Consider the following 72089-nt stretch of genomic DNA (forward strand, 5'->3'; position numbering starts at 1 on the left):
GGGAGCAGGTTAAATATGGCAGGGAAGAGCAAGGCTCCGCTGATGAGGACAATGGAACCCCCTGCAAGTAATAACACCGTTCTTCTTGAGGTTCTGTTCCTAGCTTGATCAGTCGCCAGCATGCCATTTTCAATGTCCGCGACGGGATCTCGAACATCGACCGGGCACTCCCTAGATCCCTGCACTCTATTTTCACGGTCAGGGGGAACTGGAACGACGACCGGATGGTCCCCAGATGCCTGCACGCCTCTTTCACCGTTGAGGTTCCCATTCGCATCGACAGGATCTGAAATTTCGTTCCGGTGCACCGTAGATGCCTGCACGCCACCTTCATTGGAGATCAGCTCGTTGTCGCGAGTCTGGGACTCCATTGGATTCTGAGTTCTATTAAAAATGAAAATTCTCAAAAAAATAAAAAATTTCTTGACTGACCTTGGTTATGAATACAGCCTTGAAAATTGAAGAGCTGTTAGAAGAACTTACACCCGGCTGTAAGGGGCGCGGGCGCAGCACAGTGGAGCTGAACGACGATGCAGGAATCGACGTCGACGACGGGTGACCCGCGCTGGTATACGGTGTGGCGCGGAGACGAAAGGCGGGGCCGGAGTCACGGCCGGTGGCAGAGATGTACGGCACTGGGATCAGAGGCGGTGGGTGGAGAAGATGAGGGTTGCTGCAGAGGGCTACCGGTGGTGATGTTGCAGGGGAGATGATACGGATCTTGAAGAAGACAGCGGAAAATAGTGTGGCGATGGGGTTAGGGTTTCAAACAGAGATAGACGGTACCGGGATCAGAGGCAGTGGCTGGGCTGGAGGAGATTGAGGGTTGCAGGCGGCGGCGTAGGGTTTTGATAACAGGATGATTAGGGCTTCAATGCGAAGAACTATTTATTTAGTACTTAGGTTTTTCTTTTTATTACAATCACCCTTGAAAGTTTAACCATTCTTAACTTTAGACCCTAACTTTCGGACTCTTATTTTTATTTTTCTTTTTTTTATATAGGTTAGCTTTTGAATTTTTTTGAAACCAAAATGCCTTTCTATCAATTAACTACGGTCAATTGTTTAGGAGCTGAAGGGTCTGTTTGGACAATGATATTAAGTTGTATTAAATGTGATTGCATTAGTAATACCACTTTGAAATTCTAGATGGCATGTTTGGAGGGAGTATGAGATGCGATTAAAATTAACTTTGTAGGCTTTGGAAAATGAGCCTTGTGTTGGAAAATGTAAGATGTGATTACTAATTCCACTTATGATGGATTTTTGTTGCATCCATGTTCAATCCAAATACAATTTGAAAGTAAGTTCTATGATTTATTTTTTAATATATAAATTCTAAATGTAGTATTAGAAAACATGGGATAAACCCAATCCAGGGATAATAACCACCTAACACAGCCAGCCAAACAAGCCCTAAAAGGTCATTTAGAGAGAGAGAGAGAGAGAGACTGTGTCCCGCTAGATTAGGATTGGGCCCACTTCATTAGAGATCCAATTGGTTCATTTTACTCGGAGTATCCTAAGACCTCATGGGATGTTGATTTCATTTTAATTTAAGCCCTTTATATAGAGATAATAGGAGTTATTCTTTTCAAACTTTTTTTTAAATTATTTTTTATGTAGTCTACCTTTGATGTCATTTTTCCTCATTCATAAGGTTATGCTATGAAATTTAATCTCCAATCAAACTGTCAAAGTGAATTTCAAAAGGAATTTAGAGTGGGCTCCACAAAACCTATCTGAAAAACGTATATGTGGGGTTAAAATCGAACCTCGAACCCCATTTGGCTTTTTTTAGAATTTTTTTTTAGAAAGAGACCGCCACCACAAAAGTTGTTCTAACTGTTGTTGCCACCTCCATGGCACCCACTCAAGCGAGTTTCCATCGTGCATCCAACAACATTCTCTTCATTGTGGGATTCGTAACTCTTCTGTATACTTTCTAGAGCTTTTTTACTAAAAAGAGGACTACCAACCATTATGAAAGTTCCGACAGTTGAAAAGTAGATATGCAAGGTCACTATACTCTTCGGTTACTCTCTGACGAGCCTTTAGTGAACTATTCACTGCGTTGTGAGACCCACATCAAGTTATCGATTGCAAAATGACTTCTTTCACCCCTCTAGATGTTGTTTGAACTCGCCAACAACCATAGTCCTTAATATGGTGGCTAGTGGTAAGATTGTGTAAGGAATATGATTTATTTATTTTTTCCTTTTAAAAAAAAAAAAGAAAAAAAAGAAGAGGTAAGATTGTGTAAGGAATATGATTTTTTATTTTTTTATTTTTTATTTATTTTTTACAAAGTATAAAGGGAAAATTACACAATGAAGGAGTTTTTTAAGTTTTTTTTTTTTTTGGGTAGCCATCGTGGATTACACCTAACCAGTGTGAATCACACTTAGGCAGTATGGATCGTAGTTGGCCACTGTGGATCGCACCTGGCTAGTGTCAATCACACCTAAATACTATGGACCACACATGGCCTCTGTGGATCACAACTGGCATTTATTGATTGCATCTGGCTTTTGAGAATTCACACTTTATGTTATGCTACTAGTTTATTCATCATGCATGACAAGTCCGATGTATGAGAGAAAAGAAGGTCCTTGCTTCGATTATGTTCTTGCAAATGTGTCATCGAAGTGTTTGGGAGAATTTTTAACTCTGTTAAATGATTATTTTGAGAAATATGATATACTGGAAGAGCTTCAAATCAACACACTTTAATTATTTATTGGATTTCAATGAAGACAATGTATTGCTCATGGATCAATTATCAAATGCTTGATGCATTTGAGATTATCCACCTCGTTTTCTTCAGGCAAATTCGACCGTGAGTTACGACCAAGAACTTTCTCATCTCGTTCTACAAGGGGCACCACTCCCTCCTTCATTGATTATCTAAGAAAAAACCCACGAGCCAACCCGCCATCCAGTCTACAATGCACATCAATCGTAGGACCAACCACTAGTTTTATAAGGGCGCACCCCGTGCAACCAATCCAGTCACCAATCATAGCCAATCTTAGACCCCATCACCCAGTGGTTCTCATAGGGAGAGCCCTAGAGCCACCACCCATTGCTAGCCCTCTGCCAAACACCTTGCAATGAGGATATCTCTCCCCATGTGACATGCTACATGAATCGGCCAAATCGTCTAGGCGATTTCTCTCCAAGAAAATCCACCCGCACCACCTCTCGTGCTCCTACAGGCAAACTCGTCATCCCGATCGAATCATCTAGGCCCAATCTCCCACAAGTCATCGCCTCCACCATCGTAGCCTATTTTGGTTCTTCAAGGACGGGTGACATCTTCGACAACAAAACAATCGCGCGATACCATCCAAAGTGCTTGAAGTGGGCAACATGAATCCAAATGGGCAATGGTTTTAGAGAGGCGTGATCCGATGAGATCCTAAAGACCATTGGCAGAGATAACCATCAAGGCCAAAAAGGCCTATGACATGGCCACTCAACTCAAAACTATTCCAGCCTAGATATTCGTTTGGGAACTCCTTCGTACATTCGAAACCTATCAAAAAATGTTCATCAAAACATTGAATGACATGCACATCTCCCAAGAAGCACTATCAAAAATGGTCGACCGTATGATAAGACAACTCATCGCCCCACGAGCCATCACTTTCTCATATGATGAGTTGCCACCAGAAGGTTGCGACCATAGTAACTGTTGAATAAAACCATTTGTCATAAAGATTGCAATATCTCACTCATGCATATTAACAGTGGTTTAAGTTTGAATGTATGCTCTATTCGGACTATCACGTATTTAGGACTGAAACCATACATGTTTAGACCGAGCATCATGAATGCTAAAGCATTTAACAATTCCCGAAGACATGCCCAAAGGGAGATTGCATTAAACTACAAGTTGGTCCAAACACGTCTACAATCACATTTCAGGTGCTGGATATCCCTTTATCATTCATCTCCTCCTCAAGCTGCCCTGTCTACATAAGGTCAGGGCCATTCCTTCGACGTGCCACTAAAGAATCGAGTATGTCCTTGAGCAACTCTTTCCTATCGAAACAAGCCATCTAGGGGACCCTAACATCTCAGTCATTGACACATGACACCTGGAGAGAGGCAGCCCATACCAAAGCTTTTAATTTGAGACAGCCAGCGACATGTCATTTTGAGATCAAACTACATCTTCACTTTAGTTGAGTGTCAAATCTTAAACTATCAGCTAGAATACCAAGATATCGCCAAGGTAATTGAGGTTCGAGGAAAGATACACAAGACAAGATTATGACACGATTTGAATAACAATTTGATTAGATTTGATTAAGCACACTAAACTGATCTAGATTTTTAGCCTACATAGAAATTTGTCAGAAAATTAGAAACACCTTCTCCAAACCTCCTTACTACCTGAAATTTGAGGAAGATGTTGTTCTAGACCTAAAAAAAGTCATAGTGAGTTTGAGATTTAATTCCCTATTTTTTAACCAAGCAATGGAAGCTTAAATTTGGGTTTCTAATTTTTAAGAACCTACCAATTATTCTCCAACCATAACCCACATGTCATTTAATTAGGAACTTTATTTGATACAAATTGCCTTGACCCAGTTTTCGGGTACCTGGCATATACTTCATAACTTAATGAAGGTGAAATACGTTGGGATTACTCACATCAATGTTGCAGAGATGATTTCATAAACCAATGATTTGACTTGAATTAGAATTTTCTAAAATCACATAAATGAAAATTATTTTCTAATCTCACTAATTCACATGATGGAGCCTACCTTTGATCAATCTAAATCCATTTAAATAATAAGATATCTCATTTAATGGATTCATAAATTAAGAAATAATATTACAAAATTAAGGTATTGTTATAAATAGTCTTGAAAGTTGATTTTTCTGAAGGTTTGAGCGGCATTATGTAACATTCTGAAATTTTATACCAGAACTCCATTACTTCACAAAAAATTATATTTTAGCCCTAAAATTCTGAATTTTTATATGCTTTGTGATAATTTACACAAAATTTTAGAGATTTATTTATTTTGATAATTTAAAGTTCAAATCACATTTTGATGGATGGATCAATGCCAACCATTGATCATCACTTGATCAATTTCAAGGGACAACAAATGATCATCTTGATCCAATCATCTATACATTAATTTATTACAATTCACAATGATCACATTAATTAGTCAATGCATCTTATTAAATGGTCAGATCGATCATCAAATATACATGTTATCATCATCTGATATCTAGATTTTGATAATCGGTCCAGATCTTAACCATCTAGTGGTTCCACACAATAAATTAACACATAATTCATTACCTACTATTGGATTGATGCAGCTCATCCAATGGTTCTATCGGTCTGAAATTTAGAATCTTAATTAATTTTGTTCTTAAAAATATGATGAAGGGTGAGGATTTAATCACATATTTCAGATTAGGTCATGTAATTCTCTATGCCAAATTGTAGCTTGCGCAAAGAATTATTATTCAAGTATTAATTCAATTTCCTTAATTTAAGTAAGAACCGTTGTAAATCTATAATCAATACGGTCCATTGAGGTGTCGAATAGGTCTGATTTTTGAAATCATTACATGACTGACTCTTAGAAAACCCGTGAAATATATAGATCATGTCTATCACTGCTATCATGAAAAAATCTCACCTTTTGCACATCAACCCTAAAGCCAGGTGCATCTGTGTACCTTTCTACATGAATGAGTTAGACGTACCAATGGATACTTGATTAATTTAATCCGTTTAATGTGTAGATCAATAATGAATTAAATAACTGCAGAAAGAAAACAAAGAAAGGATCATTGTACTAAAATGAATAAGCGAATTCTAAAAGCTTCTTTCTCACTTTCTCTCTCATTTTTTTTCTTACGATTTTCTTTCTTTGGTTCTTTGAGTCATAGTAGAATTCTCCCTCTCACACACTCCCTCTTTAAGATAGATGGTTTGTTGATAGACTATGAAATACGAGGAAGAGTTTGGATAATGAGAGATAAGAGGAAATATAAAATGAGATGTAGAATTCTCGTTCTCACACACTCCCTCTTTAAGATAGATGGTTTGTTGATAGACTATGAAATACGAGGGAGAGTTTAGATAATGAGAGATAAGAGGAAATATTTTAGGGTTTTCCAGGGATATTATTCGGAGAACCTCACTTAAAATATATATATATATATATATATATATATATATATATATATATATATATATATATATATATATATCGGGCATTACACCCATGCATTCCCGGCCCATTAGATAAACAATCTAAGGCTTGTGCTAACTATATCCCTAAAACCATCTCAACTGCTTAATAAACATTAGATATGTGGCAAGTGAACTTTAAAATAAAAAAATAAAAAAAATAAAAAAATAAAAAAGGAGGAAAGAAAGGGAGGAAAAAACTATGAAAGTACAGTTAGCTAATTTGAGTTTCAGATCTCAAAACAAGCTTGAGACATTAGCATCATTAAAATAAATAAATAAATAACCTACCTTAAAAGTCAGTGAATGCAATGTTGGCCAAAATATTCCATAATGGCAACGGTAGCCATAATAGCAGCTGCAATAGTTGTTATGATCTCTCTTATATATATATATATATATATATATATATACAACAACAACAAAAAACCTTGTATCGGCTTTATCATGGACCATTACAAGGCTGGCTTATATGAGAGGCATAATGGGCCATCGAGGGGTTTTAATGGCCTTTTTTGGTCTTTTTTTATTTTTTTAATTTTTTTATATCCTTTCTGTAATGGCTATTACGATGGTTACGGCCCATCAACATATACCAACTTTACCTTCACATAATGCCTTTACAACCCTATGATGGCCTCCTCCTTCTATTTTATATAATAATAATTATTATAATAAATGGGGTGCTCCACCTCACAGGTATAAATTTTAAAAATCTCTCAGTAATATCGTGGTAAATATACTAAACTATACTATTATGATGTTATTATAAGATTATCAAAACTAGCCAAAATTTGAATATTATGTTTTCATTGCAATAATTACACACACACACACACACACATATATATATATAACATTAATAGATATGTTTCAAACAATTCGTTCAATGAGATTTTCCAAATAACATCAGGAGAAAAACCTAATAATTAAAAAATCTTTGGAGAAAGTTCTGACCTGCCTGTTAGAGGTGACCTCCTGAGAATTCCCATCATAGAAACTTATCAATAGAATGTGTGGTCCACCTCAAACATTAATGTGTGTGGTTCACCACAGTAATTGGGTGCGTCCCACTAAGATTGAGGGATATATTGAAACCCAATTTATTCCAAAATTTAGATGAGCCACTACGGGTGAATATATGGATCTTAGGCATGACATGACTATCCCCTATTGAAAAAATGACGTTCTCTGCAATTTCTCATGAGATTTTGATATTTTCAAAATTATGAGGTTTTTCTTGAGAAATTATTAGCAAAATCTCACCAAATATAAAATATTTAAAACTATTTATTGCACATTAATAAAATTTTATTTTAAAATAGATATTTATGGAACAAATTCCTTGAAGGTTTTAATATTTCTTTAGTTAATATAGTAATAAAAAATACAATATTTTAAAATCTGCTGATATATTTCAGGATTTTTTTAAAAAAAATACTACCCCATTTAGATGATATTTACATATACATACCTATTTATTTAACTTTTCACTAAGGTACCTCATTAATCAAGTTAACCGTTCATGTTCTCATTACAAACCTAATTATTTTATTATTCAATAATTGGATGTTTCTGATTACCCTAACTTTTGATTTTTAGAGTTGATTAAGAGCCATTGAAAATTGTTGTTTCCATTTGTCTAATTCTTCAACAGATAGTGATTGTCTCAAGCATCTATCAATTGTAGCTTCCTTAGGATGGACCGTATAGCATGCAGCCCACCAAATAGACGGTTCGGATCATTGGAACACTTACAAAATGGACGGTTCCTATCATTGAACTACGCAGCATGTGGGCCCAGTGGGCAGCAACAGACGTTGTACCCTTAGTCACACGTGCCACGTTCGTGTAGGACATCGAAGCCGTGCATGAAGTGGGACCCACCGCATGAGGCTCAGGCCACACGTCTAATTTAGAGCCATCTGATAGTGCCTCTGATCATCTGGACGGTGTAACCTACCTTGTCAGTATTCACAGCTCGAATGTCTCCCACGTGTACAGTTTACCACGTGTGAGGTGCGATGTACCAAACCTATTGGGCTCTCAATGGGCCAAGTAGCCCATTGGGGGTCGAACATGGGCTGGAGTTTCAGGCCCAAAGTTTTGCACGGGCTTAAAATTCAAGCCCACTTATCAATCATGTCGGGCTTATACAGTGTACAACAGACCGTGGCTCGTTAGGTTAGCAAGAGAATTTAAGAAAAACTCAGATGGACTCTATCATAATATTTATATGAAATTCAACCAACTACTAGGTGCATCACTCCATTTTAGGCCCATGGCTCAAGTACCAGCCCCATCCATAGTTCATGTTAACCACATGATTGAAAATAATGTACAATGCAACGTTCACCCTTCAATCTATTTTACTTAGTATAGCACATTTGATCACGTTTGGGCCATGTCTAAATTTGGTTGTGGCATCTAATGGTTGGATTGAATTTTATATTATTATTATCGTAGGCCCCGGAAAAGTTAAGGGTGGATGTGTCTCTCCCATTTGTTCCTTTGTAGCCCATATGAATCAAAGGTCAGCCTATTTTGGGACCTGTGCCCATTGTGAGATTACACATCTAAGTGGATGGAGTAGATTTCAAATACACAATTCAGTGGGTCGTGAAAAATCAAAAGGGTGCTCCTCTCCCAAACACACATTTAGATTTCCACTCATACATTAAAAACCTTAGTTTCATGGAGGCCCTTCATTTTTTAGGGACCCACCGTGATATGTATATCATGTGAAATCCACTCTGGCCATTATATGTGTAATCATACGTTAAGCTTAGAGTAAAAAATAAGGTTAACTTACGATTCACGCAGGCCACATCAAAGGCAATAGTAAGGAGAAGGATGTCCACCTTTAATTTCTACAGGGCCCACCATAATGATTATATGAAATACACTCCAATCATTAGATACCAAATTAAAATTTAGAGGTAGGGCCCAAAATTCAAAGGGGCCACACCAAGGGAAATAATTTTAAGGATAAGTGTTGCCTTGACACTATTTCTAATCCCGTGGTCCACCCGAAACTGCATAAACGTTACCGTGGAGCTCACCCAAGCCATGACTCCTTTTGTTAAAATTGTGAGACCTAAATCAATATTGAGTTATTCACTTTTCTGAGCTCATATGACTCATGTTTTACATGCTAATAAAGCCTAAGTATTAGTGGACCATAAGATGAGTATTTTTGATACTTCCCTAGTGAAAGCATGACTTTTAGGATTAGTTGTGTTCGGGTTAAGAGAGAATTTTTGAGACCCAGAGAGAGAGAGAGAGAGAGAGAGGTTTGGTTATAAGTTCTCTCTATCCCTCTAATGTTCTCTAAATATTAGATCTATTGTACCATGGTTTTTTCCCTTAAGGGTTTTCCATGTAAAAATCATGTCTTTTATACGTATCTTCTTGAGTTTTTGTTTTCTCTTATTTGTTTCAATCGAGATTAAGGTGCTTCCATAAGGTTGGATCTACAACAAGTGGCTTTTCGGGTTAGTTATGTTGGAGTTAAGAGAGAGTTATAAATTTTGATTGTTTTTTGTGTTTTTTAAGACCCTCCAAAAGAGAGAGAGAGAGAGAGAGAGAGAGAGAGAGAGAGAGAGAGTGAGTGTGAGTTAGGGTTTTAGTTACAAGTTCTCTCTGTCCGTTTTTTTTGTTCTTCTTGAAAAGAGGGCAATGCCCCTGTATCTTTGTTAAAAGAACAGACTATGTACAAGGTACACTTTCGAGTGGGCTCCACACAAAACATCAGGCCTCACCTATCATATCTGCTAATCAGAAACAGAAAATGAGAAAAGCAAGCCAAACAACCCTTCAATGGGCATAAATAACTACCCGGATGACGCCATCTCACTAACCATTAGCAAGGAGACAATTCCAACTCCTCCACTCCTCGACCTTCTTTAGTTCCCACAGGCTGTTGCGGCTACCCTCCCTACCAACAATTTTCCACCTATACAAACCATCCAGCTGCCTATTCCACTGAACCAAGTGGGCCATAACTTCCCAGCCATCCCTCCCAAATTTATGACATTAGAACACATTCTGCTGCTATGATCCCAAACAACAAATCCCAAAGCCAACCTTGGCATCAGCACCTCCCAGTGAAGACTCACCACAGCAACACATAGGCAGCAGCCACTAGATGAAGCAGAGAAATATAGACTGAAGTAGAGGCCGAAGGGTTGCAGCAGCTCCTCAACAGCAGCCTGCGACCTAGACCTTGTCTGCCCAGTCGTCCCAGCCAATTGGAACACAAACTGCTACTGCAAAACCCTCCCTGGGATCTCACCCTCCAAGGACCAAAGAAACTCTTCTGCTGAAAGTTCTCTCTATCCCTGTAATCTACTCTTAATATTAGATTGATTGTTGCTTTGTGTCATAGTTTTTTTTTTTACAAGAGTTTTTCGCGTAAAAATCATGTGTTTTGCGTGTATTTGTTTGAATTTTCGTTCTCTTGTTTGATTTAATATAAATTAAGATGCTTCGTATGGCCAGATCTCCAACATTTCTCTCTTCTTCCAAGCTGCAACCTACACTCCCATTCTCTCTCTCTCATCTTAAAAATATCTTCCTGTCTCTCTCACATATTCCAACCTCTACCTCTTCCTAACTTCGTTCGGTTATTGTCTCGGTGGGGCTTTCGCCGGAATAGTAGCAATCGGCACCCACCCACCTCTCTCTCTCTCTCTCTCTCTGAGAAACACGGGAATGATCATCTAATAACTGTGATTTTTGAGACATAAGCCGTCCATGCTAGAGCCATGCGAAGGGACAGACCTGATTTAAAGATAGCCCCCACAATATTCCGGTTCTTCCGATTCCACTGCATCAGCTCTCTAAATATAGACGTCTCTCCAACAAACCATAGACCACCGCGATCCATTGCCCCCGTACCGCGCATGGCATATATTCAAGCCAATCTAGACCGTCCAAACCATGCATGTGCCACTACGGACGACGGCAGATTGAACATTGACCAAACTAACACTGAACAAACCGTCCTAACCATTTAACTGGTGGCCATCAAATGTACAGTTGAAATAAAAAGTTAAACGGTCCAAATTCAACAAAACGAACCAAATGGTTAAGAAGTTTGCCACGTGTACAGTGGACCAGGGGTCCAAACACCCCATCCTTTGCGTCCAAAGTGGCTAGGGCTTGAAGTCCGTTGCCTTCTCTCTTTCCTGCTCAACCCTGATGGATTCTCCATGCACTTCAGGCGTTAAGTGGGGCCCACGACTTGTTTACGCAGATGCTTTTAGATGAGGAATCATATGACACGTATTTGATGTATTTGTACGCGTGTCTCCAATCCAGACCCTCCACCTGTTGTATCCTATAATGAATTTAGAATAACCCAAAAAGTCTCACCCACATGTATTTTGAAAATCTAAAGGTGGGTTATCCTAATTAAGGTCGGCTGCCAATCTTCACCTTCCAAAAAGTAGGCCCCACCACCCACTACTATATTCATTAGTAATTTTTACATGATACTAGCTACCTCAATAATATGGTATTTATGAAAAGTTAATTTAAATAGGCAACGGGATGTAAATACGAGAGGCAGTATTATGTAAAAGTTTCATGAAAATTATGATAATTTTCGTGATATTATCATATATTTGTCCCACCAGAGCTTTTGAAAATCTTTGAGAGGTTTGCTCAGCGCACAGGCATTCGTGCACATGATCTAATCCGTTCATCAAGTGGGTCTGAATTTTTAATCATGTCCCTAAAATCAGGACACACTGCTTATGAGATGCCCCACTGTTCAAAGCAGGTGGACGGCTTAGAAAACCCTTGCCAATTGTGTTGAGTAATTCAGATGGCTTGAATTTAGGACAGGTCATTTATATGGGGAGACCCACATAAATGGGCGGCCGAGATCTTGCACAAGTATTCCATGTTGTGCTACGTGTGCAGTGTTCACTGCCGGCCGTTTACACAGGTTTCAACCTTGGACTTTTCTATCAATCTATGTGGTCCTCTCCACCAATTAAATTAGCTAATGTGCGTGAAGTCAGTAATGCTGAGTGGACCACGCCATTTGGAAGCAGATGAACCATAAAAATACATCTAAAATTACTTTATAACGCCTACTGGAGTTTCCTTCATCTAAATGGGACACAGACAATAGACCTGTTGGACGTCTGAATCACATCTTTATGGCCCCACACGTAAACCAATGGTGGGTGTTTTACAAGCAACTGTTTTCTTTGGTGGGGCCACCTAAATTATGAATTGGGCTCGAAAAAGCATCAATGTCCAATGCACATGCATCATGGTGGGGCTAACAATGTCGACCTTTTATAGAACTCTAGGTGTTTCTTTCCTATTCTTTCTCTCTTCCTATCTCTCCTGGTCTCTATTTCCACATTCAGAATTCTTCCTTTTTTAAGAATGATGAATAAAGGAACACATCTTGGGAATTCCCTTGGTGCTATCAACTAGTGGAGAGAAGGGACTCTCTAAAAGAGGCCCATTGCTTTGTTTACCACTTCAGTATGTCTCTCGGATGAACTGAGTTTCACAGTCTATATGAAGTTCTAGCTTTCCGCTTGTGTACACTCTCCTTCCTCGGTTTAATACCAATTATTCTCTCCTTGCACAACCCTTATCCTAGTAATTAAAATAAAATAACTTATTGCGGGATCTAATCATCTTAGCGTTTGGACCCATACTAACTCCTAAGTTGCGAGAGACTCAAGCTTGATAAATTATTAATGGGTAATCTCAATGTGGTGGACTCGGTAATACTTTTAAGACCCGTTATGTGTCAAAGGCTTTTTGTTCTTCTTCCTATATATTGCTATTTTGGCATAAATCCTTTTAGTTATAAAAAGAAAATGGCTTAAGAATGTTTAATTGTCTAAAAATGATTTTCCAAATCCATGAATTTATCAAGTTGGTAAAAAGAGCTCAATAAATACAGATAATGCAATACATATCAAACGATAGCTTTTCGATGAAGGATGGAAAGACCACCGTGTCCACACTCCAATTGATAGACAGCATCCAAATATGAGCCAGGCCTAAAATTTTCTGATGGAATATAGTGTCTGACATGTTTTGTACATGTACGAGATTCATACCATCAAAACCATTAATCAGGTGAAAACCATGATGAAGGGACTCCCCAAAATTTAAGTTACTAAAAAATTCTGGTGGGATGTCCGGTTAACATGAGGTGGCTCACCAAATACATAGTTTGGATTCAACATACACATGCTATTTCACGCCTATTCATGACACATGAGGTGGCTAAAACAAATCAAAGGGCTGAAAATCCTCATGTCAGTGGTTCAAATCTATCCCTACACATGGTAATAAAGTGAAGTGTGTGTGTCTATATATATATATATATATATATGAGTATTACTAAAACAAAAATAAATGCCCAACGTTGACGTTGCCAGTGACACCAATCGTTGTGCATGTTACATTGATACTAGTTATTGTGGAAAAAGACCCTACGAAATCTTTTCATGAATGCAATATGAAGTCTTCTCACGAAAGCAACATAAAATCACAAAAGGAAAGATTCAAAATAAACCAATCCTATTTGGCCAATAATTCCCAAAGCTCTGTACTTTGCAAGTGAAACATCCATATGTCCCTTCTAACCACATTGATACGAGTCCTTTTAGATCTTTGGCAATTGACCTATTTTATATCCCTTCTAACCACCTTGATATAAGTCCTTTTAGATCTTCCCATCATCCTCCTTTCAAGACCTTCAACCCTAAAGGAAGTTCCCTCCTTAACCATGGCTAAATCATCCTAATTGTCTCTCCATTGTTTTATCTCTATATTAAATGACCACATTCTTGGTTCTATTTTCCCAAATTTCCCACATATCCATCTCAACAATTGCAGCTCCGTAACACTCATCATATTCCTGTCTTGCATCCTTACCACTCATCTAAGCCCTATCCCAACAAATTGGATTTAGCTACATGAATCATGTTTTACCATTCCACTCTATTTCAAACCACATCTCTAGTTAACCTTGCAAGATCCTTTTAACTAGGTGTCAATCCCGATTTGGAATTTTGTTTCTGATAACAGTGGAACACAAGAAGAAATTGGAGAATTCTCCAAAGATTTTCTGGTATATTGCATTAACTACAAGATGATTTTTATAAAGGTTAATCACCCTACACATGAAAAGAATTGCATTATACATGACAAGTCATTACTATTACATATGCAAACATACCATGAATACTAAAGCTATCCTAATGGATATACAAGGGAAAGATGATAAGGATAATCAGAAGATTCTTTGTCATAATTATCAGTTTTGAGTCACACTTTCTATATATTTATACTTATTTTCATTTCAAAAGTGACGCTTCCCCACTCCCGCACCTGAATTTGTTGCCACTTCATGCACATGCATCCATTTCTAATTTTATCCTTCCTTGTCTTGGCACTCATCTATCTGACGTCAATTTGCAAATTCAACTAGTATGGTTTGAAAAAACATCCCCTGCAACTTGGTATCTTTGTATTAGTTTGAAACAAAATGAGTACCCATATCTATTACAGAACTAGCATGGGGCTGAGTCACAGCAAGTTGTACAAGTTCATTTCCCAAGGAAGTTGCACTTCGAAACTGCTACTTCAATCTATGCTCCTAATTGCCCAATGCTCTATGCGTTCAATGTATAAAATAAAATCTATTAGTGGACAGGAACAAATTGATAGAAACTATCTAAAGGAGCGTCATACAAAATAGTAAAAAAAACAAGAAACTAAAGAGCATCCATATGTCCCTTCTAACCACATTGATACAATAATTCCCAAAGCTCTGTACTTTGCAAGTGAAACATCCATATGTCCCTTCTAACCACATTGATACAAGTCCTTTTAGATCTTTGGCAATTGACCTATTTTATATCCCTTCTAACCACCTTGATATAAGTCCTTTCAGATCTTCTCATCATCCTCCTTTCAAGACCTTCAACCCTAAAGGAAGTTCCCTCCTTAACCATGGCTAAATCATCCTAATTGTCTCTCCATTGTTTTATCTCTATATTAAATGACCACATTCTTGGTTCTATTTTCCCAATTTTCCCACATATCCATCTCAACAATTGCAGCTCCGTAACACTCATCATATTCCTGCCTTGCATCCTTACCACTCATCTAAGCCTTATCCCAACAAATTGGATTTAGCTACATGAATCATGTTTTACCATTCCACCCTATTTCAAACCAAATCTCTAGTTAACCTTAGTTGCAAGATCCTTTTAACTAGGTGTCAATCCCGATTCGGAATTTTGTTTCTGATAACTGTGGAACACAAGAAGAAATTGGAGAATTCTCCAAAGATTTTCTGGTATATTGCATTAACTCCAAGATGATTTTTATAAAGGTGAATCACCCTACACATGAAAAGAATTGCATTATACATGACAAGTCATTACTATTACATATGCGAACATACCATGAATACTAAAGCTATCCTAATGGATATACAAGGGAAAGATGATAAGGATAATCAGAAGATTCTTTATCATAATTATCAGTTTTGAGTCACACTTTCTATATATTTATACTTATTTTCATTTCAAAAGTGACGCTTCCCCACTCTCGCACCTGAATTTGTTGCCACTTCATGCACATGCATCCATTTCTAATTTTATCCTTCCTTGTCTTGGCACTCATCTATCTTACGTCAATTTGAAAATTCAACTACTATGGTTTGCAAAATCATCCCCTGCAACTTGGTATCTTTGTCTTAGTTTGAAACAAAATGAGTACCCATACCTATACAGAACTAGCAAGGGGCTGAGTCACAGCAAGTCGTACAAGTTCATTTCCCAAGGAAGTTGCACTTCGAAACTGCTACTTCAATCTATGCTCCTAATTGCCCAATGCTCTATGCATTCAATGTATAAAATAAAATCTATTAGTGGACAGGAACAAATTAATAGAAGCTATCTACATAAAGGAGCGTCATACAAAATGGTAAAAAAAACAAGAAACTAAAGAGCATAGAAAACAAGCTGCAATCTCTGCCTTCTTGAGAATAAATGAATATTGAATATGCATGATCCAAATGCCTTTACACAAGGAGATCGCTCATGCTATACCTAGCGGCTAAGGCACTGAAGCCATGAAAAGACCAATAGAACAAGTGAATGGCAAGATGAGTACTTATAGGTACTTTGTCTGGAAATACCATAGTATTTCCACCGTCCAATTCCACATTTGGGATCAAATTCTTCCCTTAGGAAATACACTGTATTTAGTGATGCCTACGCTCGGTGGACCATGGAATTGTAGTCAACCAACTACATTTCACAATGCTGGTCACCCATATGCATATGCAACTTGAATGCCACGCGTAAAAGGGCATATATAGATAGACAATATGGATAAAACACAAGCATCAACGTGCGGCCTAAAAATGTAGTGAATTTTGAAATTTACCTACAATATCCATTATTGGCTTTGGAATACATGATATTGGGATTAATCTAATCCCGGCCGAAATTTACATGGGATCAAATGCAATTTCAAACCACCTAATTCCATCTAATACCATGCACCAAACAAGATTTCGGAAAAACATCATAGTAGGTCCATTTATGATGGGGATTTTATGTGGGCTGAATATGTAACATGGGCATGCAAGTGAGAGACTGGACGAAAAGATGCATCATTTTGTAAATATAAAACTTAAAAGGCATGTTATGATAAGGTGAATAATTATGAGTAACTTTCCAGTATAATTCTCTTTTTATTTTTTCATAAAAGTAATAAATTGAACCAATAAGGAGCTCTATGTTGTGAATGCGAACCCCAATGTTAAATTAAAAAGAATTTACAAAAGAAAAGAAAAAGAACTTGCCTTTCTTACTCGGGCAAAGCAAAAAAATCAAGAAAATAGGACATCGGGTGCTTAAAGGCAGTGGTGATCAGGTAAAATTCAATTGGTGGAGCCATATGCTGTCACAGGGATGTGGATTAGCTATGGAAAAACACTAGATTTGATTGGTGATGTTGTCCGTTGTTAAAGATAGATCAAGTACAGACAAACTTTGAAAAAGGTATAGGCCATCATGGCTCCACCAATCAAATGGCTCTGTATCACCACATCATTGCTAAGAGTGGTGAGCTCCTCACTGCCTAATATGCATCTCTGCAGGAGATGAGCCGAGGCCAGAAAAAAAAAAAAAAAAAGAAGCTTTAGAAAGAAAAGGCCTGGGCTTATCTCGAATACACCTTAGTGGGTGTTACCCATACTGTGGGGCCCACCTTGATGATTTCTTGTATATCCATGCCATTCATCTGTTTCTCCAGACCATTTTAAGATGTGGTTTCAAAAGTTAAGCAGACCCAAATCTCAGGTAGCCCACGCCACGGGAGACAGTGGTGATTAACTCACCGTTAAAAATTCCAAAAAGCCCATCATCCCTTTTCTCATATCATGTTAAGATATAAGCCTCAAAATGAGGCAGATCCAATGCTCCAGTGGTTCAGCGTCCCTATCTTTACATGATTTAAAAAAAAAGGATGAATGGTGCAGATAAACAGATACATCACAGTCGGTCCCCATAAAGATTTGGTCGGATGCTTAAAGGTCCAGCCAAGGTCAGACGCAATCAGGCAATCAGCTTCCCTCAATTGTCACACCTGAAAGATAAGTCCTTTCCTCATCATAAAAAGTATCTTTTGGCTTTCGATGCAGACTGAACTGCCTCCTGCCCACCAAAGCTTCCACTCAACTGCCTCCTGCCCACCAAAGCTTCCACTCAACTGCCTCCTACCCACAAAAACTGAAAGATATGTGGCCCATCACTGCCCATTCCAATCACCAATTGCGTCACTCAATATTAGCCATGGTGCTAAAAAGCTTCCTGCATTGGTGATTCAAGTGGACCACACGATTAGAAACAACTTATAAGATACAGCCCACCCTCCAAACTCTTTTCCTTATTATGGCCCACCTGAATCATTGATTATCTTGACTTTTGGATGTGAAGCCTAAATATTTGTGTGGCATCTAATAGTTCAAATATACTTTACATAATTATCATGATGGGCTTTGTAAAAAAATAATCAACCAACAATATATTTACCTTAAAGAAAGAAAAGAAAGGCACCAAGATGTGTATGAAAATCCACTCTGACTATCAGATGTGTAATCCACATTAGGCCCAAGGCCAAATAATCAGGCTAACCTGTGATTTAGAAGGCCACACCAAAGGAAACTGGTGAGAGAGATGTTCACCACTGATTATATACAAGTCCATAACGATGATTTTGTGAAATTCAGTTGAATCATTAGATCTACACAAAAATTTAAGCTAGGATAAAAAACTCAGGATAAACCATGATTTTTTAGACTCCACTGAGAGAAACAATTTAAAAGGTAGCCATCATCCTTTACAATATCTTCAATCATGTGGTCCGCTTGAATCACGGATAGAACTAGTTTTTTAAGTCCTACGTCTAAAATTAGGTCATAAAAACAATGATCAAAATGGATGTCAGAAACATCTCATGATAGACCTCCTTCATGGCAGATATTTTTCAGAGGAGCCTCCAATGAGAATGGATGAGCTATAAAAGCATTTTATGATAAAGTAAATAGTTAAGAGAAAATAGCTAATAAAAATAAATTGAATCCATGTGGAATTACATGTGGTGAGTGTTACATTCAGCATATTCAACAGATCAATCCCAATATTAAATTAAAATAAAAGAACAGAGAATTCAATCCCAATGTCAAATTCTCTCAAACACCATATGACCCACCAATCAAATCTCACCACTGAGGGTGGTGAGGTAGGAAAAACGGGTGCTTATCAGAGATTCACCCCCACGAAAATGAGCACCAATCCCACGATGAAACCGGAAAAACACAAAAAGATTTGGTGCCTAAACTGCGGCCCGATTAGGCTACTGATGAGCATGCTTCCACTGATGGCTGCTATGACAAACCCCACTGTATATAAAATCCTACTTATACTCACAGCTCGGCCGCAGACGTTTCCGTTCCTACGAACGGCATCCGTAGGGTTGATCTGGTTCTCTTCAGTCTCAGTTGCCATCAGGATTCTAGTATGAATATTTAAAAACAAAAAAAAAAAAAAAATCTAAAAAAATATTAAATTAAAGAATTAAAAAAAGAAAAGCGAACCGACCTGAGATGTGAAGAAGAAAGCCTGTTAAAATGAAGAAGCCAGAGGGGAAGGGATAGCAGCCGGGTTATGAGAAGAAAACCAAGGACTCTTTTCGAGAAAAAATGTCTTTCCTTTTCTCTGTAGACCGCGGATTAGGTGTAGGTAACAGTTTAGTCAGTGTTACCCTTACCGTAGGGCCACCTTGATCATATTTTATATATCCAATCAGTCCATCCATTTTTAAATCCAAGTTTAGAATATGACCCCAAAAATTAAGAATATCCAACTCTCAGGTGAACCACACCACAAGAAATAATGATGATTGGGAGATCACCATTAAAACATTCCCAAGGCCCACTAAGAAGATACTTAATGATTATTTTACATCCAACCTGTTAGTAAGATAAAATAGAAATGGATGAAGGAAAAATATAATTATTAGCTTGATCCAAAACTTTTGTGGCCTACAAAAAGTTTTTAATGGTTATTCACCATTTTATCCAGTGGTGTGGTAAACTTGAGATTATAATCTGCTTAAATTTTTTTATAATTTAAATAAATGATCTGAAGAAACGGATGGAAGGCATGGATATGAAAAAAATTCATCAAGATGAGCCTCACATAATAAGGGTAATACTCACTTAGTTGCTACCTTCGGAACAGAGCCATTTTCAATGGAAGCAGGGCTTGGCGGGACGCGGATTGCGTCCTACCCCCGCCCGGACAGCAATCCGTCCGGGCAGGGCTCTGTGGGTCCCAGCGTGATGTAGGTATTTTATCCACGCCGTTAATAGTTTTTACCATATCATTTTAAGGTATGATTAAAAAAATTATGCAGGTAAATGGCTTAAGTGGACCACAAAATAGGGATTTAACGTAGACTATTAAAAACTTCTTGGGAGCTGGATAAGTTTCAGATCAAGCTGATATTTGTTTTTTCAATTCATCCAAGTATACATGACCTTATTAATAGGTTGGATGGTAAAAAAAAATCACGGTGTCCCTTAGAAAAGTTTCAACGGTGGGTGTCATTATCACTGCAGCTTCCTTTAGTGTGGTCCACTGGAGGTGTGAACCTACTTCTTTTTTAGAAGAATAACTATAAATGATCTGAGAAAATAGATGAATGGCGTGGATAAAACAATTACATCACGTTGGACCCCACAGAGCCCTGCCCGAACGGATTACCGTCCGGCTTGGCCAGCCCACCAATCTGGTGTGGATACGTGTCGCATAGTAGACGGACGCGGGGGACTAGGATTGCGTCCTACCCCCGCCCGGACAGTAATCCGTCCAGGCAGGGCTCTGTGGGGCCCACCATGATGTAAGTGTTTTATCCACGCCGTTCAACGTTTTTTTCAGATAATTTGAATATGCGAAACAAAAAATGAGTTAGGTCCAAGGCTTAAGTGGACCACACCAAAGGAACTTACACTGATAATGACATTCACCGTTGAAACCTTTCTCAGGACCAATGTGATGTTTTTTTACGATACAACCTATTCATAGGGTCATGTAGACGTGGATGAAGTGAAAACACAAATCTCAGCTTCATCCAAAACTTCTCCGACTCCCAAGAAGTTTTTAATGGTGGATGTTCAATCCCCACTTTGTGGTCCACTTAAGCCTTGGACCTGCCTCACTTTTTGGTTCGCATATTAAAATTATCTGAAAAAAGTGTTGAACGGCGTGGATAAAACACTTACATCACGGTGGGCCCCACAGAGCCCAGCCCAGACGGATTACCATCCGGGCAGGGGTAGGACCTAATCCGCGTCCGACACGGGTTAGCTACTGAATCCGACAGCAGCGAGTTTCATGGGCGCGGATCAGGTACTACTGCCGCCTGTTCCGAGGCTCCCTTGATTAATGACTTATTTCCACACCGTTCATCCATTTTTCCATATCATTTTAGAATAGGAATGTTTCAAACGACATCAAAGTTACACGGCCCCACACAATAATGTGTTTATTATATATCACTGTGCCCATATCCCAACAGATAGACAGTATCCAAATATGGGCCACACCAAAAGAAGCAATGAAGAACGCCGTAGAAGCTGAGGCCTAATTTTTTCCGATGGAAGATGGTGTCTGGCATATTTTATACATGAGATACATATAGTTAGAACTAAGCATAGAATTCAATAGGACCAAGTTAGGGCTCACCCAACTAGATCCGGCTCTGAAATAGACCTTACCCGAACTTGACCTGACTTGGTATAAAGTCCAGCATGCCTGACCCAACCGGAGTTTGGGTCTGGCTTGGAATAATCTGGATTGAGTCTGACTCAGTCACAAGTACTGAGCTGAGTTGAGTCGGCACTGAGTTTGATTGGGTGCATTGGGTATCCACAGGCTGAAATTATAACTCAAAACTTAGGTGCACCTTTCAGAATTGCAACTCTCCACAGTTACACTGGCACAACCAAAAGGGACAAAGGCTACTGATAAAAGCCGTAACTTAATTCCTATTGCTACGGTTATAATCCGTACTACGACCGTAGTAATTAGTCGTGTAGCTAAAGGTCAAAAAATATAGCTATGGATTAGACCCGTAGTAGATATAGCTACGAATATAATCCATAGCTAAACTTCTGTAGCGAAATGTACATACAGCTACGGATATAATCCATAGCTAAATTTCTGTAGCGAAATGTACATGCAGCTACGGATAATATTTGTAGCTAAAATTAGATTGAAATCCATAGCAATATACTGAAGTCACAACAGCTACGGTTTCACAACAAGAGCTACGGCTAATATCCGTAGCTAATTAAAATTATAACAATGGTATCTATACCATTGCAAGAACCTGCTGTGATTGATCAACTCATCTAAGCAATTAATGCTACTAAGAATAGTACATAAAATGCAATTAGGAAAGAAAATGATGCATTCATATTACAAATAACAATTAAATCATACAATACATCCTACATTAACATTTCTAAATAAACAAATTTTAGAATACAACAGATCGCCGGTTGTAAATATAATAGGAATGGAGGACGATGATCAAACAAAGCAAGTTATAGGATCAGACCCAAAACCATCAAGAATTGCTAGCAGGTTCGTCGGAACACAACTCTGAGAATAACCACTACAGCCTTACTCTGACATGGTGACACTAAACACATTCTAACTCCGATTCTCCATTAAAACTTCATCATCTAGCTCCTAGATCTGAAGAGAAAATGCTTTGGCCGGCTTGTGCTATGCCCATGCCAAGCTTGGGTCAGGCCTTTGGTCTTAATTGTGTCAGGCTGGGCTTGTAACCCTTACCAAATAACCGAGTTTTGCCCTGCCTAAAGCTTATTATAGTTCAACGAGGATAAGCGCCAACCAAATTCCAAAAATAGTGCAACATACACAAGCAAATTGTGAATAAACCTATTGATCACATACTGGTCATTGGCACCACAGCTTAAAAGAAAGAGCTCACACACCTGAAGGGCATAACCCACCATCTTTGAGAAAGTTGTAATGGTCACATCTTTTCCTTCTCGTTCTATCTATTAATGGAGGGCATGAGATGAGGAACTTGAAGTAAAATATTAAATTTGCAGATAACGTGTGATGCACTCTAGATAACGTGTGATGCACTCCAAAAAATCATACCTTAGCTTTTCCTATTGGAAGGCAGAAACTGGAATCAAGAACTTCCACTGAAACAGGGAAAGACTCTCCAAATCTGGATCATCCCAAAATCAATGCTAATCAGATAAGTTTTACATGACAAAAATAGTTCCACGTTCGAAAAGCTACTTATAGCAACTCATATTCAAGAAAAACTACAGGATCAAGATCTCTAATAGTAGCTTTTAAAAGGCCCTGAGCGTCGTCTGATGAGTATGGAGTCCAAACTTTCAACCCAGGAACGTGGGCATACCAAGCTACATAACACTGGATATGATTTCAAAATGAGAACCATCCTACATTTCTTCTAACACACTTTAATGCATTATACAACATATTTAAGTTAAAGTTGATTTATTAAGCTCTATTCACTAACAATAAATGAAACTTACATTAAACAACAAAGTTTCAAACATCTTAAACTACTGAAAGATCAATCAGCTTGACTCAAATTTCTAGTTTAAAATAGCGTTTATGACAGCATAGAGAGAATATAGCAGATAGGTTAACTTTAGCTTCGCAACCTCTAAAAAACAAAACCAAAATATACATATCATATTGAAAGCCAATAACATACATACCTGTGTATTTGAAGGCTGCCCATGAATCCAGTTTGGCCTTGAGTTGTGATTAATCATTGTAGAGGCGATCTTGCCCAAATCTTCTGTGTTAGCGTCTAGCATTGGAACAGGAGAGACCCTGTGGTTTTGCAATTTCTCATTCGTTGTCAATTTAGGCAGCTGAGTTGTTGCCTACTAAATTCAACTGGTTCTATAGGTTACAAGGCCTGTTCTTCCAAAGGAATGGGTTTCTCCACTGGAAACTATATTGAAACCAAACGGGTATTAGTTTTGTGAGGTCTCCTACAGGCAAGGATCCAACCCAATGCCCTCTAGAACAGAAACTAACCTCAACCCTTTGCCTCAATAGTAGATATCTTCCATGGGTTCTTTTACCTTCAACATGTACGGTCATGTCACAGTGCAATCAAAGGGAACTCCCATCTATATTGCAGTAAAAGAACGCTACATCCAGTTTCCAAGAATAAAAATAAGTTCAATTCTTTCTTAAGTTTAAGGAAAAGGACTTTCATGGCAAAAAATAAAATAAAAATGAATGCATATTCAACCATTGCTTGTCCACAAAAAACTTAAGGACATCCCTACTAATACCTTATAAGCACACAGATCTGATTTGACGTTGATTGTCTCTTCGATCTGGGAAACATATACATGAGGGCAAACATTTTTTTGAGTAGTACTGTTTCAAATACTCTGTCACCTCTGTCTAACCATGAACTAGAACCTGCAATGGAAGGCCATATAATGCAGTACTTCAAATGTTACACATGTCACAAATGCCAAGCAGAGAACTGGGGAATGATGCAAGACAATTAACCACTTGCTCTAAAAGCTCGAATAGTTAGAGTATGACGAATCAATCCCTTTATCTCATAGCCCAGGCCCCACATCGCATGGGTTAGGACCTCGGTCGAACCCCCTTCGTGGGCCCCAAATCACATGGGCCGCCCACCCCGAGTGTGTCCCTACATCCCACGGACTACCCCACTTGAGCCTAGTGTGAAATGCGCATTAATCACCCCCGGTGAGGAGTCTCGAACACGAGACCTCCTCCGTGGGCCGCCCCCACCTCGAGTGTGCCATCCCACAAGTGATCCCACTCGAGCCCGGTGTAAAAATACCCCTGCATTAGGGGAATCTGCTAGAAACAAAGGCATGATTCAACACTGGAAAGGAGAAATCAAATAACTGGTTATAATTGTCAGCCCACCCATGATTTTTTATTTTTTAAGAGCCCAATGATAAGTCTGATATGATAATGTTGACAGGATCTATCAACAGAGAAAGCATTTAAGCCCAAATCAAACCCAAGGTAGAAGTTAAGAAACTTGGGCATTGGAGTATGGCACAATGCCGGTCTCCTCATTGCCCTTGTAAAGGGCATTGACCAAAATGTCCTTTAAATTAAAGGAAGAATATGGAGACAAGGCATGACTTTAACTAGAGAACTAAGGTCATATTACAATACACAGAGTAAAATACTAAATCAAGGAATTCAGAAAGCATATAAATAGATTTCATAGTAGAAAAGAGTTCAAAATCATCACTGAAAATATAGAGAAACCAAAATTTAAAATTTTATGCAAGAGAACGCTCTACATACCTTTCAAGAAGAAGCATTCAATCTGATATAGAATGAACCGCCAATCTGCTAGGAAGATGGTTTCTGATGGTTGCCTGCTTAGGTCAATCCAAAAAGCCCCATGCTAGATGATGATGGGGTCCTCTTCTTGCTTTCCAAACTCTCCCAATGAAAGAGCAAAAAAAACTCAGCTGATAGCTATTGATAATTGGACAACAAATCATTTAAAGATGATGAAAACCACATCACAATCACTCGATCACATATCTGTTTCAGCAACAATTCATTTTCTAAGGAGAAAAAAATAAAATAAAAATGACAGGATTAGCTTTCTCCGTATTCTCTGTTTTTTTTTTTAGTTTTTATATAAAGAACGCAACTTCGATTGATAAAAGACAATTCACGGGAATCTCACGCGGTTCACAAAATGTGAAATTTTAAACGCCTATTTGGAAATGCATGTTAAGATTCCTGCTATCTGCTATTAGATGGCAAGAGACGTGCAGTCTCCTAGTATACAATGTGCACACGATATCTTCCATGAAAAATACAAAAGTCGTATTTGTGTAAATTAATATAGCAGCGCCAATTTATATTTGGAAGCAACGAACGGTAAGCTTTTGATTCATTCATATAAATAGATGAGAATAGGACTATTACCAAGAGGGAAACAAAATGCCGCTCCTAAGAACAAACCCAACATCACATTCCTAGCCTGCCAAAGTAGGGAACCTAGCACTATAATGAGAAGATAAAAAGGATTGGATAAAGTGTTGGCTGAGTGGATGATTGAATCAATGCCATTTATCTAATATAAAAGAGTGGTTTTCTCAATTCAGCATGAAATCTTCGAACATAGTTCACAAGTCATAACAACCCTTTCATAAACATGAAAAAGAATAGCTACCAAATAGCTGCCAACCATGATAAGTAGCCTGGATCGATCTACTAAGGATCTTGAAACAAATAGCTGCCAACCATGATCTGCCAATCATAATTCTGATTGTAAGTACTGTGAAAGAGTTCAATGAGATCAATGACTCACAACAGAGAGTAATAGAAAGTTAGTAGGAAGAATTTGTAAAGAGGATGAAGACCTATATCAACACATGCTATGTCAGGAACTGCTTGCCATGAGAATATAAATTTCAGACAAATGATATAATGTAGTTAAGCAATAAAGACATGAAAACATTACAATTGTGAGGAAGAAGAAAGTAATGGCAAGATATTCAGACATTTGGGAGAGAGGTCACCATCCAAATTCATCCATAATTCACCTGACACTTAACACAAAGATTAGTTGTGTTTCAAACTATAACTAATATGGGGTATCTTGTATGCTAACAGTATCGATATGGTCAACCTCTAAAAACGACTGAATGTCCCAAGAAGAGTTTTCAAATTGCTGTCCTCCAACTTTACCTTCCAAACCATCATGGGAGTCTTTTATTGGCTATTGGCCTCCCTCAAGGTCAGACAGAAAAGTCAATTCAAATTTTCCTACATGCTTGCACATCCTACAAAATAGCTCAATGTTTGTCAAATTAAATGTTCCTCTTCAAATAGCCTGCAAACGACATAAACAGGTCTCCATCAAAACCAACGAACTGCCTTTAAGAGTCGTTGAAATAACATTTAGAACAGTAATAGGCCTCCAAAAGGTTGTAGCTAATCCCCAACCTCATTTAACAACTCAACAGAACCCCATAAAACCAGAACTCACTTAACCAGATTAGAAGATTCTTTAAGAGTTGATGAAATAACATTTAGAACAACAATAGGACCAAGATGTTATTTGCCACAAAAATTATTGAGTTGTTTCAATTTAGGCGTTGCATTAATAGGCAAGGCATCATTTTGTTATTGTTAATGATGTTTACCAAATTTTGCCAATCCCACTACATTTTCCATTCCGAGTCATGCAATCTGAAATATGGACCATTGCAATCCTGGTCAATATTTTTACCAATCCAAAATTACCATCCCATATTTCGAGAAAAGAACACCTTAAAACTGATGCTCCAATCCATCTTGAAGACAAGCTCCAATCCAACTTGAACGACAGAAATTTGAGAGAGACAAAACTTGAAGAAGCTTGGGCAAATAAGCAAATAGACCACATGAAAGGCTCCAACAAGGATGGAGACAACTTGCATATTTCACCAGGAACGACAAAAACTGGCCCAGCTAGCAAACTAACTAAACAGCAAACGAACCAAAAGCTTAGAAGATTAAGGCCCTACTCGTAGAAAATTTGACCATCCAGAACCCCTGGCTTACTAGAACATTTCACACTCAATAGTTGTTAGCTTTCTCTTGCAGGAAATATCAAAGAAGCTGAAACTTAATATAGTTGCATGCCATCTCTTGCAAGAAATTTCAAATGAGCAGAAATTGGTCCTGCTCCACCATATGCATATACTAAAACATCAATACAAGAATATTTTCATTGGCCAAAAAACAAACTACTACCATGCATATGATCTTTGCTACCATGCATATAATCTTTCAAATGAGCAGAAACATTTCAAATGAGTAGAAACAGGAATATCAATACAAGAACATTTTCATTGGCCAAAAACCAAACACCTACCATACTCTATCAAAATAACATCATTTGTAACAGCTGACCTCTATCAAAATCATCAACTAATAGGCTTTCATGGTCATAATGCCTAGGTTAAGGATCTATAAATCTTGATATCTTAAGAAAAAACACAGGAAGTCAATCGTGCCTGTATAACTGTGACTGATCATTTGAAAAATATGGCCAGTCAAATAAACAGGAGCCGAAGAGTGGACTGGCCCAATTTCAGTGAAGAGAGATAAGCCAAGATTTTGTCCTATTTAGCTCAATACAAAACCTAGACCTCTGGACCAAGATACATGGCTTGCCCATTGCATCTTTCCTTGTACTAGCTTCCTTTACAATGTCCAAACAGAGGAAAGCTGATCTGAGTAAAATCCTAACTAACACAGCTTACAACACATGTGTGCAGAGCAAAGATGTGCAAGACCTAGCATTCGAAGTGGCTTACCTGTACACGTTTGGTGGCACCTACTTGTTCCACCTTGTGTATGAACTGATTAAACAAATAGTAAAGGAGCAAACACAAGTGCCATTAAGCATACAATCCCATCAAATTCCCCAAATCACTAACTTGTAAAACCCAATTCACAAAAGAAAAAATCAACATAGACTTACGAAATTGCAAAGATAAAAGAGAATCCGATACAAATGAATAGATCTACAAAATCCAAAATCTATTACCAGTATCAAGATTAATTATCAAAATCAGTGAACCCTAATCGAACAATATCACAAGATTAGATCTCGATTCCCGTCCACATTTGCGTTCAAAACACGAAGAATGTGCTGGAAATCTTCGTTTACGATTAGAGACATGTTTGGAGGGAGAGATGGAGTGAGAGAAAGACATGTTTGTCCTTTTTAGCTCAATACAGAACCTAGACCTCTGGACCAAGATACATGGCTTGCCCATTGCATCTTTCCCTATACTAGCTTCCTTTACAATGTCCAAACAGAGGAAAGCTGATCTGAGTAAAATCCTAACTAACACAGCTTACAACACATGTGTGCAGAGCAAAGATGTGCCAAACCTAGCATTCGAAGTGGCTTACCTGTACACGCTTGGTGGCACCTACTTGTTCCACCTTGTGTATGAACTGATCAAACGAATAGTAAGGGAGCAAACGCAAGTGCCATTGAGCATACAATCCGATCAGATTCCCCAAATCACTAACTTGTAAAACCCAATTCACAAAAGAAAAAATCAATATAGACTTACGAAATTGTAAAGATAAAAGAGAATCCGATACAAATGAACAGATCTACAAAATCCAAAATCTATTACCAGTATCAAGATTAATTATCAAAATCAGTGAACCCTAACCGAACATCACAAGATCAGATCTCGATTCCCGTCCACATTCGTGTTCAAAACACGAAGAATGTGCTGGAAATCTTCATTTGCGATCAGAGACATGTTTGGAGGGAGAGATGGAGTGAGAGAAAGAGAGGTTGACGCCTCGCAGCTACTTGTAGAAAGGACCACAGAGCTATGGAGAGGAGCTTCATGGCGTGTGTTTCTTCGGGTACGAGCTTTACGGCTGCTGTAATGGAGAGAGATAGAAGAGACGACAAAGATGCATTGGAGAGAGAAGGAGGAGAATGAGAGAGATGGAGCAGAGAGATCGGGGGGGGGGGGGAGGGGGGTGGGGATTAGGGAACGGAGAGAGAGAGAGAGAGAGAGAGAGAGAGAGAAATAACCCCATTTTGGGCGCAGCTTTGTTTTGAGCGTGCGCCCAAATTTGGGCGTCGGTTCGTGAGACGGACCGTGGATGGTCCTGATATTGGCTCCGTGGGGCCCACCATGATGTATTTTGTCTATCCATTCTAACCATTAATTTTATTAAATTATTTTAGTTAACGATCCCAAACTTAAGGTAGATTGAAGGCCCAAGTGGACCACACCATAGGAAGCAAATGTGATTTAATCTCCATGTTTCCTACTATGTGGTCCACTTGAGCCTTCGATCTAGCTGATTTTTTATTTCATGCTCTAAAGTAATATTTCCAAATAGATGGAAGGATTAGATAGAACACACACACACACACACACACACACACACACACACACACACATATATATATTAGGCCCCATAGAGCCCCTTACAACACCATTAATTGTTAATGGTGTGTCAACTTTTTAGCTATGGGTTAAAACCGTAGTAACGATAAGTACGGTTTACATCCGTAGCAAAAAAGTAACGTGGTCTGTATCTTTTAGCCCTTTTTTCGGTATCTCATATCTAAAACATCAAATTTGGAGATACACACCCACACACACGAGTCTTTCGGATCAAGTTGAGTCAGTACCAAGGTGGATTTCCAGTCGAGTCAAGTTACTGGGTAACCTGAACTCGACTCGGTTTAAATTCAGATTGGACGAAGTTTACTGAGCTTAGATTAACTCAACCACTCAATTCAGATTAAGTCAAGTGTGAACAAGTCGGATGAGTCGAGTTTGCCAAGTCAAGTCATCCCCTACCTAGCTTTACATGCCATCAAAACCATTAATCACGTGAAAACCACCATGATGAAGTGACACCCCAAATTTTAGGTTATTAAAAAAATCTAGTGGGATGCAAGGTGAACATGAGGTGGCTCACCATATACATAGTTTGGATTCAACATACACATGCTGGTTCAAGCCTATTTGTGACACATGAGGTGGCTAAAACAGATCAGAGGACTGAAAATCCTGATGTCAATGGTTCAAATCTAATCCCCACACATGGTAATAAAGTGAAGTATGCATATAATTTTTTATTTTATTTTTATGAGTATTACTAAAACAAAAATAAATGGGCAACATTGACAGTTGTCGGTGTGCATGTTACATTGATACCTAGTTACATGTTAGATTGATACCTAGTTATTGTGAAAAAACACCCTACTATATCTTTTCATGAAAGCAACACAAAATCACAAAAGGAAATTAAGATTTAAAACAAACCAATCCTATTTGGCCAATAATTCCTAAAGCTCTATTCTTGGCAAGTGAAACATCCATATATGTCCACCCTTCTAACCACCTTGATACAAGTCCATTTAGATCTTTGGCAAGTGAACCATCTTTATATCCCTTCTAACCATCTTGATATAAGTCCTTTTAGATCTTCCCCTCATCCCCCTTTCAAGACTAACCGTAAAGGAAGTTCCCTCCTTAACCATGGCCAAATCATCCTAATTGTCTCTCCATTGTTATATATATTAAATGACCACATTCTTGGTTCTATTTTCTCAGTTTTTCCACATCCATCTCAACAGCTGCAGCACTGTAACACTCATATCCCTGTCTTGCATCCTTACCACCATCATCATCTAAGCCCCTATCCCAACAAAATGGATTGAGCTACACGAATCATGTTTTTCCATTCCACCCTATTTTGAACCACATCTTTAGTTAACCTTAGTTGCAAGATCCTTTTAACTGGGTGTCAACCCCGCTTCAGAATCTTGTTCCTGATACCAGTAAAACACGAGAAGAAATAGGAGAATTCTCCAAAGATTTTCTCGTATATTGCTTTAACTCCAAGAGGATTTTTATAGAGGTGAATCACCCTACACATGAAAAGAATTACATTATACATGAAAAGTCATTACTATTATATATATGAACATACCATAAATACTAAAGCTATCCTAATGGATATACAAGGGAAAGATGACAAAGATATATAATTAGAAGATTCTTTATCATAATTATCCGTTTTTAGTCACAGTACTTTCTACATATTCATGACAGGATTTTATGTAGACTGAATATGTAACACGGGCCTCCAAGTGAGAGAATGGACGAAAGCATCATTTTGTACATATAAAACTTAAAAGGCATGCTATAATATTGTTAATAATTATGAGTAACTTTCTAGTATAATTCTCTCTCTCTCGTTTTTTTTTTTTTCATAAAAGTAATAAATTGAACCACAGCTTTATGTTGTGAATGTTACTTCGACCACGTTCACCATGTGAACCCCAATGTTAAATTAAAAAGAATATATATATATATTTAAAAAAAGCTTTACTTGGGCAAAGCAAAAACCAAGATAATAGGACATGGATCAGGTGCTTAAAGGTGGTGATGATTAGGCAAAATTCAATTGGTGGAGCCATATACTGTCACAGGGATGTTGATTAGCTAGCGAAAAACACTCGATTTGATTGATGATGTTGTCCGTTGTTAAAGATGGATCGAGTACGGACAAACTTCGAGGCCATTTTGGCTCCCAATCAAATGGCTCCGTATCACCACATCAAAAAGAAAAGTGTTGAGCTCCTCACTGCCTAAACTGCATCTCTGCAGGAGATGAGAAAAAGCTTTAGAAAGAAGAGACCTGAGCTTATCTCGAATACACCTTAGTGGGTGTAACCCGTACTGTGGGGCCCACCTTGATGATGTGTTGTATATCCACGCCGTCCATCTGTTTTTCCATACCATTTTAGCAAGTGGTCTCAAAAATTACGTAGACCCAAATCTTAGGTAGACCACGCCACAGGAGACAGTGGTGATTAACTCATCATTTTAAAAATTCCAAATTGCCCATAGTAAGGTTTTCGTGATGTTTATTCCCATCCAACCTGTTCATAGTTTCAAAAAGACATGGATACATGAAGGAAAAATACAATTATCAACTTCATTCAAAAATTGCGTGGCCCATAAAATGTTTCTAATGGCCATTCATCACTCTTTCTAATGATATGGTTCACCTGAGATTTGAATCTTCTTACAGTTTGAGATCCAATCCTAAGATGAGATGAAAAAACAGATGAACGGCGTAGATATACAAAATATACATCAAGGTGGGCCCCACACGGTTGGAGTAACACCCACTAAGGTGTTGCCCGGGTAACAGCTAATCTGTCCACACAACTGAAATGGAAAAGACGGGGGGCTATAGGAAGACGACCGCCAGGAAGATGAGCATCATTCCAACGAAGGAACTGCAATTGAATATAAAGATCTGGAACCCAGAGAAGAGCCCAAATGGGAGAGTGAAGATCAAAGCCCCGCTGGCGGCGACTGTTAAAAAACCCATTTGGAATAAAACCGTTCTTATTAGGTTTCCGTTCATAGCTTGGCGAAAAGCCTGCACGCGATATTCACTGTAGAGGTTTCCGTTCACATCGACAGGCTCTGGAACGTCGATCCAGTGCTCCAAAGATGCCTGCAAGCTATTTTCACTTTCTAGATTCCCGTTCACATCGACGGGATCTGGAACGTTGACCCGGTGCTCCCAAGACTCCATAAAGACTTCTGAGGATGAACATTAAGAAAATATAGAATTCTCAAAAAGAATTAAATTAAAGAATTAAATAAAAAAAAAAAAAAAAAAGGGTCGAACTCACCTGAGATATGAAGATGCAAGCTATTTTCACTTTCTAGATTCCCGTTCACATCGACGGGATCTGGAACGTTGACCCGGTGCTCCCAAGACTCCATAAAGACTTCTGAGGATGAACATTAAGAAAATATAGAATTCTCAAAAAGAATTAAATTAAAGAATTTAAAAAAAAAAAGAAAAAAAAGGGTCGAACTCACCTGAGATATGAAGATGAGAGCCTGGAAAATGAAGAATCAATAGGGAAGGGAGACGGTCCGGGTGATTGGTGGTGGTATTGGAAAAATTGGGTTGTTGGGCAGAAAACCAACAATAGATCTATACGAAATGGTTGTGGGAGATGATTTGGTAAAGTAGATAATTTATTGAAGTAGAGATTAGGATTTCTATTGTTTATAATAAAAATGATGACGAAATTATTTGATAGTCTACGAGATAATCTAAAGCATTATTCCTCTCTCTCTCTCTCTCTCTCTCTCTCTCTCTTTTCTCTCTCTCTCTCCTTTTTAATTTTTATTTGTACAATAGTAAGGTGCATATGTCAGATGGCTTGGATTTTATATACCAATGTATGGATTCTGGATTAGAATATTATACCATTTTATACTTCCTACCATGTATGCCATGGGCTCTTAGACCCATATCTCATAGGACATTATTTATGGAAAGTTCATCTAGCCCTTTAACTTATTTAAACATGTGCTAGATGATAGCCGAATTACCCATAAGCAATGGGCCTAATCACGAGCCTAACCAAAGTATCCCAACATCATGCATACATCACATATATGCCATCTACACAATGCGTACATCGCATGCCATCTTCACCAAGCATATTCTCAGATTCCAGTTAGTCCTTTCTCATTTCCCTTGTTAGGATAAGATAGGTTAGGCCTGTATCTTTTTCTGTGGAGCCCACCCGTAATCAATTGTACATCATCTTTCTTATATGAAATCTACATTTTGAAAAAAATTAAAAATAAAATAAAATACATCGCATGCCATCTACACCATGCATATATTACATGTTGTTATTGGGCTTATTACATTATTGCTAATGGGATGAATCAAATATAAAAAATTGGCCTTCATATACGATCACATCCACGCGTTTCAGTCAATCATATTCAACAGACATACATACATGCATTGCCTCATGAGTTGCATCACATATTAGGTGGGCATATCCCTTCAAGTAGTTGGGCTTTGTGGCAATTAGAATTTGCCATAGTTTAGGCTTCCCATGTGGACTACACAATAGCATATTGGTATGGTAAATTTGGGCTTTGAAGTGGCTCCACTATTGTGCTTAATTTGGGCTTTGCCACAATGCCTGCTTGACACAAAGATGAACGTAATGAGGTTATCATCGTCTTCCTCAAGGATAACTACTCCGAATCCATGAAGTTTTCCATCGACTTATCACATAGATTTCTCAAATCCACGAAAGAAAATAGAAATAAATTCTAAGAAATTCAAATAACTTGATTGATAGATGATAAAAATTAATTTATAACCCTTTAAATAGTGATACCAAACCTTGGAAGAGGTTTTAGAATCAAACTCTTTAAAATTCATTACTTACTATAAATAGTAAACTTACTATTTATAGACAGTCGTGATTCCTACTAGACTTTATCGTTTTCGGCCAAAAATAATAACTATTCTATTTGGCTTAACCACATTATTCTCCTAATTTTTCTAATTAAGCACTTTTCATGTCGGGCGCAACTCCTAAAGCTCAAAGGATCAAGAGTTATGATCGAACTATAATTTACTATAAATAGTAAAAATGAAATTAAAAAGGACTTTCGACTATTGATCTAATGGATTCTCGCAAATCCGGCATGGTGCTAGGTTGAGTGGCTAAAGTAGCTTCTCCTACCCCAAAATCATATATGGTACATCGAATAACTCATTCCAGTTTGCAAGATAGGCCTGTTTTAAGGTTCTGATAGTCATGGTCTCTTCTGCCTCCAATCAGGCCTTCTCTGATCCATGTTGGACAGGAAAGTGTTTGCGAATCACTCTACATCATGACTACGTTGCCCAAGAAAACTTGTAACATAGGCCTAACATGCATAAACCAATGTGTGCAGTTACCCTGGACTCACCTAATTTACACCGGATCCCTCGAGCAACACTTCATTCAAATTTTGACACAATATCACTAAGGGTCCACTTGGATGGTAAGTTACTTAAGATACAATACTTATGCCAAAAGTAGCTTCTTAATTTTAACTTATTAAGAAGATAAGTATGTTGGGTAAGTATTATACTTATAAGCCAAAAAGTAGAAAAGCATTTTTAACTTCAAACATCGTAAGTAATTATTTATCAAGTCTATTTGGTCCCCCTCATATCCACCATCCATCATTTGGGGCTAACCTTTGATGTGAATTATTTATTATGTGGGCCCACCTTAGATGTGGGCCATTCATCATTAGGAACCGATCTTTTATGTGCATCATTAGTTATGTAAGGCTCATCTTTGATATTGGTAATCCATCCTGTGGGGCCACCATCAATGTTATTATACATCATGCAGGGCTCACCTTCAATATCCTCCTAACCATCATATGGAGCTCACCTTTGACGTAAACCACCCATCATGTGGGTCCCACCTCTGATGTGAGCCGTCCATCATGCAAAGCCCATCTTGGTAGTATCCAAGCGGCTCCTAAAAATAGCAATATAGGATTCCAGTCTTCATTATTGAGAACTTTGCTTTTAATCTCACCGTCCATTCAAATGGCATCATACATAAAGATAAGAAATAGGATCACGCATTTACGTGGTTTTTTGAATGACCCCAATAGCAACGCGTATAATCACATGTTCAAAAAAGTAGCTATTCTCGACTTCTCTGCCACACGGCAACGCATGCATTTCAGGGGACGCGGATTTCCTGGGAAAGCCTCTCACTAGAAGTTTCCGCTAATCTAGCTCATTTTAAGACAAGCTAACAAAATATAAGGTGGATCAAAACTCAAATGGGCCACATGAGAGGGAAAATTAGGGAAAGAAATACTCACCATTGAAATCTTCCCAGGCTCCACCTTAATGTTTATATGCCATCCTAACTGTTTATATACATTGCCACTGGGATGAAGTGAAAATACAAAAAATTTATCCTCGTACAGAGCTTTTATGGCTACAGGAATGTTTCAACAGTTCTCACTGAATCCCAACTGTTTCCTCTTGTGTGGCCCATTTGATTTTTTGATCCACCTCATTCTTGGTCGAATAGCCTAAAATAGGATCTAAAAGAACATGAACGGGTAGATTTCTCCAAAAGGCTTTCTCCCATTTTGGGATGGCAATTGCCAGGTGGAACCCACTGATTGCCCATTCCCGGTACAGAGATATTCATGTGACCCATGTTGTCGGAAGAGACACGGTAAGACAGGTTCTCTAAAAATAGGCGGATTCAAAACTCATGTGACACATACCACAGGAACGACATTAAGGGCCACACCAAATTGAGAGAGGCAGGTCTCAAATAATCCACTTCCTACCAATTTGTCTGACCCTCGGTCAGACTTTTAACCGTCTGACCAGATGTGTGTGAAGGCCCACCATGATGTGTCTGTTTATCCACGTCATCCGTCCCTTTTCTCGTGTCACTTTAAGTTATGAGCATAAAAATGAGGCAGATCTAATACTCTAATGATCTAATACTCATATCTTAACATGATTTTAGAAAAATGATGAATGATATAGATAAACAGATACATTTCAGTGGGCCCACAAAGACCTGGTTGGATACTTAAAGGTCCAGCTGAGGTCGGACGCAATCGGGCCTCCCTCGGTTGTGACCCGCATTAAGAAAGATTTTAAAAGCCAGTTTTCTTTTTAAATGGAACTGAAAGATAATTAAAGTCACCAACGTCCTTTCCTCATATCATAAAAAGAATATTTTTTATGCAGACTCAACTGCCTCCTATACCCACCAAAGCTTCAGCTCAACAACCTATGTGGCCATCATGGCCCATTCCAATCACCAATTGCATGACTCAATATTAGCCGTGGGGCTAAAAAGCTAGCTGCATGGGTGATTCAAGTGGACCACACCATTAGAAACAACTTACAAGATACCACCCACCCTCCGAACTCTTTAACTTATTATGGCCCACTTGAATCATTGATTGTCCTGACTTTTAGGCCCAGGTCTGAATCTTCGTGTGGCATCTAATTGTTTAAGTAGGCTTTGCATAATTATCATGATGGGCTTGGGAAAAAAAAAAAAATCAACCAACAATTTATCTATATTAAAAAAAATAAAAAAAAATAATGAATATTAATCCAAGCCCACCAAGATGTGTATGTAAAATCCACCCAAGCCATTAGATGTGTAATTCACATTATTCCCAAGGGCAAATAATAAAGTTAACCTGTGATTCAAATGGCCACACAAAAGGAAACTGGTGATTTTATACATAATAAACAATTATGATTTCGTGAAATTCACTTGAATCATTAGATCTGCAGCGAGGGTCAAAATCTCAAGATAAACATGATTACCCCATCAAGAGAAACAAATATATAAGGTGGGCGTAGTCATCCTGTGCAATATTTTCAATCATGTGGTCTACTTGAATCATAGATAGAGCTTGTTTCTAAGTCGCCTAAAATCAGGTCACAAACAAAATTATGGTCAAAGTAGATGTCAGAAACACATGCAGATGTTTTTCGGATGAGCCTCCAATGCGAATGGATGAGCTGTAAATGCATTCTATGATAAAGTAAATAACTACGAGAAAGTATCTAACCTTTCAATAAAAGTGGTAAATTGAATCCCTATCGAATTACATGTTGTGAGTGTTACATTCAGCACATTCAACAGATTAATCCCAGTGTTAAAATTAAAAATAAAAGAACCAAAAATTCAATCCCAATGTTAAATTAAAAAACAAAACAAAAAACAAAAAATTCACTCATATGATTCACAGAAACAAAGTATCAACAAGATGGGTAGGGGGAGAGCTTAGGTACTCAGGGGAAATAAATTGCCAAAAAATGAGGCAGATCTAAGGTGAGCCCTGGGAAGATTTTAATGGTGAAAATCATTCTCCCCATTTCTTTCGACGGTGTTGTACACTTTGAGCTTTGGATTTGTCTCAATTTTGAGTCCATGATCTAAAATGATCTCTCCGAATGGATCAGGTGCGAAGGCACGGCATCCGCTTCCCTGGGGAGGACGGTGAGATTTGATGGGCGATGTTGATCGCCGCCTGAGATGAGCCATCCATGGCAGCATAGGACTCCATCAATCAAATCACAACACATCACCACGCTCCTTCTGACGATGATTTCTCCTCACTGTGCATATCTCAAACACTCTAAAAAAAAAAAAAAAAAAAAAAAAAAGATCAGGATTATCTCAACTCAAAGAGCATCTGACCCATTTATCAAATCTCGCCACAGCACAACACCACCACTGAGGGTCGTGAGGTAGGAAAGACGGGCGATTATGAGAGATACACCGCTAGGAAGACGAGCATAATTCCGACGAAGATACCGCAAAAACCCACAAAGATTTGAAGCCTAAAATGCAGCCCGAGTGGAATACTGATGAGCAAGACTGCGCTGATGACGAGTATAACAGGCCCCGCATGATATAAAATCCTCCTTATTAGGTTTCTACTCACAGCTCGGCCGCCGACGTTTCTATTCCCACGAACGGCATCTGTACCGTTGATCTGATTCTCCCCAGCTGCCCGCGCGCGATCTCCACCCTCAAGGTCCCCGTTCGTAAGATCGGGATCTGCAACTACATCGTGCTCCCCAGTCGCCGGCGCGCCTTCTGCCCGCTCAAGGTCTCCGTTCGCAAGATCGGCATCTGGAACGCTTACTCGGTGCTCCGCAGTCGCCTGCGCGCCTTCTTCAGCCTCAGATTTCATCAGAATTCTAGTATGAATATTAAAAAAAATCTCAAAAAATATTAAATTAAAGAATTCAAAAAGAAAAGAAGAGGAGATCGAACCAACCTGCGATGTGAAGAAGAGATCCTGGAAAGATGAAGAACGCGCAAGGAAGGGAGAGGAGGCAGGTGATGAGAAGAAAACCAACGGCTCTTGTTATAGAAAAAATCGATTGTGTGTGATACTTCGGTAATATAGAGATTAGGGTTTTGCCTCTCTACTCTACGAAATCGTTCTGTGGAAGAAAGAAAGCTCGTGACTAACTTTTTTCCAGGAAAGGGTTCGTGTTATTTAATACTCTGCCAGAGTACAATACTTGATACGCATGCACTCATGGAGTATACCCGGCGCATAGATAAACTCAAACTCATCCCATTAAATTATGGAACCCAAATTTATCATACTCTAATTTGCTTTAAAAAAAATCGCTGAAATTGGCCATGTGATATTTTTCATTTTTGAACCGTCCAGCAACTGTCCACCAATCTCATAGCTAAATAATCAAATAACATTAATAATTTTTTATTCATAAAACATCTAACCTTGGACCCATAAATTGAACGGTTTAAATTCACTTACTGTCATGATTACTATGCAACATTCAAGTACCTGCGCATCACTCCATGCACTCGTCCGTTCCTCTGATTATTTCCATTGTAGATAGATGCCGGACCATATTGCAAGAACAAACGCTAAAAATGATCCTATAGTTATTGCACTAGTTGCGCCAGGGCTTGGACAATCCAATTGATTAATCTGAACCGTCCACTAAGTACAGAACACACTCTATAGGCTGCCTGGAAAAAATGACTTCAATCGGATATTTTTTATCCGTCCTTATGTTAGTGTTATCTTTTTTATCCACCCAATTTCCAAGCCGTGGATTAGATGGTCAGGATTACCTAATAAAATCCAATCTATAGAATCATGAGCAATCGAAGGATCAAATTGTTGATTGGACATTTTATTGTCTAGATGATCTTGCTTGTCCATATCTAATGCCACTGATCAGATTGTTAGGATTACCTGATAGGTGAGGATTTTGCATGGTAACCCTTGAAATGTTCCTGGGACGTAATGGACAGTCCAGATCGATTGAATATATCTTATAATTGTTTGGATGCAATTGGATACCCTATCAATTCAATATTCCATGGGAGTTGTGCTCGTGCTGTTTGGATTTTGGGGGGATGCACATGGAATATGCCAGGATCTCAATTGGGATTTGGAATGGCTACACATGCTGGGATGGAATGGCATCTTCCAAATGGGTAATTTGCGACTGTACGACCCATTTATGGCCCATTTAGGAGACTACGCCCACCTCATGTTCCTTTGCGAGAAGACGCCCCAGCTGTACGGAAGGCTTGCCAAAGGTCGAAAATGCCCCTGCTTGTTCGTTCAAGCGGACAGGTGGTGCTCGAAGACGAGCGCTGACACTCCTCGAAGTCTGGGTTGTACGAACGGTTCAAAAGATATCAAAGTTAAATGGGCCCCACAGTTACGTATTTATTATATCCACAAATATAGATCATTTCGGAGCATTATCCAAGCAAAAAAAATCATATCCAGAGAGCAACTGGACGACACCACAGAGAGCAGCAGAAAATTGATTTTCACTGTGGAAACTTTTGTAGGGCCCACCATAACATTTATTTTCCATCCAATCTATCCATAAGGTCACAAAGACCTGGATGAAGAGGAAAAACAAATTTTGTAATGATTCAAAACTTCTGGGACCCCTAAAAGGGTTTCAATGATAGACGTTCAATCTTTCACTGCCTTTTACAGTGTCGTCCACTTGATATCTAAATCTATCTTATTTTTCTTCCCAAGCGTTAGTACGAGTTCGCCGAATAGATGGATGGTTTGGATATAACACATACCTCATAAAAGGACCTACAAAAGTGGTGGGGATTACAACAGGAAAAACCGCAGCCAATGCTTTTCCAATATGTTCTCTAATATGCATCGAAGGTCTTTATCTATGTACTTCCGTATATCGAATGTATTTCGATTAATTGAAAAAGGTCTAAAATTATTCAACAACTTTGCATAAAAAATTCTGTAATTTTCGACTAATCGAAGTGTATTTGATATGTATCGAAGATATAGCTACATATTATAGCCGTAGCCATAACTTTAGTCCGTAAAAGTCTATACAAATTTTTATTTTTTACATGGAGAACTTTATTCTACCTACAATTTTCTCCAATACATATTTATATAAATATGTATATGTAAGCATATAAAAAAAATTCTCTCTTTTTTTCATTTAATTCTCTATTCATTTAACAAGAATATCTTCTAAACCAAAATTAGTTACTTGATGTACCCTATATGATTTTGGGGTAGAAGAAGATACTTTAGCCAACTAACCTAGTTATTTTCCAACATTCCATCAGGTCGATGGTTGAAAATCCATTTCATTCACTTTACGGTCAATTTCAATCAGTTCGTGGTCATTTCCATGCATTTCACCGTCATTTCCCTCCACTTCACGGACAATTCCATGCATTTCACGGTCATCCCAAACTATTCCGTGATGATTCACGGTTATTTCGAGGCATTTCACGGTCAATTCCCTTCACTTCATGGTCATTTGCATGCATTTCATGGTCAATTCGCATCAATTCATGATCATTCCATGCAACTGACCGTGAAGTGAAGGAAATTGACCGCGAAATGCCTCGAAACGACCATGAATCAACACGGAATAGTTTGGGCTGACCATGAAATGCATGGGAATGATCATGGTTTAAAGTGAATTGACCGCGAAATGCATGCAAATGACCGTAAAGTGAAGGGAATTGACTGCGAAATGCCTCAAAACGACTGTGAATCAACACGGAATTGTTTGGGACGACCATGAAGTGCATGGGAATGATCATGGTTTGAAGCGAATTGACCGCGAAATGCATGCAACTGACCGTGAAGTGAAGGGAATTGACTGCGAAATGCCTCGAAACGACCGTGAATCAACATGGAATTGTTTGGGACGACCGTGAAATGCATGGGAATGATCATGGTTTGAAGCGATTTGACCGCGAAATGCATGCAAATGATCGTGAAGTGAAGGGAATTGACCGCGAAATGCCTCGAAACGACCGTGAATCAACACGGAATTGTTTGGGACGACCGTGAAATGCATAGGAATGATCATGGTTTGAAGCAAATTGACCACGAAATGCATGCAAATGAACGTGAAGTGAAGCGAATTGACCGCGAAATGCCTCGAAACGACCGTGAATCAACATAGAATTGTTTGGGACGACCGTAAAGTGCATGGGAATGATCATGGTTTGAAGCGAATTGACCGCAAAATGCATGCAACTGACCGTGAAGTGAAGCGAATTGACCGTGAAATGCCTCGAAACGACTGTGAATCAACACGGAATTGTTTGGGATGATCGTGAAATGCATGGGAATGATCATGGTTTGAAGCGATTTGACCGCAAAATGCATGCAAATAACCGTGAAGTGAAGGAAATTGACCGCGAAATGCCTCGAAACGACCGTGAATCAACACGGAATTGTTTGGGATAACCGCGAAATGCATGAGAATGATCATGGTTTGAAGCGATTTGACAGTGAAATGCATGTAAATGACCATGAAGAGAAGGGAATTGACCGCGAAATGCCTCGAAACGACCGTGAATCAACACGGAATTCTTTGGGATGACCGCGAAATGCATGGGAATGATCATGGTTTGAAGCAATTTGATCGCGAAATGCATGCAAATGACCGTGGAGTGAAGGGAATTGACTGCGAAATGCCTCAAAATGACCGTGAATCAACACGGAATTGTTTGGGACGACCATGAAATGCATGGGAATGATCATGGTTTGAAGTGAATTGACCGTGAAATGCATGCAACTGACCGTGAAGGGAAGGGAATTGACCGCGAAATGCCTCGAAACGACCGTGAATCAACACGGAATTGTTTGGGATGACCGTGAAATGCATGGGAATGATCATGGTTTGAAGCGATTTGATCGCGAAATGCATGCAAATGACCGTGAAGTGAAGGGAATTGACCGCGAAATGCCTCGAAACGACCGTGAATCAACACGGAATTGTTTGGGATGACTGTGAAATGCATGGGAATGATCATGGTTTGAAGTGATTTGACCACGAAATGCATGCAAATGATTATGAAGTGAAGGGAATTAACCGCGAAATGCCTCGAAACAACCGTGAATCAACACGGAATTGTTTGGGACAACCGTGAAATGCATGGGAATGATCATGGTTTGAAGTGAATTGACCACGAAATACATGCAAATGACCGTGAAGTGAAGCGAATTGACCATGAAATGCCTCGAAACGACCGTGAATCAATATGGAATTGTTTGGGACGACCGTGAAGTGCATGAGAATGATCATGGTTTGAAGCGAATTGACCGCGAAATGCATGCAACTGACCGTAAAGTGAAGCGAATTGACCGCGAAATGCCTCAAAACGACTGTGAATCAACACGGAATTGTTTGGGATGACCGTGAAATGCATGGGAATGATCATGGTTTGAAGCGATTTGATCGCGAAATGCCTCGAAACGACCGTGAATCAACACGGAATTATTTGGGATGACCGCGAAATGCATGAGAATGATCATGGTTTGAAGCGATTTGATCGCGAAATGCATGCAAATGACCGTGAAGTGAAGGGAATTAACCGCGAAATGCCTCGAAACGACCGTGAATCAACACGGAATTGTTTGGAATGACCGTGAAATGCATGAGAATGATCATGGTTTGAAGCGATTTGACCGCGAAATGCATGTAAATGACCGTGAAGTGAAGTGAATTGATCACGAAATGCTTCGAAACGACCATGAATCAACACGGAATTGTTTAGGATGACCGCGAAATGCATGGGAATGATCATGGTTTGAAGCGATTTGGCCGCGAAATGCATGCAAATGACCGTGAAGTGAAGGGAATTGACCGTGAAATGCCTCGAAACGACCGTGAATCAACACGGAATTGTTTGGGACGACCGTGAAATGCATGGGAATGATCATGGTTTGAAGCGATTTGACCGCAAAATGCATGCAAATGAACATGAAGTGAAGGGAATTGACCACGAAATGCCTCGAAACGACCGTGAATCAACACGGAATTGTTTGGGATGACCATGAAATGCATGAGAATGATCATGGTTTGAAGCAATTTAACCGCGAAATGCATGCAAATGACCGTGCAACTTAAGAGACTAGAAGAAGCACACTATGAACACAACTTGGATAACATGGAGTGTGTACCGACATGGGTGTGTACTAACAAGCTAACCTAAAAAAGCAAAACAAAAAAATATATATAAAAATAATATTAAAAAAACACATTAAAAAAAATGGAAAAATTACATTTCGATATATCGAATAGAACACGATATATCGAAACTCTTCGATATAATCAAAACCTAATCGATTAGTGGTAGAGTAAGTTGTCGATTATATCGAAATCTAGTCGATATAATAGTAGTAAGTCATCCTTACAACCGACCGATATATCGACTATTATTCGATTGATCGAAAATGGTCACACACTGTCCAGCGACAAAATGCTTTTTAAATTGTATTATCGATATAATCGAGTAAATGTCGATATATCGGGGTATTGATATATCGACTAGATTTCGATATATCGAAAATTGTCAGAAAATGTCCAGCGTCGAATTGCTTTTTTAGTGCAATTATCGATTATATCTCCGATATTTCGATATATCGAAGTAAGTATATATCGAGCAAATATCGATATATCGAAAATGTATCTCAATGGTCCAGCAACCAGAATCTTATTGACTGGGGAAGGGTTTCAAGTGGAGGAGGTGGGCCACCATTCGCTGATCAAGAAGCTCGATTTAAATGAAGAAGGGGGAGGAGATGGTGATGGAATCGAGGGTATGTTGTTGTATGGGTCAATTGAGAATGATTGTCCATCATCATCTGGTAAAGAATCTCTATTGACCGAAGTGCTCAAAGAAGGATATGATAATGGACTAGAGGATGTGATATTGTATCAGTCAATAGAGAAATCATCAGGTGAAGGATTTGAAGTGGAAGTGGATCACCATCCACCGATCGAAAGGATTAATTTGCATGAACAAGGGGTATGAGATGATGATAAACGCGAGGATATATCATTTGATGAGTCAATAGAGAGAGAGCCAGTTTCATCATCTGGTGGAGGATCTGAAGTGAAGGAGGTGGGCCACCATCTTAAAATTGAGGATATCTATTTGCATGAAGGGAGAGAAGGAGATTGTAGTGATTTAGAGGGTGTGTTATTCCATGGGTCGATAGAGAACGAACCACTATCATCATCTCAAAAAGTATTTGAAGTGGAGGGAAGCCATCATCCACCAATCAAGGGTCTTGATTTACATGAAGGGGCAGAAGGAAATGGTAATGCACTGGAGGGTATGTTACTCCATGGATTCATAGATAAAGGGCCGCCATCATCTTCTGGTGAAGGATTCCAAGTGGCGGAGGTTCCCTACCATCTGCCTAGCAAGGAACCCAGTTTACATACAGATGGGGGTACAAGAGATGTCAATGGGCGAAAGAGTACATCATTCAATACATCAAATGGGAAAGGATCCCAACCGTTGCTTAGTACAAGAAGTGAAGTTGACAAGGTGGGCCATCATCAGCAGATCGAAGAACTTGGGTCACATTTAACAACCCAAGTGTATATTCTCTCAGGTTAGACTAAGCATTTGCTAGGGTGATGCCGTTGAAACCAATATCGATATCTGTATAATTATTCTATAATCTTAAGAGAATAGGGGGAATGATTACCACCTACAACCAGTGATACGCCACAGCCTAGTTTCTGCCTTCAAAATTTTGTATGTGCATATGTATCTCGGTTGCAGGTGATCAGTACTCCAAAAATAAAGGGAAGTGATCGCGAAATGCATGCAAATGACTGTGAAGTGAGGGGAATTGACCTCGAAATGCCTCAAAACGACCATGAATCAACACGGAATTGTTTGGGATGACCGTGAAATGCATGGGAATGATCATGGTTTGAAGCGATTTGACCGCGAAATGCATGCAAATGCCGTGAAGTGAGGGGAATTGACCGCGAAATGCCTTGAAACGATCGTGAATCAACACGGAATTGTTTGGGATGACCGTGAAATGCATGGGAATGATCATGGTTTGAAGCGATTTGACCGTGAAATGCATGCAAATGACCGTGAAGTGAAGGGAATTGACCGCAAAATGCCTCGAAACGACCGTGAATCAACACGGAATTATTTGGGATGACCGCGAAATGCATGAGAATGATCATGGTTTGAAGCGATTTGAGCGCAAAATGCATGCAAATGACCGTGAAGTGAAGGGAATTGACCGCGAAATGCCTCGAAACGACCGTGAATCAACACGAAATTGTTTGGGATGACCGTGAAATGCATGGGAATGATCATGGTTTGAAGCGATTTGACCGCGAAATGCATGCAAATGACCGTGAAGGGAATTGACCGCGAAATGCCTCGAAACGACCGTGAATCAACACGGAATTGTTTGGGATGACCGTGAAATGCATGAGAATGATCATGGTTTGAAGCGATTTGACTGCGAAATGCATGCAAATGACCATGAAGTGAAGGAAATTGACCGCGAAATGCCTCGAAACGACCGTGAATCAACACGGAATTGTTTAGGATGACCGCGAAATGCATGGGAATGATCATGGTTTGAAGCGATTTGACCGTGAAATGCATGCAAATGACCGTGAAGTGAAGGGAATTGATCGCGAAATGCCTCGAAATGACCGTGAATCAACATGGAATTGTTTGGGATGACCGTGAAATGCATGGGAATGATCATGGTTTGAAGCGAATTGACTGCGAAATGCATGTAACTGACCGTGAAGTGAAGGGAATTGACCGCGAAATGCCTCGAAACGACCGTGAATCAACACGAAATAGTTTGGGATGACCGTGAAATGCATGGGAATGATCATGGTTTGAAGCGATTTGACCGTAAAATGCATGCGAATGACCGTGAAGTGAAGGGAATTGACTGTGAAATGCATGGAAATGATCGTGAATCAAAACGGAATCGTTGGGATTGACCGTGAAATGCATGGAATTGATCGCGAAGTAAATGAAATGAATGAAATTGACCACGAACTGATTGAAATTGACCGCGAAGTGAATGAAATGGATTTTCGACCATAGATCTATTGGAATCTTGAAAAATAACCAGGTTGGTTGGCTAAAGTAGCTTCTCCTAGCCCAAAATCATATAGGATATGTCAAGTAACTAATTTTGGTTTAGAAGATATTCTTGTTAAATAAATAAAGAAATAAATAAAAAAAAGAGAGAAATTTTTTTTATATGCTTATATATACATATTTATATAAATATGTATTAGAAAAAATTGTAGGTTGAATAAATTTATCTATGTAAAAAAATAAAAAATAAAAAAAATTCGCACAGACTACAGTTATGGCTACGGTTATAATCCGTAGCTATTGGTCATATTATCTTCGACACATATCGAATACTCTTTAGTATTCGATATGTATCGAAAATTGCAGGATTTTTGAGGCAAACTCGCTGGACAGTTCTGGACCCTTTTCGATTAATCGAAAGACCTTCGATACATATAAAAAGACATATCGAAGCGGCACGGGCTACGGCTATGGCTACGGTTATAATCCGTAGCTATAGAAAACACCGTAGCCATAAGTTCCTGGCCTATTTATTTATTATTATTTTATTTTTTACTTTTGTAATCCCCACTGCTTTTTGTGGGTCCTATGATGAGGTATGTATTATATCCAAACCATCCATATATTGGACGAACTTTTATTAAGGCTTGAGACAAAAAATGAGACAGATCTAGCTATCAAGTGGACCACATTGTAAAAGGCTGTGGAGGATTGAACGTCTATCATTGAAAACTTTTTAGGGGTCACAGAAGTTTTGGATCATTATGGAATTTTTTTTCCCTCTTCATCTAGGCTTTTGTGACCTTATGAATAGATTGGATGGAAAATAAATGTTATGGTGGGCCCTATAAAATTTTTAACGGTGAAAATCAATTTTGCCGTTGCTCTCTGTGGTGTGGTCCAGTTGATCTTTGGATATGATTTTTTTTTTTGATAATGCTCCGAAATGATCTCGAAATATGGATGAACGTTGTGGATATAATAAATACGTAACTGTGGGGCCCATGTAACTTTGATATCTTTTGAACCGTTCGTACAACTTGGAGTTCGAGGAGTGTCAGCGCTCGTCTTCGAGCACCACCGATCCGCCTGACGGAACAAGCAGGGGCATTTTCGACCTTTGGCAAGCCATCCGTACAGCTGGGTCGTATACTCGCAAAGGAAAATGAAGTGGGCTTAGTCTCCTAAATGGGCCATAGAGGGGTCGTACAGTCGTAAATTTCTCTCTTCCAAATGCATGACATTACAAAGGGTACAGTGCTCACAGTATATCCTGACTAAGCCACTCGGTCATACTCCCAAGCGTGGTTAGTGGGTTTTGGTAGATGAGTCCTTGGCTGTAGAGTACACCTCAATGTATGAGTTGTATATATACTCTGTGCATCTGTTTTTAGGGTCACTGAACACCTAGAAACAAATACAAATCTCAGCTGCACCACACCGTTGGAAACAGTGGTCATTGAACACCTACCGTTAAAATTTTTTTAGGGTCCATTGTAATGTTGATTTTCCATCCAACTTGTTTATAGCGTTGTGGAGGCCTTGCTGAAGGGAAAATACAAATATCAGCTTGATCCAAAACTTTCGTGGCCTACAAAAAGTTTTCAACTGTCAATCACTACTTTTCCTACGTTTTGATCCACCTGAGATTTGTATCTACTTATTTTTTGGTCATGCACTGAAATGAGTTAACAAAATGGATGGATGTTGTGGATATACACGCATCTAGGTGGGCCCCACCGCCAGGGACTCACCCACTGAGCTGATACCCTGGACTCACCTAATTAATCCACGGTCCATCCATCGGGTAGCATTTCATTCAAATTATGAAAAATGTCACTAAAAATAGCAATAAGGGATACAAGTCTTTAAGATTGAGAACTACAAAAATAAATAAAAATCTCACCGTCCATTCAAAGGCCATCATACATAAAGATAAGAAATAGGCTCACGCGTTATGTGATGTTTTCAACGACCCTAGTTAGAATGTGTATGATCGATCACCTGTCCATATAGGTAATTTGGTAGTCCCGCGGTGCACGGTCGTTTTTCTCAATTTTCATCAACACACGGCAACGCAAGCGTTTTCGGGTGGCACTAGAAGCGGTTTGCGCGTTCACCGGGCACGGAGATATTCCTGTGGTCCATGTTGTGAGAAACTGTGTGGGCCTACAGAGATGCCCCTGACAAATCCACTCCGTCCATCAGTTTTGTGGGATAGAATAGGACAGGTATCTAAAAAAAGATACCAGATCCAAAACTCATGCGCTCCATACCATTCGAAAAAACGGACAATGAGCGCCCACCATCGGAAACTCTGAGGGGGCCACAGAAGTTTTTATTTATCAGGATGATATTTGTTCTTTCGGTTTATGAATCTATAAACGGTTTGGATGGTATTTAAACATCATAGTCAATCCCAGGAAGGTTTCAACGGTGAATGTTTATTTTCCCACTCTCTTTTGGCTGGCAAACCCGAGTTTTTTTTTTTTTTTTTTAAACTTAAAAACCCGAGTTTTCGATCTGCATGATTTTCGAAACCTATACCATTTGGTCTTGAAAAACTGATGGACGGAGTGGATTTGTCACAGGAATCTCTGTGGGTCCACAAAGCTTCTAACACAAGGGCACACGAAATCCGCGCGTTATTTCAATTGGTGTCTCCCATATGAAGCACTTTCACCTGATCAACGGTGTGGATTTTAAATATACAACATGGTGCATGCAGATATATATTTGTGTTTTCCCTTCATCCACTTCTATACCACCTATTGAACATATTAGATGGCAAATAAACATCACAGTGGGCTCTAAGAAAGTTTCAACGGTCCACTTGAGCTTTGGATCCGCCTCATTTTTGGACTCATGACTTAAAATTATTCATAAAAAAGATGGACGGTGCGGATAAAGCCCATACATCACCCCAGCCTGTCCCGGGATCGTAACACGCGGGGGTTGCCGCCAATGTGCGTTCCAAAAATACTTAGCTTGAATGCTAAGCACGCTCGCAGGCCATGCTAGGCTCATGCCCCTACAATATCTGTATTGATCACCTGTTATGGCCCACCTACATTCTACATTCTGGAATAAATTGTTTTGTATTTCTCTTGATCCAGGTAGGACGCACCTAATTACTTTGTCGGATGAGACATAAAGTATGTGGTGGACCCCACAATTCCATTAATTTTCTACGGTGGCGTACTTCCCCTCCTAGATGCTCATCGTTCTTCCATTTGATGTGATCCACATATCAAGAGACTAAAATTGGCTGCATCTAATAAAAAGGTTGGGTGGCAGTTATTCATACAGGTGGCCCCACACAGCTCAAACGTGATGTAATTACAATGCATTCGAATATATATGATTATTATCCCTTCTGGTTATCATTTGCTCTAATTTCTTCACAGACTTTCAAATTATTAGCTTTTGTTCCGGAATGCCATCGAAAAATAGTTGAAAACAATGTTTATAATTATTTATTATAAATTATTAAATAATTTTCAATTTTAAATGTATAGCACAAAATTCCACGAGGATTTAGATTTTATCAACTAGTGTCTAAGGAAATTTCCTCTCCATTTTTTAGGAATGAAATTAGAAAAATACCCTCATTTAATATTGTCTTATAAAAGTAGTGAAAGTTGAGATTTCTAGAAAACATGTAATATGCGTATTGTTGGGGGAACCGCAGAAGTACACAGAGATGAATCTAGGATAGTAATCCAATTGCACCAAGTAAATACAAAGAGAACACAGCAATTTAACATGAAAAATCTCTTTTGAAAAAAAAAATCACAGTACAAAGCAACAAATGATCACAATGAAAGAAGAAATTACAAAGAGAAAGTGCTTACCTGATTCAAACAACCATGAATCTCTCCCTTACTACACCCTTTGAAACCCTATGACTTTTTAGAAACCCTTAGTATTATCCCTCCCAATCCCGTTTACACCCATATATATAGCCTATGAGAGAATCCCAAACAAAATCGAAAGCATATTTCACAGATCTGTAAAATTCTGCGTAAAATGTTTGATGACAATAAAATTTATCATTCAATGGCATCGAACTAATACCCAAACTATCCAGACAAAACTCAATTTTCCATAAAATCTCGATTGCATCGATCCATGTTCGATATCATCGAAGGTTCAATCAACATCCATCGCTGACATCGAAAAAAGTGCCCAGATAAGTCAACGACTAACTGAAGAAAATTTGATAAATCTCGATGAATTGTGCACTGTTTGATGTCATCGAAGGTGAGATCAAACAGTTTGTCGATTGCATCAACAGGCCCAGTAACAGACTTAATTTAAGACATCTATTACAACACGTATAACATTCAATCCATCCATCCATCATATGAACCCCACTATGACGATCGAATGAACAAAATAATCTAGCCTATTAAATCACCAAATGGATTACACTTGAATTTAGATAATATTTCAAGTGGTGTATATATATATATAATATGAATTGGCCAAGGTTATGATTGAATTTATCATATTTTTTAATTCTTGTAATGATCATGTTAGAGTGCATTGGTCAGGTTGGATGTCAGACACATGACACATAGGCCCTATAAATCTTGATTATCCACCTTGTAAAGAAAGAAATAAAAGAGGGACTAATGTAATTTCTCCTCTAAAAATGCATCATCATAAAATATCATTTTCTTGAGGCACTATTTGGTAAAAAGTGAATCTCAAAGAAACTTTGCACTAAAAGATTCTATATAATAATTTTCTAATAGTTTTATGAATTTTTACCTGAAAATATTCTTCTCCCTCGATGATTTTTTAAAATATCCTAGGCCTTTTCAATATTTTACGAAAAACTGCTTCCCTCACCTTTACTTTTAGAACGGAAATATATTGGTTGCAGATGGGCAAAAGCATTTACCTAATCTGCATGGACCCTAAAAAATATGCCACTAGTTGTCAACGATAGGGCAGTGTTTTCACACCTTGTTGCCACCGAGAGTTTTCACTCCTGACGAACAGGTTTCATGAATAATACATGCCATGGTTCCAAGATAGATGAGTAGTGATCCTTGCTTTCCAAGATTTGGGTCTTCTTGATTGAGTGATTCTCAACCATCTAACTTCAAGTGACCCAAGAGAGGGCAAGGATTTTCCAATCTAAAAGAATCTTAGTACTTGTACTAACACAAGCTGTTGTATGCTACATTGAATGGGTTCAAGGATCATATAAGATGTTACATCTAAGGCCATAAGTTCATAAGAGTGGGGCCTAGGTTTTGCTGGTTCAGACGGCTATGAATTAATGAATCATGACAATTTTAATGGTGATGTGGACCCCTAATCTATCTTTTGTATATTATTTATTGCATGAGCACTAAAGTCCAACCGATCCATGTGATAGCACACCAGAGCAAATATTTCAATTACCACATGTTTGCCATTCTCTTTTTAACCATCCATGGAGTAGTGATCTAAGTATTAAGATTGCCGAGGCAATGGGATAAAATAGAGCTTGGTCTTGATTGCTGGGCCATGGGTATCAGTGGTCTACAGTCGTGCAAACATTTTGAACGAGGGAGATATTCACAGTACTGATAGGCCTGCATGGTGGGGTCCACTAGATGACTGGCCCCAAGCCCTTTCCATGTGGCACAGGAAGGGACATGATGAGGTCGATGACCGTCTTCCTTGGGAGATAAGTTGGATGAAAAATACATATTATGGTGGCCCTAGGAAGGTTTCAACGGTGGGTTTCATTGTCCCACTGCTTTCTGTGCTTTCTGTGGTGTGGTGTGGTCCACTTGAGCTTTGGACCTGTCTCATTTTTTGGTTCATTATCTAAAAGGCTTTGGACCTGTCTCATTTTTTGGTTCATTATCTAAAAGGATCTCACCAAATGAATGGACAGTGTGGATATAACACAAATCCTAGTGGGCCCTCAAATTTGGTGACATCAACACACCAACAATGTTGGCGGTGGGCGGAACACCTTGTAATCCCCTTAGACTGAATTCACTGTCTCATAAAACAATTTACAGGACTAGAGCTAGACACGGGACAACTCGACTCAGGCATACTTGACTTCTCTAACTCGTTCAGACCCAATTCAACCCGAACCCAGTAGACTTCATCCAATCTAAATTCAAACCAAGTCAAGTTCAGGTCACCCAGTAACTCGATTCGACTCAACCCAAAATCCGACTCAATATTGACTCAACTTAATACGCAACCTGACTTGTACATTAAAAATAAATAAATAAATAAAAAAAAATTAAAAAAAAACACCCAACCCAACTCGATGTTGACTTGACCCGACTCAGTACCTGTGACCAAGTCGGACTCATTATGGGTTAGTTCAAGCCAAACCCTGACTCTGATCAGCCCAAGCGTGCTCAACTCATTACCAAGTCGGGTCAAGTTCGGGTCAGGCCTATTTCAAAACCAAGTCAAGTCAGGTCAACCCTAACTCAGTCTGACTTGACTCGATGCCCAGCTCCAGGCAAGACCACATAATATTGATGGAGAAGTAGTGCTGTCAACGGGCAGGCTCACGCTTGGAAAATCAAAATTTTAAATAGGCCGGCCTGCCCAGTCCAGTCCAAAACAGTTCAAAATCTGAGCCGTAGGCAACCCAGGCCTGACCTGTTGACAACCCTACAGAGAAGCCCGACATTATGATGGAGAGGTCTAAGGTTGAAACGGGTCTAGTCTTCCTCCAATGATTCCTCCCTCCCAAAAAGAGGCTGGTATGCGTAGGGCAGCGACCGCCTACAAAGATCTAGGCCACCATTTTACACGGGTCCCTTGATATAAATAACCTGTCCTGAATTCAGACGCAGTTTGGCGGCTGACCCAAAACCAGCCAGCTAGCCAGTGTCAACTCTCTGTGGCCCCGCCATGACGCATGTGTTTTATCCACATGTTTACTCGTTTTGCCAGCTTATTTTAGGGCATGAGCCTAAAATTGATAGGGGCCTACAGCTCAAATAGACTGCACTACATGAAAGTGAGGATTGGATGGCGAATAAACATTCTGGCAGACCATAAGAAGTTTTCAAATGCAAGTATTTAATCCTCATTATTACCTATGATGTTTTTCACTTGAGCTTTGGATCTGCCTTATTTTGGAGTTCATATACCCTAAAATAAGCTGCCAAAAAGATGAACGACGCAGATAAAAATACATACATCATGGTGGGGCTCATGCTCTTTTCCACCATCTACATGTAGGGTTCGTTCATCAGCCTCCTCTCTCGTGCATGACATACATTTTTTAAATCTCTTGATATTTTAAAATATTACATTTTTATATATTATTGCTATGTTGACTGGAAAAATATTAAAACTTATAAGGAATTTGTTACATAAGCATCTATTTTAAAATTAATATTTACTATCAGTCTGCAATAAATATTTTTAAATATTTATTTTCAGTAAAATATTCCTGACAACCATAAATTTTGAAAATCTCCTGAGAAATCACGTGCCGACAAACCACTGACAAGGAGATTAGAGGGACCACGTACGTACGAGGATAATCATGTCATGACTACACCATCTGTATTCACTTGTAGTGGTCCACCTACATTCTGGAATAAATTGTTTCGTATCTCTGTTGATCCAGGTGGGACGCACCTAATTATTTTGCAGATGAGATATAAAGTATGCGGTGGACCCCACAATTCCATTACGAAGTTTCTACGGTGGCGTCCCCCTCCCAGATGGTCCTCATCCATTCGGTGAGACCCACATATCAAGGGCCTAAAATTGGCCGCATCTAATAGAAGGTTTGGGTGGCGGTTATTCATACATGTGGCCCCACACAGCTCAAACGGGCTGGTATTACCATGCATTCGAATATATATGATTATTATCCCTTCTGGTTATCGTTTGCTCCAATTTCCTCACAGACTTTCAAATTATTAGGTTTTGTTCCAGAGATGCCATCGAAAAATATCCGAAAATAAAATGTTTAAAAACTATTTATTATAAGTTATTAAATAATTTTGAATTTTAAATATACAACAAAATTCCTTGAGGATTTAGATTTTACCATATAGTGTCCAAAGGAATTTCCTCAGCATGTTCGTTGGGGGATGGAATTAGAAAAACACCCTCATTTAATATTTTCTTTAAAAAGTAGTGAAAGTTGAGGCTTTTGGGAATCAGGTGGTATCCCTGTAACATCCAATTCATCCAACATATGAACCCCACCATGGTGGTAGCATAAACAAAACAATCAGGCCAATCAAATCACCAAATGGTTTACACTTGAATTTAGATATTTCAAGTTGTGTGAATTAATTTTTTTTATGAATTGGCCAAGATTATGATTGAATCTATCGTGTTATTTTAACCTATAATAATCATGTTGGACTGCATCTACTGAATGGGTTGAATGTCAGACACATGTCATGTGGGCCCTATAAATCTTAATTCTCCAACTTATAAAGAAAGAATTAAAAGATATAAACGGTGTAATTTCTCCTCTAAAAAATCATCATCAGAAAGTATCAAAAATCATCATCAGAAAATATCAATTCCTCGGGCACTATTTGGTGAAATCTAAATCTCAAAGAAACTTTGCACTAAAAATTTCCATATAATAATTTTGTAATGGTTATATGAATTTTTAACTGAAAAATATTCTTCTCCCTTGATGATTTTTCAAAATATACTGGGACTTTTCAATATTTTACCAGAAACCACTTCCCTTACCCTTACTTTTAGAAGGGAAAATACTGGTTGCAGATGGGTCAAGCATTTAATTACCTAATCTACATAGACCCCAAAAAATATGCCACTAGTTATCAACTACAGGGCAGTGTTTTCACACCTTGTTGCCATGGAGAGTTTTCACACCTGATGAACAGGTTTCATGAATAATACATGCCATGTTTCCAAGATAGATGAGTGATCCTTGCTTTCTAAGATTTGGGTCTTCTTGATTGAGTGATTCTCAACCATCTAACTACAATTGACCCAAGAGAGGGCAAGGATTTTCCAATCTAGAAGAATCTTAGTACTTGTACTAACACAAGCTGTTAGATGCTACATATCATAGGGTCAAGGATCATATAAGGTGTCACATTGTAATATCTAATGCCATAAGTAACACAGCACAAAACATAAAAGGATTAGATCAACGTCCAAATCCCACAAACTAGAGAGAAGATTCTCAAAAAAGACGAGATGTATTTTATTAAATGAAAGATACTTCTGCTAATCTGCTTACATCTTTCTGTAACACAAAATGACTAAAAATAGGATTAATTGAGAAGGGAATGGAAACGGACAGTAATCAAGCCTACAGTCAAGGTATAAATTGATTCTGACTTATTTAGAGTTATTAACAAATAATACCTTTCTAAAAATAGACACCCAGTTGTTCTCATCCCAGAATAGAGCCTCCACACAATCAGGGCTCTTGATTTCTACTAGTGCTTCTGTGCCTTTTGATTGGTCCATTGGCATTCCAATAGTTCCATAAAGTCTTCTGCCACTTGTCCTACATCAATAAGTTTATAAGAGTGCAGCCTAGGGTTTGTTGGTTCAGACCATGGACCTGATAGCCCTTGGTAGGTTCAAGCCATTGGGTCAAAATAGACAAGAAAGAGGGAGCAATAATTGAACCATGACCATTTTAATGGTGATGTGGACCCCTATTATATCTTTTGTATAGTATTTATTACACGAGCACTAAGTCCAGCTGATCCATGTGATTAGAGTTGTACACGAACTGAGTTAGCTCGGCTAACTCACTCAACTCAACTTGGAAAAGCATGGTTCAACTTGGCTCAAAACTGGGTTAGAGCCGAGTTGAGCTGATTTTTTGAGTTCAAAAATTTTTTGAGCCGAGTCCAAGCTCGACTTGACTCGACCCAGAACTTAAGTCAAACTTGACTCGGTTCAAATCGATTCAATTCAGATTAAGTTCACTTAACATAAATATTTTGAGTCAAGCCGCGTTGGCCAGTCAAGTCGAGCGGAGTGGGGCCTAGGGTTTGTTGGTTCGACTCAATATTTATGGAGTCCGTGTGGCATGTGTCTGATATCTAACCCATCCATCTGATTCACACTAACATGATTACTAAATAAACTAAAAATATAACAGATCCAATCATACTGTGGACCAATTCATAAAAATTAATAAACACCACTCAAAATATCCAAATTCAAATATATCTCATCTGATGATTTGATCACCCAATTTTTTGTTCCTGTTATTAATATGGTGGGGTGCATATATCGAATGGGATGGATGGATGTTATACTGGTACTACATAGTTCCCATAAATCTCTACTTTCACTATTTTAAAGAAAAAATAAATGAGAGTACTTTTTTTTAATTTCATCCCCCAAAAAACACCACCACGTCATTTCTAAAAGATGATCCATGGACGCGTCGGTTGGTTTCATTCCCATCCTTCATCGATGTCAAGTCGGAGTGAACTAAGGAAGGTTTCAACGGTGGTGTTATTAACCCCACTATTTCCTATGGTGTGGTCCACTTAATCTTTGGATCTGCCTCATTTTTTTGATCATGCCCTTAGATGTGTTGGAGATATGAATGGACAGTGTGGATATACCACATAAATCATGTTGGGTCCGCCTCACATCACACGGAATCTACACAAGCTTAGCCACGAAGGAATCCCTGGAGCCGGAGTGCCGCGGATAATCCGCGTCGTCTGAAAGGGTCAAACAGGGGAATGTTCCTGGGAGTTTCGAACCTCCGTGTAGGTCCCACCATAATGGTATGTGGAAGCGGATTAGGTGCATGGACTCACCTAACACAGTGCGGCCCTGACCATGGCCCACCTTGATATATTTATTGCATATCCACGCCGTCCATCTATTTTTCCAGCTCATTTTAGGAAATGAGAAAAAAAATTGAAGCAGATCGAGATCTCAGGTGGACCACACTACATGAAACAGTAGTGATTGTCCATTAAAAACCTTCTTGTGGGCCACAAAAGTTTTTTGGATGAAGCTCATATTTCTTGTTTCCCTTCGTCAAGGTCGTGCGACCTTATCAACAGATTGGATGACAAACAAACACTACGGTGAGCATTTGGTGGGCCATAGGAAGTTTTAAATGATGGACGTTTAAATTGTGACTGACCTGAGATGGGCCACACCAATGGAAATTATATAAAATTGCCTCTGAATTCACGTGGTGTGGCCTGCTTGAGTTTTGAACCCGGTTGATTTTTGTCATGAGAGCTATTACAGATGAACGGCTTTGATTAAAGATACAAAATATGGTAGCTACTTGCTATAATTCAAAGGGTTTCCTGGCAATCTTGATTGGTCCACGTACATGCATGTTACGTCATACGCGGAAGCTTATGTCGGCCAGTCCACTCCCTTCCATTTCTAAGGTGGGCCAAACTGTAGGAAACCACAGAGGAAAAATGCCCAACTTTGTAACCTTGCAAGTTCAAAACCGTTGATTTTGGTACACCAACAATTGCAAATGGCTCGGATCATTACCTGAATGAGACAGTATGACTCCAACGGTTGGATTTTAAAAGTGCTGATGACTCTTCTACGGGAACGGATTGGCTACTCCTGACACCATCCAATGGCTGATGGTCGGTGCTATGTGGGCCCCAACATGATGTATGTGTTTCATCCATGCCATCCATCTGTTTTTACAGCTCATTTTACAGCATAAGTCCAAAAATGAGGTATATCCAAATCTCAAGTGGAACACATTACAGGAAACAGTGTTGAATGAGGGTCAACCATTGAAAACATTTTGGGGGCCATAAAAGTTTTGGATCAAGATTATATTTGTTTTTTCTCTTCATCTGGGCCTGTATGACCTAATCAACAGATTGGATGTCAAATAAACAGTATAGTGGGCCTTAGGAGGATTTTAATGGTTGATATCCAATCACTATTGTTTTCATGTGGTGTGGTCCACCTGAGGTTTATATCCATCTCATTTTTGGGATTAAGTAATAAAATGATCTGTAAAAATGGATAAACGGAATGGATGGAACATATACATCATGGTGGGGCTCACAGAGCACCGACCACCAGCCACCGAGCTGGTGTAAGGGGGAGTAGACAATCCGTTTCCCTCTTCGACAGTACACGTGTCAATGTTTATTGACCGATTTTAAAGTGGTTATTGAATACGCCCACCTGTCATCCGACCGAGTAATCAGGTGTGTCCCACTGGGATTAAGGGAGATACCAAAACTAAATTTCTTTCGCAATTTAAATGAGCCCCTACAGAAATGAATATATAAATTGTAGGCATGAAATGGGTGTCCCCTCTCTTATAAAAGTTTTCATTTTATAAACCAGGGGTTCAACCCATTAATTAATTTATCCATATAATAACAATCTTATATATTTTTATTGTGATTATGATGTATTCTGAAAAGGAATAACTCACTTTTAGTTAGTAAACATCTTTCCTTTTATCCCATGCTATTCCATCAATTGAAGTAGTTGAAGCAGTTAACATGCTAAGGACTCTTTATCTCTCTTTTGTACAAATGTGAAGCCTGTTAGGATCTATGTACCTTGATCATTAAAGGGGGTACTGTTCATCCAGTCAGTACTTTGGCAGGTTAGGCTCCTCGCTGAGCTCACTGGAGGTCGTGGGAGGGCAATGTCCTCGGTCTAGAGAGTAATTTTATAATTTCATAATATCACATAGAGTATTAGAACTGATGATTCTTATAATGAAAAAAAGCATACAAGCAATCGATTAAGTAATCAGATATTTGTTAATAGAAATTTCTTTAGCTGGTTAATCATGATGTGTTATTAAGGGGCCTATGATCATGTTCTAGAAGTGGATGCTAAGACCCACATCCATGTATCTTTGTATGGGGACCAGAGTCCATATTCTTCTACAAAAGATATTGTTTTGTTAATTTATGTGGAAATTAAAGTAGACATTGACAGGGACTTGCTAATATTGTCAATGTTTCCACACCAGCCATTTATGAAACGATACATTATCCATTCAACTTGTTGGGATGATACAATCAAGGGATAGTGAAATCTTAATTGATTCACTTGAACAATCAGGGATAGTGAAATCTTGATTGATTCATTTGAACAACCATCTTGGTCAATTAGAAATGTGTGTCATGCCCGTTTTTATAATAATAATTAAAAAAATAATAAAATAAAAAATAAAAATAAAAATCGAGGAAGTTATATGATACTTACGCAGCTTTGGTGCTAGATACACATGCACTTAGAGACAGTAAACATCACATGCATTAGCTTAAATTACACCGACTAAATTGTGGAATCAACTGTTGCTAAGATATGGTACAGAATTTAAATTTATTGAACAATTGTGACCTTTGATTCATGAATGCTTCTTTGTCGAAACAGGACCAATGGATATTTTTAATTTTAAAATGTCCAATAAATGTCTAGCAGTCTGATAATGAGATAAGCTTAAACTTCGGTTCATGGTACATCTAAACAAGGAACCATAATATGGGTAGCTTAATTTGACTTGCATGCCATGCATGCACAATTTTTAAGCGCTCTCTAAGTGGTTGTGTATCATCCATGGCAGCTAAAGTATCAAAGTTGTTTATACTTTTTCATTACATTCAAACACATCCAATATTATTGGCAAGGACTCCACATAAGGACCCATGGTCACAAAGACCAATCTACGATGCATTGGTTGTTGTCAGATGTCTTCTATTTGTGTATGGCAGAGGGGCTCGATCAGCTTGATCAACTGATCAAGGATACCTGTTTTTCCATAGTTTTCTCTCTGGACATTTTTGTCCATATTTGATTGATCAAACATAGGAGCTCGATCGATTGGTGTTAATCTATCAATGTTTAGATGAACGGCGCACACAGTTTTGCATAATTGTGTGGTTTTTCTTTCTTATTTCAGTTGTAACACTATATATGGGTGTAATGCGGGATTATGGTATTCTAAGACGCTCCTAAGGGTAATAGAGAGGAAAAGCTAGGGTTTTGGAGAAATTCGAACAGGATTCTCGTCATTGTAAGGGCAGGAGATTTTACTTACCTCACTCTGCCAATGGTCCGCTTATTTATAGTGTTTATAGGGTAGGGCAGTCCGTCAATTTAGGCACGATCTTAACCTTTGGGCAAGACGTGCACGAGTGATGAATATGAGTCGTTACTCTTGAATCGCGCGAAGAATGGTATGCGAGAGGTGGGCGTTGGCAGTTATTTTCAAATTATGCGTTACTAAGGGGGATCCTAAGACAAACTGATCTAAACTAAGCTCTGCCAATCGATAGGAGATGATTCGAGCTGAGCTAATCCAAATCGAGCTCTGCCGGTCAACTGAAGACATCCTAAGCTGAACTAATCCGAGCCAAGCTCTACTGGTTGACCGAAGACGAATTGAGCTAAGCTAATTGGGACTAAATCAATCCGAGCTATTGCTCAGAGCTGATCCTTCACCGGATTCATCTATTCTCGATGGTCCCTTAGCCGTACCGAATTATCCAGTATTCGGTGGGCACAAGCGGGTAGAAACTTAGAATCATGCTCTGCCGAAGACTGTGCCCACAGGAGCGGATGCCAGTTTCCATTCGTGAGGTGACACGGGAACGGATCAGGTGTTCGTCGGGCCGAGTTGACCTCGAAAGTGTTGGAAAAAATGGCAGAATCACACAAAGATGAATCTAGGATTGCAATCCAAAAACACCAAGCAAACACAAAGAGAACACATTAATTTAACATAGAAAACCCTTTCGGGAAAAACCCAGGGCATAAAGCGACAGAAATCTACTATGAATGCAAAAATTACAAAGAGAAAAAGACTTACCCAATTTGAGCAATCTTCAAATCTTACCCTTGCTATACCCTTTGAAAACCTAGAACTATTTAGAAATCCTTTGGAATAGTTTAGGAAGCCTTAGAATCCCCCTTAGAATCTCTCTTGGTGCATCCTAGGAACTCCTATTTATAGTTAGGGAACTCCAACTTTCGCACTGATTTGAAATAATCTAGAAACCGTCTCGAATTTACGCAATCCATACATAATCTGCGTAACCTTAGGCTAGCCAAATCAGAGCTTAGGCTAGCTGACCGACACTTCAGCTATCCGAACTTATCCTTAGGCTAGCCGAATTCCCACAAGTTCCAAAAGAAAGTGTTGTTGAATTTTCACTCGAACTTTCTCGAGCTAGCTGAATTTTTCGATGTCACCGAGCCTGTTTGACAAATTTAAGACATCTACCAACAACAATCTTCACCATGTCTTCAATCTTCAAACGTGTAGCTTCTTGACCTCTTCTCTTATCTCTAGCTTGCATCCGTCCTCCTTTTATGGCATCGCCAAGCCCAAAAAAGTTGCACAAAACTTGAACTTCTCTGTAGAAACGACCTTGGTGAGCATATTTGCCGAATTCACGTTGGTGTGAATCTTTTTCAGTGTTAAGCCTCCTTCCTCAAGCACTTATTGGATAAAATGGAGATAAAAATCAGTGTGTTTAGTACGTGAGTGATAAACTAAATTTTTAGCCAAATTAATAGCGCTCTCACTATCACAATTAACCAACATGGCCTCCTATTAAAGACCCAACTGATTTATCATGTATCTTAACCAAACATTTTTCTTAAATGCTTCTATCACTGCCATATATTTTGCTTCGATCGTGGAAAGAGCCACTGTGGACTGAAGCTTCGACATCCAACTAATTGCTCTACCCGCTAGTATAAATGAGTAACTTAAAGTCGACTTTTTAGAATCTACACTGCCTGTGTAGTATGAATCCACATACCCTACCAACTTTGCTCCTATCTTTTCAAAAGTTAAGACGTAGCCTTTTGTACCTAAAATGTATCGAAGTAACCATCTCACCACCTCCCAATGTTACTTACCGAGGTATTTGCTCACAACCCTGATTTCCTGTGAAATAACCGATCAAATACAGACTATGACATGCATTGCCAACCACATTTGAATAAGGCACATAAGACATATTTTGTTTTTTCTCACCGTTTTAGGACATAGTTTTGAAGAAAGCTTAAAGTGAGCCGCGTGGGGAACGCTCACCGGCTTTGCTTCGTCCATCCCATACTTGATCAACACCTTCTCAAGGCATTCTGCCTAAAATAACCAAAGTCTGTTCCTCTTCCTATTTATATATATATATATATATATATATATATATATATATATATATATATATATATATATATATATTGCAGCCCTCAGATCCAAGTCTGTATGATCCCACTTAACCGAGTATACAGTATATTGATTTGAGACATGTCATGATTGCCGATCTACATGTCATCAACATACAATTTCAAGATGATGAACGTACCATCACTCAGTGTCTTACAATAGACATAATGAACATATTCACTCCTAGAAAATTTCTGACTCAATATGAAGGAATCAAATTTATATACCACTGCTTAAGCGACAGGTCGTACAACGACCTCCTGTAAACCTTGTTCTCTACCCATTTAACTTTGAACTGCTCTAATTACTTCACGAAGAACAACTATTACAATTTCTCGTGCAGAAGTGCAGTCTTCACATCCATCAGTTTCAGCTCGAGATAGCATTAGGCAACTAACGCCAATACGAATCTGATAGACACCTATTACACAGCCAGTGCGAACATCTCTGAGAAGTCGATCCCTTCTCTCTGAGCATAACCCTTCGTTACCAGCCTCACTCTGTATTTATGCTGTATTCTTTTAAAGTTTCACTCACATCAAACGCTTTTTGGCCCACTTGAAACTCTACCAGCTCCCATGTGTCAATCTTCTTTTTTTTGTTAGCTTCTTAGTACACCCCACTGTCAGTTCACACTCCACTGTTAGCCACCCCCACTAGGGATCAATACCAAGACCTTAGTGTTGAAATGAGGTATCTTTCACTCAGTCTACCATGTGTCAATTGATACAACGATTCCATCACATCGTCCATAGTCACCTTTCACTTCTCAGCACCAAGCTCACCAATAGTCATCTGAATAGTAAATGGATCCCCTTCATCTGTAACGAGAGCATATGCGATATTGAAGTCGTACATGTACCTTATCGGTAACCTGCGATTATGCGGTGTGATTCTTCTCACATGTGGCTGCTTCACCTGATCCGTATCTCTGTCCACATGTCTCAGCCTTCATGTCATGCCCATTCATGTGATCATGCTTAGTATGCCACACACGTGCAAAGGCGGAATTCGCTACAACCACTACAACTCTACTTGATGAAATGGTCCTGATCAACCTATAAAGGTTACCAAGTCATTGCGCTTTCATGATTACTTATGCCCCCTTAGATACATTAAGGACACCATTAAGTCCAGTGAACTTCTAGCCCATTGCCTCAAGTGCACCGAGAGAAATCAGACTTTTCTTTATATCAGGAATGTACCTAACATCAATCAAGATACACTTCTTCACATTAAATATCTTGATAATCACCGTACCAATAATCACAATATTATAGGCATTATCATTGCCCATAAAGACTTGTCCACCATCACGATCTCTGTAGCTGGTGATGTAACTCCAATGAGGAGTCATGTGAAAATATGTCATGTGTCTAAAATCCACTCATTCCTACGATCATTATATAAGTGTCCGATCATAGACACAGACAGAACATCACCTTCGCATCCACTCGTACATTCTTCAGATATGACAACGTTGACCTCCTTGGATGAAGCCTCAGAGTTTTCTTTCTTCGATTTAGGATTTGTATAATCCTTCTTCATATTTCTAGTCATCCCACGGTTCCAGCCTTTAATTTGCCTTTGCCCTTGCCCTTTGATTTAAATATAGGTCTTGAAAATCTTGTACCTCGCTCAGTATTCCTGCCTCTCATAAACAGTGTATCAGAAGATGTCCCTACGCTAACATTTATCTTTCTCATTGCCTTCCCTTGAATGGCTGAGATAACGATATCCACGTAGGGACTTATTTGCTGAGCACAATGAGTCCCTAAATGACTCATACGATGTCATAAGAGAATTCAACAACATGCATATCTGATCTTCATCTTTGACCACTTCCTTCATATCTAGCAACTTGCAAATCAATTTATTAAAGTAACTGATGTAGGCCTCCATATCTCTACCTTCTTCTGTCTTGAATGTGAATAACTGTAGATTCAAGTGTAAGCGATTTTTAGTGGATTTTTTTGCATAAATATCCTCTAACTTCGCCAACAAACGAACTGCAGTTTTCTATCTCAAAACACTGTAGAAAACCTCATCCATGAGATACAAACGGATCGAGAATAAGGCCTTTTTATCAAGAGTATTTCAGTCTTCATCACTCATAGTCGACTTTCGCTCTTCAAGAGCACCATCTTCACCTTGCTTGATTAAAGAATTAATCATCTTCATCTTCCATAACTCAAAGTTATTTTTATCTGAGTACGATGTTATACCTAGTGTTTCTCATTAATGTTAATCTTGCAGATTCAAGCTTGTGCCCCAATGATTGCTCTGATACCACTCGTTGGGAAAAATAGTAGAATCACACAGAGATGAATCTAGGATTGCAATCCAAAGGTACTAAGCAAACACGAAAAGAACACATCAATTTAACGTGGAAAACCCTTTCGAGAAAAAACAATGACACAAAGCGACAGAAATCCACTATGAAAGAAGAAATTACAAAGAGAAAAAGACTTACCCGATTTTAGCAATCACAAAATCTCACCCTTGCTACATCCTTTGAAACCCTAAAATTATTTAAAAACCCTTTGGAATAGTTTAGGAAGTCGTAGAATTCCCTAGAATCTCTCTTGTTGCATCCTAGGAACTCTTATTTATAATTGTGGAACTCCAACTTTTGCACTGAGTTAGAATAATACGAAACCCGCCTCAAATTTACGCAGTCCGTGCACAATTTGCGTAACCTTAGGCTAGCTAAACCAGAGCTCGGACTAGCCAACCGACGCTTCGGCTAGCTAAACTTGTCCTTAGGTTGGCCGAATTCCCTGCAAGTTCCAAAAAAAAATTAAAAAAAATGTTCCTGGATTTTTACCCAAACTTTCTCGGACTGGCCAAATTTTTCGATGTCATCGAGCCTGTTTGACAAATTTAAGGCATTTGCCAACAACAGAAGGTGCTCAGACTATATTTTCCCATAACATTTATGTTATCCATCCATTTTGCCAATTCATTTATTTCAAGTGGACCACCAATCACCTCACGCCCAAGTTAAAATGGATCTCTTATACTTGTATCACCACTGCAGTTCACCTTAGATCACTTGTATCAGCCTAAACAACAATCTTTCTTTATTTCAAACATTTATTCTAAACACAAACGCAACTTGATGCAATTTTAAGATAAATGGTTACAAAATTTTAAGCATACAAATCTTTAAAAAAATTATTAAATGAAAAAAATATATTAACTCAAAAATAGAGATCCTAAAATAGAGCAATTGAGCTCTCCAAGCAAATAAGAGAAAGGTGAGAGAGATCAGGTAAACCTCAAATGCCTAATTGGAGCGGTACACTGTTTCCAATTTTGTGGTCCACATGAGTAATGAAATGGGCTGATTTTTAAGCCGTCCTAACATGAGATGATTTACCTTCGTGGATTTCATGTAAACATTGTAGCAGACCCACCTGAGCCCACTCCCAAAAAGTAAAAACCACGTGCAGTCCTGCTTGCAGGAGAAAAGAGAGCATACCCACGAAAACTCGGCCTGCGTGTGAGGCGTGTAAAAGCAATTCCTATGTCTTGGGATTCCTTCATCTGAGTTAGATTCTGCACTTATATTTATAGAAAAGGCTAAGGTGGATAGACACTAATGCGTGTGCAGCCTGAAAACCACCCAAAGTCAATGTGGGGCCTGCACATCTTTGCTGACCATGTGTGAAAGCGGATTGCGAGGTCGGCCGCACATCACCTACTTTGGTAGTGTGCTGACATCATCAAGTTATGTGGGTCCATCATGATTTATTTGTTATATCCAACCTGTTCATCCATTTTGCAAGATTATTTTAGGCATGATTTTTTTTAAAAAAAAAAAAAAAGAAAAAGAAAAAAAGAGGTAGATCCAATGCTCAAGTTGACCATATCACAAAAGGTAGTGGTAATAGAATGCCTTGTTGCCATCGAGAATTTTCACACTTGATGAACAGGTTTATGAATAATACATACCATGCTTCCAATATAAATGAGTGATCCTTGCTTTCCAAGATTTGGGTCTTCTTGTTTGAGTGATTCTCAACCATCTAACTACCATGTGACCCAAGGGAGGGTAAGGAGTATCCAATCTAGAAGAATTTTAATTAGTACTTGTACTAATACAAGCTGTTAGATGCTACATATTATGGGGTCAAGGATCATATAAGACGTCACATTGTAAGATCTAAGGCCATAAGTCTTAAGAGTGGAGCCCAAGTTTTGCTGGTTCAGACCATGAATCTGATAGCCCTCTATATGAATTAATGAACCATGACCATTTTAATGGTGATGTGGACACCTAATCTATCTTTTGTATATTATTTATTGCATGAGAACTAAAGCAAACTGATCCATGTGATAGCACACTGGAGCAAATATTCCAATTACCACATGTTTGCCATGTACTCCTTTTAACTATCCATGGAGTAACTACCTAAATATTAAGATTGCCGAGGCAGTGGTATAAAATAGAGATTGGTCTCGCTTGCTGGGCCATGGTATCAGTGGTCTTAGATTTTGATAATATCATCAATACTTTCAATAGAAATATTATTAACCCACGTGGGCGATAGTAGTTAAACTGCATAGGTCGCTTGTACTCGATATCGTCTATTACGTACTTGCCTGAACTCGTGCGGTCTAGCCTATTTACTGACCAACCTTGATTGTTACCCCCTGTTTGCTCACATATGTATGGAACCTGGAACACCCTACAACCATTGTAGCCTATTGATAATCAGATTGAAATCGATCCACCGCCTCATAAGCCGGGCATGGTGAAATGGGACATTATGTCCGAGCTGTCGGCCTACATTGGGGTGACGCACCTCCCCATAGTGACCGCGAGCGATCTCTTTTTCTCAACACTCTCATGTGCTCGAAGTCGGGGATGGGGAACCCAACGGGATCAAGGATCGTTGGGTCTTGGCCTCACGCGTTGGGGGCCTTAGCCTCGCAACCAGTTCATGGCATTGATACGTGGGGTGTATCAGATTCCCTAACCTATTGGATGAATGAACTTAATTAAGAACTCGGCTAACATGATCACATTTTATCGTACTAGTTAGGGTGGCGACTTAGCAGTCGAGGTCGCTCTGAGGGAGTGTTGGTCATACGTGATCGTTAGATGAAGTCGCTCGAGGGAGTGTTGTGGCGAGGGCATGCATCATATCATCCGTCATGCATGCGCATTAATAAGATTAGTTAGGTATTTATGAATGATTGCTTTTCATTAAATTCATAATATAACTGATGCCTTTTACAACTTAGGACTAATAACAGCCTCTGAGTTGATTACTCACTCCCACTCTGGGACGGTGTTTTAAAACACCAACTAGACTCTTCAGTAGTTGCAGGTGGCACTGAGTACGAGGAGCCTTTTGGCGCAAGCCTGAATGAGGAGGACGAGCTATCCCACTTCCAGCTGATGGATGGTTCCCCGTCGGCCTAGTAGACGAATTTGGATCGCTGGGTGTTGGACTCAGCTCATCATTCTTTTTAGACTTTGCATTTTTTGTGATTTTATTGGGCAACGCCTTGAACGACCCATTTACATTCTTTTGGACTTGTGTATATATATATATATATTTGACCTCTTTCATTTCAGTAGACCAGTTGTGATTATGTTTCGTGTTCTAAGAAATTTCATGCTACACATTTAAACCTGATTAAATGCAAATTAGTAAAAATTAGCATAAGTGATACCCAGAAACTTAGGAGTCGAATGTATGCACGACTCCCAATTTTCAGGGTGTTACAAAGAGAGCTTACCCGATTCAAACAACCTCGAATCAAACCCTTGCTTGTTACGCCCCAAATTCAGAAACCAGGCTCACATAATTTCCGATCGCTGAGTCCGGTGCCAACAGCCTCCGTAGTACCCCATTCTCGGCTCCCAACGTCCATATGCCAGATTCCATTCCTGGGATCCTAGAAGGAGAATTTTTCAATGTACATTTAACTCGTAATAAGCATAACCACAAGTTTACCCAAATCGCAAAGGCAACATCATCATCACATATCCACTAATATAAACATTTGAATACAATGCTGAAAAGGAAATACATATGACGAATCAAAGCTCCAGAAGTCCGCTACATGCTCCAAGCTCAACGCTGCTGCAACCTAACACGCCACCTGTACGCATCTATCGTGCATAAGTTTATAGAAGCTTAGAGGGTGGTAAAGTGTGTGCGCAAGATAAGTATCAAGCACACAAATACAACGCCATAATCATACAATGTTGAAAATACTGGCAAAAACATGAATCATACGATATCAGAGTAAGCGGAAACATACTGGTAAGTCCATAAGTCATACAATATTAAAATACGCAATGCGGATCGGCTATGCAAATGTGGAATCATAAAAAGTCAAATATCCGATGCCGATGATGCAATGCAATATGCAATTCGTGCAGAGCCACGAATACCATCAACCTCATCTAGGCCATACATTAAACCTGCGCGTATCACGCGATCATATGGGGATAATTCCGTCTCACAAGGAGTCTCATAAACATCTCAGCCCAATGGCATATACTTTAATCAATCATCCCTCACAACATGCATAAGAATGATGGGGGTCCACAGAAGGACTGCGGATCTAGTCCAAATATCAAGATAGGCTCATTGATTTAAAATGCGTCACGGTAGTTAAGGATAGAATTCAACTTATAGTCACCACAACATCGGACGATGCTCCCAACGTGGGATAAAGTTCTACCTTCACTATGTGCACAGCAGCCTGCCAATCACCGGTAGCTCGCTCAGGTCCTCATGCCCTGCCCACTCAGTGTCTGCCCACGTGCGCCCACTCACATATGATCATAGTAATGGAGCATCACAATATCCCCAACCGAGGGCAGATCCGAGTCTAAGTGCAATAGTGAGCTTTCTTACCCTCTCTATCGCGCAATAAACTAGACTTCGTATGAGGCCCAATAATTAGGGTCAACCCACTTAGAAAATGATGAGAATGGGCCTAGCAAGGCCTAAGGGAAGGTCACAATGATGACATTTAACCATCATTGCCCATCAATATGGACATTTAACTAACATTGCTCCCAAGGAGTGGCCCACATAGAGCCAAACGTATTGTAGGCCCATGGCCTCACACAAGGGCCTAATATATATCACCATGGGCCTCACTCAGGGGCCTAATACATATTGCTATGGGCCTCGGCACATGGGTCATAGATATATCACATCGGGCCTCACTCATGGGCCGCACATACATCACAATGGGCCTCGACACATGGGCCATAAATACATCACATCGGGCCTCACTCATGGGCCGCACATACATCACAATGGGCCTCGGCACATGGGCCATAAATACATCACAATGGGCCTTACCAAATGGGTCAGAAATACATCACAATGGGCCGCATCACACGGGCCACATATACATCAAGTGGGCCGCATCAATAGGCCGCACCAATGGGCCTCATATACATCAAGTGGGCCACGTGAATGGGCCACACTAATGGCCCAAAATATATACACATCAAGTAGGAGCTTGGATTACACCTAAAATTATTTCAATGGATGCAAGTGTAACATGTGTATCACTATACACTATCATTCTATGGGGCACATGGCTCACTTACAATAATCAACACTGTCCAAAAATTGGACAGCACCGTCCAAACACTCTCCATGCAAATTTGCACCGTCCAAACATTGGACAGCACCGTCCAAACATTGTCCAACACTATCCAGATATGTGGACGATGTGGATGAAATACATACAACATGGTGGGGTCCCACAGAACCTGTTGATGTCAATACAGGTGGGACCCACAGAACTTGCTGACGTCATGACAGCAACAATATAGTTGCTATCAGCGCACACCAGCTAATCTGCTTCCAAACAAGGTGGGTACCCATCGTCCAACCTGCTGGACGATGCAGGTAAGACCCATACATCATGGTGGTCCCACACAGCAGTGGACGGTGTGGATCTCACACACTATGAGAGGTGGGTCCCACAAACTGCTAACATCAGCAATAGCTGCTGCTGTTGTAACAAAAATAGATGCATGGCGTGGATGAAATCCACATCACAGTGGGTCACGTCCAGACGGACGAACGAACGGTTTGATACAACACATTCATCATGGTGGGGCCACATACATGCTGACGTTGGATAGCAGTGGGCCCTGCCGTTTCCAAACGGACAGACGATTTGGATATACAACAAATACTTCTAGGTGGGTCCCATGTGGGTAGGGTCCACCATCAAATGGACGGTTTAGATAAAATACATTCAAAACGGTGGGCTCCACTGTCCCAACTAGATGGCTGGATGAATCACATTCATCAGGTGGGTCCACGCGGCTGCAAGACGTGGATCAAGTGGGCCACAACGACCACAAGAGAGAGAGAGAGAAAGAAAGGGAGATCAGATGAGGTGGGAGGAGCTCCGCCACTATGAGCTCCTCCATACAAGATACAATGCATACATCAAGTGGGTCCCACCATATGTGGGCCCTCAAATCATCAAAATTAAAAAAAATCTAATGTTATGAACACCCACCATTCGTTCTCCTCTTCATTCTTCCGCCTATAGCCTTAAGAGCTCCAAGGGAACGATTTCAACGGTCGAGATGATCTCTGGATGGTGGGGATGGGAGGTAGGAAGGTGAACCACACTAACTTCTCTCATGGAAGCTTGGGCGTGGGTTGCTTGGAGAATGAGGGAGAGAGAGAT

General features: G+C 39.2%; 3 long non-coding RNA genes across 11 annotated transcripts; all 3 read right to left on the reverse strand.

Moving 5' to 3' along the window:
• Positions 1–17760: 17760 nt before the first annotated feature.
• LOC131220841 (uncharacterized) lies at positions 17761–29412 on the reverse strand. 9 transcript variants are annotated; one of them, XR_009158855.1, is made up of 9 exons: positions 28828–29412; positions 26608–26702; positions 26381–26462; positions 26105–26166; positions 25837–25897; positions 23002–23066; positions 22830–22895; positions 18334–18435; positions 17761–18111 (listed from the first exon to the last, which is right to left on the reverse strand). It is a non-coding gene; the product is annotated as an uncharacterized LOC131220841 (long non-coding RNA). The 9 variants fall into 9 exon arrangements; XR_009158853.1 differs by having other exon boundaries at positions 25837–25920; XR_009158852.1 differs by having other exon boundaries at positions 26105–26279.
• On the reverse strand, positions 18849–20085 carry LOC131220842 (uncharacterized). The gene is made up of 2 exons (XR_009158860.1): positions 19402–20085; positions 18849–19315 (listed from the first exon to the last, which is right to left on the reverse strand). It is a non-coding gene; the product is annotated as an uncharacterized LOC131220842 (long non-coding RNA).
• A 36377-nt stretch (positions 29413–65789) lies between the features above and the next one.
• On the reverse strand, positions 65790–66926 carry LOC131219909 (uncharacterized). The gene is made up of 2 exons (XR_009158514.1): positions 66673–66926; positions 65790–66172 (listed from the first exon to the last, which is right to left on the reverse strand). It is a non-coding gene; the product is annotated as an uncharacterized LOC131219909 (long non-coding RNA).
• Positions 66927–72089: the final 5163 nt, after the last annotated feature.

Source organism: Magnolia sinica, chromosome 12, assembly GCF_029962835.1.
Source record: "Magnolia sinica isolate HGM2019 chromosome 12, MsV1, whole genome shotgun sequence".
Lineage (NCBI taxonomy): Eukaryota > Viridiplantae > Streptophyta > Magnoliopsida > Magnoliales > Magnoliaceae > Magnolia > Magnolia sinica.